The sequence below is a fragment of the Mytilus galloprovincialis genome, chromosome 3, assembly GCF_965363235.1.
Source record: "Mytilus galloprovincialis chromosome 3, xbMytGall1.hap1.1, whole genome shotgun sequence".
NCBI lineage: Eukaryota > Metazoa > Mollusca > Bivalvia > Mytilida > Mytilidae > Mytilus > Mytilus galloprovincialis.
Genome location: NC_134840.1, coordinates 16,975,424 through 17,047,512, shown reverse-complemented (window position 1 = coordinate 17,047,512; position 72,089 = coordinate 16,975,424). Strand labels below are relative to the sequence as shown.

The following is a 72,089-nucleotide window of genomic DNA, read 5'->3' as shown; positions in this document are numbered from 1 at the left end:
AAAAGGCCAAATCAAGTATGAAGTTAAGAACATTGAGGACCAACATTCTTAAAATTTGCCAAATACAGCTAAGATAAGCTATTCATGAGGAAGAAAGCCTTAGTATTTCAAAAAATCAAAAGTTTTATAAACAGTCAATTCATAAATATGACCATATCAATGATAATTCATGTCACCACAAGTGCTGACTACTGGGCTGGTGATATCCTCGCAGAATTAAAATTCCACCAGCAGTGGCATCGACCCAGCGGTTGTGAATTATCTCAGCATAGACACCAGGAATAAGGAAGTGCTAAAATTTCAGTACTAATGCTGATTATTTTCCATTATAACAAATGCAATATTTCGTCTGATTTTAATTAATATGATGTTCCGTAAACATACTTTTCTTTTTATTTGTTAAATTTGCACATTCCAGAATATATAAATTCATGTAATACTGTTTTATAAAATTGAGAATGGAAAAGGGTGATATGTCGAAAAGACAACAACCCGATCAATGAGCAGCCGAAGGCCATCAATTGGTTTTTCAACGCAGCGTGAAAATCCCACACCCTGAGTGTCCGTTTCTTGCAGAAGAAAAAAACAAACTGAACAGATGGGTAGATAATCCAATAAAAGCATACTTTCAGGAAATTCAAAAGATAAAAAGAGCAAAAACTTAAAGAAGATGAACAGAGAATGTGTGTGATAACATTGAATATCAGGATTAGATGCATGAAATATCTTTTTTAATAAACGAATAGTGATGCAAATTTCGTATCGCAAGAATTTTACATATTTCTTGCAAAAAAAACCCATCAAATTGTAGACACAAAACTTCTTTGAATACACAAGCACAACAAGTAAACATAAAAGAGGGACGAAAGATACCAAAGGGACAGTTAAACTCATAAATCTAAAACAAACTGACAACGCCATGGCTAAAAATGAAAAAGACAAACAAACAACAGCACACACGACACAACATAGAAAACTAAAGAATAAACAACAGGAACCCCACCAAAAAACTAGGGATGATCTCAGGTGCTCCGGAAGGGTAAGCAGATCCTGCTCCACATGCGGCACCCGTCGTGTTGCTTATGTGATAATAAATCCGGTAAATAGTCGGTAGGTCACATTCATGAAAGGGAAGGGGATTGTAGTTACGACGTAAGGAACATATCCGATATCATTTGTGAAACGGTTATTCCATAACGGTCAACCAACTCGTGATGGCGTCCGTAAAATTTACGAAGGGATGATTTCAACTTCACCATTTGGAACTCTTGATTCAATAGCTTCCTTGTGAGCAGCAACCCTCGATCAATAAAATCATGATAGAAAATGCAAGCACGGGAATATCGTATCATTGGGAAATATATACCCCGTATGCAGGTGCTGCTGGAATCGCTGTTAAACAAAAAAAAAAAAAACCTCAGAAACATATTGAAACGAAGGAACCATCAATCAAACATAAATTGTAATGATTTTTTACATATGTCAATAAAGCTACAGAACTAACAAATCCGAGCTTCATTCATGAAAATGTGCTGGATTCTCCGTTTAAAGTCGAAGAGAAAATAATCCAAAAAAAAATGTATAAGGTTTTGAGTATTCTGTTTAGTTTCGATGTTACATAACGAGATACAACTTTTTTTCAAGAGATTAACACTAAATAAAACCTGTAAAACAAATCATTCATTTTTTTTTTGTTTTAATGTTTTTGTCACATTGAAGTCTCCCATAACATAACGTTTCGCAGTGAAAATTGTAAAGAATTTTACAATTTCTATGTAAGGAAAATAAAAAAATTAAATTAATTGTTGGCGCATGCATGGAAAATATATTGCTCCTAATACCTTTTACTATTATTCTTCTAAATTAAAAAAGAATGTATGTTTTATCAATATAACTTACGTAATAAGGATATCCTTCACAAAACGCAAATACAAAAAGAAATGTTACGATTGATAAACCACATTTAGTCGTCATGATTGTGTGCAACTTTTGAAAGAACTGGTAATCCTATATTTTATCATTCAATATTATAACCTAATCAACAAAACACAATTAACGAATGACAAAACAATAATTAGTAAAAAGAATCAGAATGTGCCATTTTCGGCAAATGTTAATATGTCTGCTAACAGCTGTTCCGTATTATTTGTGACATTTTGGAAATTCATATCACACAAATGAAAATTTATGACAGATACATGATTTATCTAAAATAGAAGATGTGACATGATTGCCAATGAGACGACTCTATAGGTCACTGCAAAGCCTTCAAAAATGCGCAAACCCCAACCACACAGTCAACTATTAAAGGTCCCGAAATGACAAATGTAAAACAATTCAAACGATAACTAACGGCCTAATGTATGTAAAAAAAAATTAAATGAAAACAATTACGTAACACAGCAACAAACAGTCACCTCTGAATTAAAGACTCTTGAATTGGGACAAGCACATAAATAACGAATGTGGCGATGTTAAACATGTAAGCCGGATCCCGACCCTCAACTTATCTGGTACCGTGATGTAAAAGAGGGGCGAAAGATAGAAGAGGGACAGTCAAACTCATGGATTGAAAATAATCTGACAACGCCATGGATAACAAACCAAAAGACAATCAGTCAAAAATAGTACAGAATACACATAGAAAACTAAAGACTAAGCAACACGAACCACACCAAAAACTGGGGGTTATCCCAGGTGCACAGGAAGTATAACAGTACAACATAAGAATGAACTATATTTAATTCAGTTGAAAAAGGCTTAACTCATCAGATGGGTACACATATATATACATCAAGGAAAACACAGAATGAACATGGCCAGGTTCTTGTGCATCCCATCCACAAAAAGACACTAAGTACAGATCTTAGGGTACTTGCAGTTTCTGACAGTTGATTCAAAGCCAAAATTTACTACTAAAAAACCATGCATCTTTGACATTTTCAATCATTACACATCCAACATCCAATGGATTTAGTTTAAAGAAGTCATAAACAATCAGTGAAAACCATGACCTTGTGCAATGCCAAGATACAGATATCGACTGATTGTAGATCAGTGAATGTGTAAATGTATATTTGTTTTTACATTGTATCATAGATCAAAATTATTTGTTCAGTCTATGCTCACTTGTGTTGATAAGTCGTTTGATTGAGTAAAGCCTATTCAATTGACATTTTATAGTGTGTCTTTTTATGTTGTATATTGTGTACTTCTATGTTGTATATTGTGTCTTTCTATGTTGTATATTGTGTCTTTCTATGTTGTATATTGGGTCTTTCTATGTTGTATATTGTGTCTTTCTATGTTGTATATTGTGTCTTACTATGTTGTGATGTTAAACTATTGTTTCATATATTTTATTGTTTCAAATAAGGACGAAGGTTGGTACCTATTAAAACGTTTAAATCCGCTGCATTTGTGTGCACCTGTCCTAATTCAGGAATCTGTTGTTCAGTAGTTTTTGTTGATGTGGTTCATCAATGTTTCTCGTTTCTCGTTTTTCATATAAATTAGACCGTTAGTTTTCCCGTCTGAATGGTTTTGTACTAATAATTTTTGGAGCCCTTTATAGCTTGCTGTTCGGTGTGAGCCAATGCTCTGTGTTGATGACCGTACTTTGACCTATAATGGTTTACTTTTACAAATTGTGACTTGGATGGAGATTTGGCTCATTGGCATTCATAAAACATCTTCTAACATCGATATAACAACAATATTTAGTCTGCTTTTAATTTATTAATAACAAAATATTAATACCAATACTTTTTCTATATGGACAAACGACAGTCTTCAACATTTTGTCTATAGGGACAAACGACAGTGATCAAGGTTTTGTCTCTGGGGACAACAATCTATATGTCATAAGGTTGGACAAGCCTTTAGCAACATGATACTGAGGAAGGCGATCAGTTGCTGTCTAATGTCCAGCAGCAAATCAAAATAATATTAATGACTAGAGATAAAGTTTTGCTATGGTGACTGCGTGCTATGTTTAAGCAGAGACATATAATACACATATTTTATCACATGTCTTTTGTTTATAGTATTGTAATGGCATGCCCAAATGGACTCAATTGGATTCAATAGAGATCATTGATTGACATATGAAACTAATTTAATGTCCTGATTCCTGAAAAAAAACCCGCTTATTTACGTGAATCGTTAGATAATTGATCAATGAAATTTATATTCTTTGAAACAAAACAACTACCAAAGTGTTGTAAAACCCTTTAAATACTCTGTGAAATATAATAACAATTTCTGGAACCATAACAAGTCCTTATATAATCTAGGTGTTAATTTGGAAAATGTGTTGAAAGAATGTACGGATAACTTGTTCCGAAATTGTATCTTCACACTTACAACGACGCTGTCAAAGACGCACCCATAAGTGATCAACAGGAGTACTAAACTAACAGTTTCAATCAATATCGCAATACAATTCGTCCCCTTGAGGCACAACAAAAATAGGTTGTTTCAGGAGAAATGCTTATAAATACTTGTTCAAAAAGCAATAGTTATAAAATGAGGGAATAAAAATTAAGATATTTTAACTTCGACTTTGTACTTGTTTAGCTTTATAACTATTTTGATATGAGCGTCACTGATGAGTCTTATGTAGACGAAACGCGCGTCTGGCGTACTAAATTATAATCCTGATACTTTTGATAACTATTAGTTACAAATACATAGCGCACTTTTTGTAACTAATCATTACAATAAAATCGTACTAACACAGAATCAAGTAAGCTTGAGTTTTGTCGCTCTGTTCTACCATCAACACTTTTCGCCAAATAAAACTCTTGATAAAGTATGACATAACATTTAGTTTTGTTTATATGATCTCAACCTTACTCGCCACAACAAATGCTCAAAGTATTGATAGAACATGCTATTCATTTTTTTTTCATAAATAAGGGCGTTATATTTCTGGTTTGAATTGTTTTACATTGTCTTATCGGGGCCTTTTATAGCTGACTATGCGGTATGGGCTTTGCTCCTTGTTAAAGGCCGTACGGTGACCTATAGTTGTTAATGTCTGTGTCATTTTGGTTTCTTGTGGATAGTTGTCTCATTTTCAATCATACCACATCTTCTTTTTAATACACTATTTGAAAAGTACCCTTTTTATCATAAAAAAGAAGACTCCAAGGATTCAGACTGAACTTGAAAATAGATATGCTAAGCCTACAAATGATACAATGCATTTACTCGAATGACACGTCAGCACATATTTCTGATTTCGATATCCAAATTACAATCAGGTACTGCTGTGCAAACTGACGGAATTACACGCTATCAGCCAACGGAACAATTGGAAACAATTGCTAGATTCCCGACCTGATATGGTTATTTTTCAATAATGTTTTTGGGATAAAACGTGTTTCATAGGTCGGTCAAATTACCACTTGAATGACAGTTGATTATAGTTCCTTTATATTGAAAAAAAATGTTTGAGTAACACAAACAAAACAACATACATGTATGTTAATGTGACAATAATTGGAACCCAGATGCCAAAACTGTGTAAACATACAACACAACTGACTTTAAATTATTCAAACAAGCATACTTTTTTCCTTTGAGAGTTTATTGATAAAGATGCTGATAAAAAGTGTTTGTCATTGATAGTTCATAAAATACAATGCTAAAGAAATAGAAACAACGCTGTACAAACCGTTTTGTATCCCAGTTGCTGACAATGCCCCAACTTCACTAGAAACAGGATCAAAAGGACAATGGCGGAATGCAAAACTACCGTGTCACGACAAAAGTAATAGAACAAAAAGGAACACACTACCACGAAAATAAATAGCGGACAAACAAAATCGAAAAGTTTGGAATGTTAATGGAAGTAACTTATCAGTATTCAATGTATCTGTTCCCATTTGGTTTTTTTCCTCGCAATTCAACAACAGATGTTGTCAGTGAGAATCCCCACCATACTGATCACTTGTTCTTCAAGTCAGGAATATGACAGTTGTTATCTATTCGTTTGCTGTGTTTGAGGTTTTGATTTTTTCTATTTGCTTTGGGACTTTCGATTAGAATGTTCTTCGGAGTCCGTTATTTTTATATAATTTACTTTTTCGGTGTAGCTTGTTTTAATTTTCGGGCTCATTTAACAAAATATGTAGACATATATCACAAAGCAATACATTTTGTAGTAAAGGGTTCCATTTTTGTGACGAAAAATAAATTGTGTGTTGCTCAATGTGTTAATGTATAATTTCATCTTCGACGAAAAAGAACTCTAAAGTATTATTATTCCAGTATTCATAAAACCATTACCAAACAAACATACCAACAACAATCCACAGAACACAACACCGAAATGTAGAAAAAGGTTTATTATCTTAAATCGGAGTGATATGTGCTCAGGAAGAATAATAATCTTTTAAGAATTTTGGTCCTCAATGCTCGTCAACTATGTACTTTATTTGGCCTTTTTAACTTTTTTGGATTCGAGTGTCACTGATAAGTCTTTTGTAGACAAAACGCGCGACTGGCGTAAATATAAAGTTTAATCCTCGTATCTATGATGAGTTTATTTACAAAGTAACTGTTCTGTTATCACATTATTCCTAAACTATCACTTTATATGCACGAATAACAAATTTTTTTAATTCAAAAGCTCATGTTGAAAATACCATCCGTTCAGTCGTAATAACTTCGATAGTGGCATATTTAAATATTTTTGTTTTTAAATGTTCAGTTCAAAAGTTTTACTGGTGCACTCAATTTAATTCTCTAATTTTCATTTAAATTTTTACTGTCTCTAGTGCATGTATAAATATTGAATAACATTCAATGCATAGGTAAAATGTAGAATCGTGTTCGAAAGGCGTCCTATTTATTGAATGAAACAAAAAACAAATGGTAGTTTATTGGAATAAGGGCATAGTTTTCAAAGCTAAAGAATAGCGAATTTTATAATCTCAGTTTTCTTTGGTAAAATTATACGATGCCGTCAAGTTTTCTGAAAATCCTTTTATTTTACAGTTATGACGCAAAATTCCTACAGTACATTAATTATTAATGTAATGCAGCATAAAAAAGAATGAATTTATTTTTAGGTATCATTTAATCATGAAAATATAGAAAATTTTTTCCGTCATTATTATTGATAATTGTCATATGATCACATCATTCAATCTTACATCCTTTTGATCCACACACAGAAAATCGCTTAGCTGCAACTTTTTGGTAACTACTCTTGTTGCGACCTGTTTTTTGAGGGCAACCTGTTGCTCCACAAATTGAGTAACGTTTGTGTTCAATGTTGGATATCTGCAATATACAAACGAACTATGATTTATATTATTTACAAAAGTTATTACATATGAACACAACAAAAGAGATATAATAATATGAAACGATATACTTTATTCAAAGGCTGCGCAAAATAAATGTATAGTATTCCTTCAGTAACTTTCCCTAATCTTAATTCTAATGATCACTTCGAACTGACTGTAATAGACGCAGTGTTACGATAACGTAAAGGTGGACCTTGTTGATATGTCTGTGTCTGTATATTATTTATTTAGCATTTTTCTGTGCTGAGAGTGCTTGCGTTTGTTTGTACTGTATTCCTGGTTGCATAAGAAACGAAACGGTTGAAAAGCAATACTACCCAAAAGATATAAAATTTATCAACTTTGCCTGAGAGAATTGATACCTAAGTGTTTTCGAAGATTTGTTAGAAACTATGTTAGTGAAGAATTATTGTCTACGGAGCTGGTGATACCCTATTGGACTGATAGTTCTTCACCATTAATTTCGACCCTGTGCTGTATAACTGAAAACAAAGTTTTTCAGAAATCTATTCTGTACATGATGACTGGATATTCTGCTTTTGTATTTGACCCAACATTGCTCTCAAGTGGAACCGGAAATCAGACATAAATTTGTCTATTATAGGTAGGTCTTACAAAGAAAAAAATATATGGTGAATATTTTTTAATATTCTATTCGTATGTAAAGTAAAGATAATCAATCACCCAGTTCATTTATTAGATTATAGTTTGGGACAACTTACACGATTGATTTGATTTATAGTTTGATTTAGAAGAAAGCTAGATAATCCAATTAATTATCTAATTACTAACACAATTCTATATTAATAGTATTGTAATTGTTATATCATACATCAAATACCTTAATTACAAACCTGATTTTGAACTGAATCAAAATTTTAGAAGTTTACCTGTGACATCAATTTTGAACCGTTATACAGTCGACAATGCATGGTACTTTTTGCTGTTTTATGGGTTATCATATTTTGTTTAACGTTCGTTTTTATTCTGGGGTTAGTCAACTCTTCGGTGTAGACATGTACATCAATTGTATGGTCATTTTTAAATATCTACTGTTTGCAAAAGTAAAAGTTATTCTAAATTCTTAGGATATTCCTATCTCAGGCATTGATAACCTTAGTCGTATTTGACACAATTTTTTGGAATTTTAGTTCATCAATGCTCTTCAACTTTGTACTTGTTTGTCTTTTTGAACGAGTTTGATCTATGCGTCACTGTTGAGTCTTATGTAGACGAAAAGCACGTATGGTCTACAAATTATAAGCCTAGTACCTAAGTTAATTATTAACATGTCGAAATGTCCTATTGTAATGTTTCTTTGTGTATATATCTGTCCTGAATGTTATTGCATTTATTTGTACTGTAGTCCTGTCATATAAGGTTGTTATTTTTTAGTGTTATATTTAACATTGCCATAAATGCGCGAGTTTCGGCTATCCACAAAACCAAGTTCAACCCATCATTTTCCTTAAAATGTCCTATACCAAGTCAGGAAAATGGCAGTTGTTACTTATAGTTCGTTTCTTTGTGTGTTTTGTTGTTTTGTTTTTTTGTAACTCTTAATTGTTTCTATTGTTTCCTTGTTTTCCTCTTATAGTTGATGTGTTTACCTCAGTTTAAGCTTGTAATCCGGATTTATTTTCTCTCAATCGATTTAGGATTTTCAAACAGCGGTAAACAACTGTCGCCTTTATGTAGCATTCTGATTTTCCATTGGTCTTTACGATCACATGTTTGAAAGGTTATTTTATGTATCTGAAATCTTGTTACTATTTTTGAAGTATGTTAATGATATGTATCTATTTATATGCATTTTTAACGGTCAATATAAAAAATCTTGATAAATATAGATCCGGAAATAAACCGTTCCGGTCTGAAATTTCTCTACGTTATGACGTCACCCATAAAAATCACGGTAGAAGCACCACAGCAGTGGAAACTTAGATAATTTGATTTCTTTGTTCTTAATAGTTAAACAAAATAAGTTCTTTTTTTGTTTACACTAAAAATAGTTTATCTTATATGTTAACATTTTCGACGGCTTGTGACCAATTTTGCAAAATACAATTTAACATTGGAGTCCACTTCCATAATACATTATTATCATAAGTAACATAAAATTAAGGACTTTCACTCAGTCAATGCGTTATATGTATATAGACCTGTTAGATTATATTGACACTCGGACCTTGTCCTCGGTCAATATAATCGGAACAGGTATATATATTACGTACATGTATTGAACTCGTTAAAAGTCTATAATTGATAGATATGAATTTATACCTCCGAAGCTCTTAAAGCGATTTCCCTTCACCAGGAACAGTTCATTTTATGTCATAAAGACAAAAATGAACAATCCTTTTGCATGAAATTTTTATTAATTAATTTAATAATGGTTTGACGAGAACAACACATTAATACAAATTTGGTACACATGAGAAATAAATTCCACGATTAAAGTGATGTAAGTGTATTTACCTCATTCTGGTATTGATCTCGAAGAAGGTGTAGTAATGACTTCTCTTCAAAACTTTCATCATAGTCATACATCTTATACGAATCCATATTTGGAAGCAACTCCTGTAAGATGAATATAATTTTATGTACAAATATTTCATGAGCAAATTTCATAGTTCATTTCGCTTTAACTTAATGTATTATGGGAAGTGTGTGAATTATAACAATGCTTTGCGTCACATGAATTTTTCTACATGTATAAGCTTAACTTGAAAGGAAGATACAATTATTTAAATGCTGTTGACATAATTAAAAACACAAAATCGATTAACAGCCAATTGAATTGATGTTGTTTTTATTAACACCATGCAGCAAATACTTCATTAATATTTAAAACTATGCAATACAAGAAAAGAGGATGATAATTCAAGGCAACAATAAATAGAATCTGTATTTGATTACCAACATAATCTATATAACTAAACGAGGATTGAAGAGGATGGTTGGCAGCAAGATCAACAATTCTTAAGATCAACACTGATCAAAAAAAAAAAAAGAGAGAGAGAGAGAGAGAGAGAGAGAGAGAGAGAGAGAGAGAGAGAGAGAGAGAGAGCTAATGAATGTTGTCCCGCAAGCCAACCAAAACATGAATCCAAAGGTATTTGATTATAACAATGGAAAACCTCCCAAAAGATTCCAACACTCATTTTGAAACTTTTTGTGGAAACGGAAAAAAGGAATCTCAAAACTAAAATGGGTATGTGTCAATTCCTTCTGATCAATCTTAATTGAAGGAATATCAAAACTAGCACAATTATGAATGAATATGAACTATCTTGATCAGAATCAATCAAATATACAGACATAGACATAAAATTTAGAGAGTTGTCAAAAATATTAATTGTAATCAAATGGTAAAGCAAGTTTAAACTAAATATGACAAGAAAACGTACTATTTCAACGATTATTAAAGAAGCTTACCTGCTACATGTAAATAAGAACCATATATAAAACTCACTGTATGCTGTATCAAAGTAAACTTATACATGTATTTTAAATACCTGAACACGGTATGCTTGGCAAACCAGAACACATGCCAGTAAACTCAGTGCCAAATACTTCTGAAACATAACTTTGAATTCTAATGCAGAGTTATCATTTTCAAAACTAAATACTGGTATTTATTTGAAATATATTTGACGTAGAAGTGTTGCCAAATCGTTTTTGTATCCCTAGCCAATTTATCATTTAGCGTATTTCATGGAGAGATGCCATTTAATATATTTTTTTAATAGATAATATACATTTCAAGAAATTTGTCAGTCAGAAAGTGATGGAATAATCGTAATGGTTGCAGTATTTTCAATTAAAAAGATATTTACAAAATTAAAGTAGGTGCATCACAAACAATTCAATCGAAATTTGAATTTGGAAGAAGGTAAAACACAAATCTACTAAATTGGCAAAATACATCAAACATGCTATGCAACACATATCGCAACAGTTATTTCATGTTTTCTAAACAACGATACGCCTACAAACTTAGGTATGTCTTAGCACCATACAACACAATGAACTGTATGCAAATCATTCATATAACTAAAAGTTACTGTTTGCAATTTATGTAAAATAAGAAATTATTGTCGGTATAACTTGATAAAGGAGATATTTATGAGAAAAACAACCTCGTAGGAATCCGCCATTTAAGATTATCTGAAAAACGTATAATACCAATGTATATACACACGTTGATTGAAAACCTTCATGTGGTAAGGCATATTCCTACAAATTCCTGTGTTCATGATGTGTGTATTCCGAAAATCTTCATTAGATACCCCAGACGCCAAAAGTTTGGAAAGCCAAACGTTTTAAAGCTTACGATTTTGCTTTTTGCTTGCATTAATAACATTGGAACTGAAATAAACAGCCTAAAATCCTGTCATCTTGCTCCTTTTTTAATTTGTATATAATGTTGTACGTTTTAGTAAGCTATAAGACTAGAGTCAAAACTGGTCAACATGAATTTGGCAGCAAATGACATTTATAAAGGATCAGATGCAATATACATTTGAAATACAATTTGTACTGATACCCATTTCATAAGCAAATTTTTATTTTAATAGGTTATATACCCATTGATGCAAAGAACAAAAACTATCAACAAAAGATACCAAAAACTATAAATAGTTATCAAAGGTACCAGGATTATAATTTAGTACGCCAGACGCGCGGTTTGTCTACATAAGACTCATCAGTGACGCTCATATCAAAATATTTTTAGAGTCAAACAAGTACAAAATTGAAGAGCATTGAGGATCCAAAATTCCAAAAAGTTGTGCCAAATACGGTTAAGGTAATCTATGGCTGGGATAAGAAAATCCTTAGTTTTTCGACAAATTCAAAGTTTTGTAAACAGGAAATGTATAAAAATGACCACATGATTGTTATTCATTTCAACACCGAAATGTTGAGTACTGAGCTGGTGATACCCTCGGGGAGGAAACGTCCACCAGCAGTGGCATCAACCCAGTGGTGTAAATAGTTATCAAAGGTATCAGGATTAGAATTAAGTACGCCAGACGCGCGTTTCGTCTACATGTACATAAGACTCATCAGTGACGCTCATATCAAAATATTTTTACAGCCAGACAAGTACAAAATTGAAGATCATTGAGGATCAAAAATTCCAAAAAGTTGCGCCAAATACGGCTAAGGTAATGTATGCCTGGGATAAGAAAATCCTTAGTTTTTCGACAAATTCAAAGTTGTGTAAACATGAAATTTATAAAAATGACCACATTATTGATATTCATGTCAACACCAAAATGTTGACTACTGGGGTGGGGATACCCTCGGGGACGAAACGTCCACCAGCAGTATGTCATCTCATATAAGAAACAAGTTACATTCTAAACATACATATGTGCAAAAATAAGGCTTCGGACGAGTTAGCAAGTGCTATTTTAATTTCTTATCTATCGTTGTTGGTTTGAACCTATTAGGACTGAAACAGTAACATTCATATTAGAATTGACACTTTAAGCATAAGTCATTTTGTTTGTTGGTGCAAACTATAAAATAATAATGGTTAAGAAGATACAGACAATTGCTTTTTGATAAAGTACATTTATTTGAATTTAAATTCTATTATTTTTTTATCAAATTACAAGTAATCATCATAAATATACGTGAGTAATTTGATTTGATATCTTAGTGTCAGAATGGTTTTATATCCAAGGTAATACGTTGATTTATAATCATATCTCCGTTCTTTTGTATTATTCATTTAATTCACTGCCAAAAACTAGTTTTGTCTATGGTATATCATATGGTGTCTTGAACATGTTATTTATTGAAAATATTACAAACAAAAGGATGTGTCTTTTGATATGTATTCGTATGAAACATAGCAAATTAAACATTTTATTATCATTAAAAATATAGTCCTGAATGTTATCCTAGTCCTTGCAGATTTGACACCCAAAACAGAAAAGATATCCGAATGATTGCTTTTTAGAGTATGCTTAGAAAAAGTAAAATCACAAAAATACTGAACTCCAAGGATAATTCAAAACAGAAAATCTCAAACACATCAAATGAATGGATAACAACTGTCATATTCCTGACTTGGTACAGGCATTTTTTATGTAGAAAATGGTGAAAAAAAACCTGGTTTTATAGCTAGCTAAATCTCTCGCGTGTATGACATTCGAATTAGTTTCAACGCTGTGTGAAATACAAAATAAAATACAGAGTGCAAAAAGCTTTCTTACAAATCGTTACATCAACCCCCAGCCTTTCTAATTCATTAAACATTAACTTATTGTTACATATTTTATCTTGATGAAGTATTAAATGGTTTTGCCAATTACCACTTTGTCAATTATATTCTTTCTAAATTTGTAACTATGACTGTGTGGAGATTTTTCAATGCTTTTTTTTTCAATTGGTTCAATTTTTATGATTGACTGCAATAAGTAAGATAGCTATGGTTTTTCTATATGAGGAAAAAATACAAACGACATATATAATGATCAATATGTATAGAGAAACGAAGATACAGTAACATGGAACACTGAGTAATAAAACTTAACATCTGAGTAATACGGCCATCCTTCATAGATCTGTATTTACACTATGAATTCCTTTAAATGTCATGCTTTGTGTTCAATACCTAAGAAAAAGTTCTGAATGGTAACTAGGAATATGTCAAAGAGACAACAACCCGACCAAAGACCAAACAACAGCAGAAGGCCACCAATGAGTCTTGATCGCAGCGAAAAAATCCCGCAACCGGAGGTGCTCCTCGGCTGGCCCTAAACAAATTGTGAAAATGTACAGCACACTCGAAAATTTATATCATCATCTGTCTAATTAGCGAAGGCCGAAATAAAAAAAAAAAAACAAAAATCATCACTTCAAGAAAACAGATGTCTTAAAGAGCAAAAAAGTTGATCAGAAATCTTTTGTTTTGTTTATTCTTAAGTCTTAGTCAATTTGAAGTTAAAAACATCCTTTCTGAGCATAATGCGACTCATATTACAAATTTCACAGCTCAATTTAAACTGACTGTAATGTAAGCCTTTGATAGAAAATACTTGAAAATCTCATTTTGGACTAGAGAAACATAAAACTTTCAATATCAAGATCAGATTTTGTTGATTTTTCCTTGTTTGTTCTACTGCTTTAAAGACTTTCCACAATTTTTACAATGAGTTTAATAAAAAAAATCCAAGGTATTGAAGAGTCAAGGAATATTGACCTCCCTTTTTCCTCCTGGTGTCTGGTGTCCATAGTAATGGGACTATTAATTGATCAAAAGTGCAGTCATGGTCATTTAACTGTTTTATTTACTATCAGTCAATAAAATTTAAAGTATAAAACTTTCATCTGGGATAATAAATGAGATTTTTGTGATTTTATGCAGTGTTTATATCAGGCTATGTTAATTGCCGTATACATGGTATGCCGCAATGATATAAGGGGTAAAAATCAAATAATTTCATCAAATCTTCATGACGACAATTTTTTTTAAACAACTTACTGTGCATTTATAACAATTTATAACATTTTTTTATATGAAAGCATATTTTCAGGGTGGGAAAAGCTAAAAATAGCACACATTCAGGTTTAAGGCTCTTAATTTGCAATATGTGACTTTTTGCTCCCAAAAAGATTAAAATGTGGCTACTATTATTTCAAATGATCAGCTAAGACCAAAAAATCAATTGTTTTCTGAATTTTGGGTTTTACCGCATTTCTCTTTGCGCATGTACATGTATCAGCTTTCTATATGCCAATTTTCACCTTACCTTTAAAGCCTTCTAACAAAATAACTGACCTTCAAACAGAGGTACTCAAAAAATACCCCTGGTTTTCTGGAAATCTAAAATTAGTATACTATAGAGCGCATTAATTCTCAACTTTAATGCAAGCTCATAGATAAGTAAATTTTGGCTCAAAATGATCTAGATATATGTTTCTTTCACTAAAAGTTTCATTTCTGCAAATTTGTTGGTTAGTTTAAGCAAACAAGGACATCAAAAGCACTATTTTGTGTCAGAGTAGGGCTACTTTTACATACGTTCTAAATTGGAGGGAGTAATTGGTGGTCTGAAACCTATCAGTTATCCGGATAGGCGAAGCTATTTGATTTTAAAAACCTTCACAATTTGCAATACCAAATATGTCACTTTTGTTTTCCTTACTCGGATCTTTTAGTGGTGAAAAGTTTTGCATTACATCTAAGATGCAGACATTAGATGCATAAATACTTCATGATAAGATACATCTTACACTACAAACTTTTAAAGTCTGAAATGGCCTATATCTGTACTCGACTGTACTGATTTTTACACGACCAGTCTGAATTGGTCTGTCTTTTACTTGACATTACTCGACCCCAGTCTGAACCATACTTGACTGTACTGAATCGTACTTGACCCTTATCTTTGCCGTTGAAAATAGTCTTACTCGACAAGTCTGACACAGTCTTAACCCATTCTCGACTTGTACTCGACCTATTTTTCCAGTCTAAACCATACTTAACCAAAGGTCTGAACAATACTCGATCAGTCTGAACCATACTAGACCAAAAAACCTCTACTTTTTTAACTGTTAAAATAAATTTCTTTTTAACTGACATATATAACAACAGCCAACAAAATTTATAAAAGATTTTAACCTTATACAGAAAATATATCTCTGATTATATTTAGAATAAAAAAAAATATATTATATATAATTTATATCAAAAAGAGATAAAATTAAATAGATAAATAAAATTGTTTTTCTGATAAGTGGTGAAATATAAAGTATAACCTCTGCTTGGGGGAAACCCATACATAAGATCACACCTAGTCAGAGATATTAAATTCTAAATAACAGCAACATTGATTCAAAATTGCAACATCCTGTTTAAATTAAATAACAAGGCCTTTCGAATATACATGTATGTACTAGATAAGTAATACACGAATTTAAGAAAATAGGGCTTTCTTTTTACCTATAAAACACACATGTACTGAGGTAATTAGAACATATTAAAATGCTTTATGTATGCCATGTTAATTTGACAAAAAAATACTTAAATTAATTGAAAATTTTTTTTACTCTTACTTTGGAATACGTTTCCTTTTTTAAAAAGGTTATCAAGGATTGCTATGGAAATTCTATCAGAATGATTATATTAAATTCTTGGTTTAATAAAACAAAACAATTCAGCTCTCATTTTAAAAAAAAATATTAGTTGTTTTATATACTATTTTATATATATCTTAATAAAAAAACATTCACTGCATTATTACATGACACAACTGACACCGTAAATCTATACTAGGCTTAAGTTAATGGTGAAAATAGTTCAGTTACCATAAAATACTTTCGAAATATTCATAAAATTTTGAATAATATTAAAAATATTAGTCACAATTCATTTTTTTTAGATTATTTGATCAGCTTGTTTTATTTATATTTTAAAAGTTGATATATATTATTATGTAAGTGTTGATTAATATTGAGTTGAAGTTATATTATGATTGATTATTGTGAAATTTTAATTTCAATACTGTACATTTTTAATTTCAAGTTGTTGTTCAAATTTCATTTTTATTTAAAAAAAACCCTAAATTGATAAAATTCAGTTGATAGATACAAAGAATAGGTCTAGTTTGGTTAAGAATTGGTCGAGTATGGTTCAGACTAGGTCGAGTATTGTTCAGACTAGGTCAAGTACGGTTCAGACTAGGTCGAGTACGGTTCAGACTCGTATAAAACGGTTAAGAACTGGTCAAGTACACATTCAGACTGTTAAGTATGGTTCAGACTACAGTCGAGTATTATCAAGTAAATCTCAGACGAATTCAGACTGGTCGAGTAAAAATCAGTACAGTCAAGTACAGATATACATGTAGGCCATTTCAGACTTTTAATGGTTTGTAGTGTTATCAAATTACACTACAACTGAATAAAATGCAAGTTATAAGAAATGCGTGAGCAATGTAATTTGAAATGTTGGTGTCAGAACGATTTTGTATTCATCGCAATAAAACTAATTTATAAATCCTACCATAGTACTTTTGTAATTCTCATGACTATAGATAAATTTGATTCACTGTCTAAGACAGATTGGTCTATGATATTGCATATCATCAATTAAGTTGTCTTGAACTTGTCACACTTACTGCTTTAAATACATTACGATGATTGTATATTTGAATATGCAGTTGAATAAATCATTGCGCGCAGTATATTAAATGTTCATTAGGATTAGTTTCCAATATGTTATACTTGTCATTAAAATGACTTAAAGGGAAACTTCGCAAAAAAATCAAAAATTGATATTATGTCCATTCTGTATAAAAAGGCTCAAATTTATAGATATTAAAGTTTTATTCCGCTAGATAAGAGATCAACATCGATTTTAAAATTTGAGTATCAATTTTCTACGCTCCGCCATCTTGTCATCTTCTACGATTATAATCACGATATGTCTATAAAACACAAAGGACCAAAACTACAGTAACCGATGTAGTCGTAATTGCGTGTCGATATCTTGTCAATCGTACGATTGTTTTATCTGACTAACTATAAACTTGATACGGAAAATGTTCTTATTTTTTTTTAAATGACCATTATTATATATCTGTTATTTTTAAACTGTTAATATTGGAATTAGTTAAAGAGTCACAGTTCAAATAATAAATAAGTGTTCCGTGAAAATTGTTTTCAAAAATCTAATTCGTTCATAATTCTTTAAAGTAATAAACTTTATTCAAATAAATTCGGATCTTTCCTCATCTGATCACCAGCATGGCTAAAGGTATTACTCCCAAAGGTATTGTGAGGGGTGTGAGGACTCAGGTGACACGTCCGGGTATTCAAACGATTTCCTGTCGGGCTTGCAAGTTCATGCATCGTTTCACTTCTGTAGGTATTAATCAGTGTACACGGCAGACTTATAACTTTCCATTTTGAACTATCAGGTGTATAATACACATCTCTGTCTTGTGTGTCCGAAAGTGATATGATGCCAATAATTTAACTCGTACGCTTGTTTATAAATAACATTTCTGGTGTAAAGAATATTATTTATGAAAATATAAAAAATACCACAAAAAAAAAAGATTTGAAGAAATAAAAATCTATATACATATTTTTTCCGAGGGTTAATTTGGGAAAATGTAATTTGTCAATTATAGTAAAGGACAGACTGGTACATACCAAAAATATTGATTTAAAAAATGTACGCACTTGTCGATGTTGGCTTATACGCCTGGATAGAAAGTTACGGAACTATAGTGCAATTTAAAATATATACATGTATCAGACTATGTTGTATACCAAAAGAAGAAGAAGAAGAAGAAGAGAACCAGTTTGATTTAAATACAGGTCGATATATATCTTGCTTTGGTTCATCGAAGTTATGAACATAGTAAAATCCCAGTTTTATGTATCAATTAGATTGTTCTCGAATAAAGGAAGAAATTCGTCATCATCACAATTGTTCCGACATTCATGTAAAATATATGCAACTGGACGTACACTAATAATCCCAAAGGGGTGTGAGTATTTTCTAGGAAAACTAATGAGTATTAAAGTTTCAAATCAATTTCGGGATTTATTTTCTTTCTTGCCGTGATATGATAGCAATTTAAAGAATAAACTGCTTGTTCGCTTTAGCGGTATCAGAGACATGTATATATGTCTCTGGCGGTATTCTTGCCAGTTGAACAGCCTTATAAGTTACATTCAAAAATAGGGAAAGATGACATAAAATTCGCTGTCTTTTGTTTTTGAACATCGTTGGTCAAATAGATAGAGTTTTATACGTTGTGAGACGAGGACTATTTCAACAAATACTATAAATACAAGTGGAAGTTTTCGTTTTTTGCAATTTGTGAGTAAATGATGTATCAAACGTTCAAGAATACGCATGTAAAATGTGTCACTGGATATAAAAAAAAATCAATCTCAAAACCTACTTCCGTATGGAACTTCCCCTTTCAGTGACCTGCAAATTTAACAGATGATACACTTTATAAGATTTGCATGTCCAACAACGACCCACTACTCTACATGTGTTACTGACAGCCTAAGATAGTAATTATTCTGTTAGGTCAATTCTCTTTCGAACAATACCAGAAAACATGGAAAATAAGTTCTTTAAATTTTGACTCTGGAATTAACACCATTTTTTCGTGCGACAAACTTTATTTCTGGCGATGAGCAGACATGGACGGAAAACAACAAACAGATAGGTTTAATATTTGTTCATTCATTTAACATGTATAATATGAATACGATTGTACTTAAAAAAAACTTATATAGTTAGTTTCAAGAACAACCGGGTTCAGACAAACTGTTATGAAATCGATGCTGTTACTTATGCATTCACCCAATTCAATATTACGATCAAAGAGAGTAAATTAGTGGCAACATAGACATTCCGTTAATAACGGCATAAGTATGCAGTTAGTACACGAACACCAATCTGTGTTTTAAAAACTAGCGATGGTTGCTAAGGATATCTTGATTTCGGGAACTTTCTGCAGCTTCCATTTTATGGAGCTCTTCTTCGGTATACCCTGGCTCTAGTGCGTACCCAATATGACCATACTCGTCAAAATCTGACTCTTTTGACTGACTGGAACCACTGTTATAGTACTATCATTCTCCGAACAAGATATTTTTATTTATGATTTTATGATAAATTTTTGGACCATATATAAACTGTTCTATAAAAACAAGCACGCAAAAATCATAAGATAGAAATATAAGTAATATGTGAGTAAAGTTAATTGAATCATTTAAGTTAATATCCTTTGGGCTCGAATGTAGTTAACTAATAAATGTGTTTTATAGGATAGCTCAAATCCTCATCCAAATAATATAATCTAGTATATGTAATAAAACCCTTCCTACTACACCGAGTTTTAATGCCAAGCGGTAGACATATTTTAGGTACCAATTAAGTAATTGAATGAGTAATAGATAACAATAATTAATCATGAATGTGCAAAGATTTAAAAACAAAAGTATTTTTCTTTGTTCGTACATATTATACTCCGCTTCGGTAGATTTATCTACTTATCTTCAGATAGTTTCAGATATACATTAATACATGGCTTTCAAAAGTCTAAATGTAAGTGTTCTCGTACATTTTTTGCCTAATAAAGAAAATCAAAATGTTTTGGTAAAGCTATTTCTAATTCCCCCTTTTTAATGAGACATACATCAAGGACAAGAGGTGTATATCATTTCATTCTGACACATGAATTAAGTTTCCCGTCTTAACCGAAAATTGTTTAAATTTTATTACTTAGTAAATTAATTTATTTGAATTGAAATAAATGATACAGCAAATATAATTAAATAATTCCACGGCCATCTATTTTTATTTGTAACAAACTTGAAACTTGAATTAGTATTATAGATGTGTATATTGAATGCTCCCTTGTTTTATAATCCACTGATCCGAATAGACAGTCACACCTGGCAAGGTGTGCCCTAGAGGCGTGGTTAAATACCGAAGTGCAAATAACAATTTACCTTTCAACAAGCCATCTAAGAGTATTCAATTTGCCACAGAACCGTGAATACACACATCGTATAAATCTAGTCAAAGCAGAGATAGTAAAAGGTCAATAAGAGTACACCAACATATTGTCTTTACAGATTATTGTACTTTAATTTGTTCACCTCATATATCAGTCCGAAAATGCATTAATTAATAAATCTATAACTTTTTTGCTTGTCTACTAAAATAATTCGAATATATACGTTTAACATAGAAAATTTATCTCATGAATGTGTACAATTGCACGTCTGTGCGTCTTATCTTCTTATTATCGGATGTTTATTAGATAAACCATAAGTCATCGGCGCGCTTACGATTACGTTTAAATATCATTAAAAACCAAGACTTTTACTGATTGTATTTTAAATCCCGGCATGCAAAAACCAGGAGAAAACGTCACGACCTACAGGAAGTAGTTAAAAAAATTTCATTAATTGTTGAATTTCTCCTTTATTACTGGACATATAGCGATAAAACTTTGTGAATATATATATTTTGTCATAATGAACATATTTAAACCTTAAGTAAAAAATCGCGAATTTTCCCTTTAATGTGAAAGGAAATGAGCGTTTAAAATTTCATAAACAATGACATTTAAAGGAAGAAGTTTGTTTTGAAATTCTAATTAAATATAGAGTGCTGTCTACGAGATATTTGGTTAAATAAAAAACAAATCTAGTTATGAAATTTATTATTTTCGTTGTTAATTTTAAAAAAGCTAGAGGAAGTCACTCATGCTATACACATAAAAGATCACTCGGCTTGTAATCCAACCATGTATATATATGGTAAACCAAAAAAAAAAAAAAATACCATGAAGACATACATCTACTGAAACGGCAATAAATCGCAAATACAAAAATAAAATCTTACAAATTCTAGTCCTTCATATCACAGCTGTACAATTTGCCATGAAAATTAATAAACAAATGTAAGATTTGAAAGTTTGCGGATTTTGTTATAGATTGTTCCCTTATTGAATAGTCTCCACTATTATTCTGATTAAAAGTGCAAGTAATTTTTATATTAAGTTGTTGATTCAAATACATTGAAGAAAAAGGATTTTGCCCACTAGGCAGCGTCTACGCAATCACTTACAGATTTTTGTCTACGAGGCATTTCCGAGTGATACTAGGTCCTTGTGGATTTATATTCATGAGATCATTACATTAAAAACTGCAAAACAATTACTTTACCAATGGTTTTTCTAATAAAAACGAAATTTGATAATGATCTTTAATATCTATTGATTTCAACAAAGATATATAGCAACCAACAAAACTGTTGTGTGGAAGAAGAAATATAAAATCCAAAAAAGGCGACGTTTTTTAAATTATGGCATTTTGACATTAAAAAGGGATCTTGAAAATGTCACTTGCAGTATTTTTTTTTTGAATTCAATGTTTGTGTCTTTCTCGGAAAGTATGATTTATCTAGACAATAGATGTGTCAATATATTCAAATTTCATATACAAAACACAAACCGAGAAAATATGAGCTATACATGTTGGGTCGACAGGGTATTGTTTCATGCTATATAGGTTGCACTTTTTAAATGCAGCTGTCTTGCAAACCACGCCGCTTTTGGGGAGATCTAGAATATTCATAGAAAATTAATTTTGTTTACATACTGATTCCCAGTTATGCTCTCTGTGTTCCATGTCATAGAGACATAACTTGGAAATGTTACCAGTAAATATACATGTGCATATTGTTAACATTGAAATCTGAGGTAAACCTTCCGTCGATGTAGGAGTAGTTAAGAAAATTTATGTAAGTTTAAACTCTGAAAAGATCAGGGCATATAAACGTTAAAAATATGCCGCACTGCCTTATATTTTGACTTTTGAAAAAAATTGTAGTGCATATGAACTTTCAATTCCAGGATAAGATTTTTTCAAAACTTCTTAGTAAAAGTGGTACAGTTTTAGCCGTAAAAGGAGTTCCTATGGAAAATTGCATTGTCAATATTTACAGAAATGCAACTTAAAGTGCATCTACATTCATGCAAAAAACATTCAGGGGAACGTTAAAATCGAGACAACACGACTTGTATCTCTCTATTAAAAAAAACCAAAATATCTACATAAGCAATTACATTTTATGAAATTAATGATTTTAATGATTTAAATCTCGTATGAAGCAGAATTCTTTCAAACCCTTCTAAAAGACAAACAGAAAAAGCACCTTGCAAAATTCTTTAATTTCACTTTCCGATATGTTGATGATGTCCTATCACTGAATAACCCATATTTCAACCAATACTTGCATCTCATATATCCCAGTGAACTTAAAATTAATGATACTACTAATACTAGAAGAACTGCTTCATACTTTGATCTTTTCCTCAATATTGACACAGATGGACGACTTCGCACGAAAATCTATGACAAACAAGACGATTTCAACTTCCCAATTATCAATTTCTCATTTCTCAGCAGTAACATACCCTAATCCCCTTCGTATGGTGTTTACATATCTCAATTAATACGTTATTCTCGTGCATGTTCACACTATACGGACTTCATATATAGGAGTGTGTTCCTAACGCAGAAACAAACTGCTCCATCAAAGTTATGAGGAGGACAGATTAAAAATGACACTGCGTAAATTGTACGGACACCATCAATAATTGGTTGATCCATACGATGTATCTTTGTCCAAACTAACTATAGACATTTTTACCACGTGTTAGATTGTATCATTACGTCGTCTGATCTTTTTATTACCGAACGTGACTTATTCCCGAATGTGACTGTTTTGCTGAGTGTGAATTCGTATTGCTTGAAGACGTGGCACGGTACTTTTTCATCCCAAATTAATTTGTTTGGTTTTGATGTTGTGTTTGTTGTTGTCATCGGATTTTTTCAAATGTTTTAACGTTTGTAGTTGTTAATCGTATTTTTTCTGTTGTATTCTTGTGTTGTGTTGGGGATAACTACTCATCCAGTTCATTTGGTAGATTTAATTTTGGATCAACGAAATTTACACTATATATATGGTTTGCAGTTTGATCAGAAGAAACACCAACAAAGCTAGATAATACAATTAATTATCTAATTACTACTACAATAAAATATCAATTAGTATTATAATTTTCACTGTTATTTATATAAATTGATAAGTCATACAAATCTAATCTTGAATTTTATCCAAATTCTATCTTAATTTTCGGAATAAGTTTTAGAAATCTAAATGTTACGTCACTTTGGGCGTTGCATTGACTATGGCTAACAGGGCTTTGATTTTGTAATGTATTCGTTTTTATTCTATAGCTAGTCACCACTTCATTTTAATCATGTATATCTATTATATAGTCATTTTTTAAATTTACTGTTTGCAAAACTATGTATTATTCTTGATAATGATGATGTTTTTGTCTCTGGCGGATAACCCTGGCCTCACAACTTTTTGGAATATTTGGTCCACGGCGATCTTCAACTTTGTAGTTGTTATGGCTTTCAAACTTTTTACATTTGAGCATAGTTGTGTGTGTACGTAGCGTGCGTCTTGCGTATACAAATATTTTTTAAACCTGGTACCTTTTGATGGCTATTATTCGTTTGTTTCTCTGTCCTATATTTTCTCCCATTTATCTGTTTATTTATTGTAACCCTGTCGTGTTATGTAGTCATTTAATGTTATAATTAACACCGCAATTAAAGCGGGAGGTTTGGCATGCCACAAAACCAGGTTCAGCCCAGTTTTTTGGTCCTCAATGCTCTTCAACTTCGTACTCTATTTGGCCTTTTAAACATTTTTTTAGTTTAATTTTTAATTTTGGAAATGTTCTTTGATGAATTTTTTGAAAATTTAAATTTCGTAAAAAAAAAAATCACATTTTAGAATAACACTGTATAATAATGGGAAAAAAATACATTTTTTGTTTTTTCTCTATCGATTTATGAATTTTGAACAGCGGTATACTACTGTTGCCTTTATTAAACAAGTTTTTGCTAATAACTTTGAAATATTTTGCAAGAGGTTCTTCCTCAGGAATAGATTCCCTTAGCTGTATTTGGCAAAAATATAAGGAATTTTTGTTCCTCAATGCTCTTAAACTTCGTTCTCTATTTGGCCTTTTAAACATTTTTTTAGTTTAATTTTTAATTTTGGAAATGTTCTTTGATGCAATTTTTCGAAAATTTAAAGGAGTAGGGCAATAAGGCCCTTATTTGACCTCAAAATTACTGCAATGTAAAAGTTATCATACATATTCTTAAACTATTGAAACCTTGACTAAGGTATCAGATACTAAGAAAAAAAAAAACAAATTTGACATCGAACTAGTTCCCATGGCAGCAAATCATAACTTAATTTGCATATTTTGATAAATTTCGTGATTTTCCTTGTTTTTTCATCAAATTTTAAGTATATTTTAGATTGAAAAAGTAGGTTCGCACTCAAGAAACAACTTTATATTTGGTGAGATTATGCCAATAGTTGTAATAAAGCTTCTGTTAAATTATTTTGTTGTTTCTCGGCTGCGCAGGAGGTTTCCGCAACAGAAATAAAGATAGAAAACTGCATAAATTCTATATTTTTCATCGTTTTTGTGAAAACAGTACATATTATGACGTAATTGTGACGTCATCAGATAAAAATCTTTATGTTTTTCATTTATATTTCTTGACCCTATGCATTTCTAAACGTTATGTGCTAATTTGAAATAGTTATCAAACATTTTATTTTCTTGGGCCAAAACTAGGCCTTAATGCCCCTACTCCTTTTCATTTCTTGATAGGTATTGTGCATTTATTTTTATCTCTTCTTGCAATTGTCACCTATAAATTGAAAAGGTGGTGTCTGTGAACTAACATACAATGTATTATAATTGATGTGACAGTTAAATTTAAAAATATGCTGTTTCTAAGTGGTGAAGGAGATAAGTTTACTTATTATTCCACATCATTTTGATGCAAATTCTTGGGTTGAGATGCTAGACTGTGTAATCAAAACTTTGAAATTTTGAAAAACTAAGACTTTTCTATATCAGGAATAGATTACCTTAGCTGTATTTTGCAAAACTTTTAGGAATTTTTGGTCCTCAATGCTCTTCAACTTCGTACTCTATTTGGCCTTTTAAACATCTTTTGATTCGAGCGTCACTGATGAGTCTTTTGTATACGAAACGCGCGTCTGGCGTAAATATAAAGTTTTAATCCTGGTATCTATGATGAGTTTATCTGAGGGTATTTGTAAGTTTTCACATTTACGCTGCCAATACTCTAGTTATTTCAGATGCATTCAACCTGTCAATAATATCTGTAACGTGTGCACAACGAGCTTTCAGCGTGTAATGGGCGTACGAGAAGCGTACCTAAGCGTTAATCGGGTCTTCAAGAAACGTATGTTGGCGTATGCCTGGCGTTTGTCTAACGTAGATGGAATGTACGCTACAAAGGAAAAAAGTTTCTTGAACATATCTGAGACGCGTCCCGGTCGAGTCTTGGATGTTCTATTATGGGGTGTATATTACAAACACACCCGCATACTTTTTATTAAAAGTCGAACGATCTTCAGCATATACAACGTGCCTTAAACGTGTCTCAAACTTATTTATAGCGCGTTAAACGCGATTGTAGCGTATGTATAACGTGCGTGTAGCGTACAGGAATACACTAGACACACTCTTCAGCTGCATAAAAATTACTTCGAGTTGCAGTATTCTCCAAGCGTATACCTTTGTATTTCGACGTACTTCAAACTTATGCAACGCGCGTTGAACGATTGCTTAGCGTTCCTCTTGGGTGCAACTAACATATACCGACTTTGTCAATTTTCTCTGTACGTTTAGTGCACGCCGGTCTATACGTCAATGTGTGACGCCGGTATAGGGCTCATTCAGTGACGCTGAGATTGAAATAGTTAGAAAGCCAAACAAGAACAAAGTTGAAGAGCATTGAGGACTACAAATTTCAAAAAGTTGTGCCAAATACAGCTAAGGTTATCTATGCCTGGGATAAGAAAATCCTTAGTATTTCGATTAATTTATACATATGCAAACAGTAAATGTCTTAAAATTATCATATAATTGATATTAATGTCATCACTAAAGCTCTGACGTCTTGGCTGGTGATAACCTTGCACAATTATGTGATATTGAATATTAATTATCCGCATGTTTATGGATTTCAACTATAAATATAAATATTTGGTCTCAGGTCGAAAATTGTTTCATTGACAATCAAACCATAACTTCTTATCCTTTAACAAATAAAATGTCAAGGTATGTTTTGACAAGGAATGATGTTTACAATATGATTTTAATAATTAAAAATCGTCATTTTCCACAGCCTATTATTTCCGAACCACAACCAGCTGCCAAAGCACGTCTGACCACTTGAAATAAGTCATTATCTCTTGATTTCTGAAAAATGTAAAAAAAAAGAAGCATTATCATATTATATTGAACTGATATTGATAATCTGATACTATTAACTGGTTAAATGTTGAATTTTCATATTAATCCGTTACAATTAAAACGAATACACGCAGTTAATTTGTTTGAAGGCAACATATTTGAATTACCTTTGAATATTAATTATGATCAAGTGTTATTATTTCTCAATGTTCTTTTGGATACAGTAAATATCATGCAATGGGTCTATATTGTTGAACGCAGCCTTTCTGCTACTTTGATTGTATGTCACCCATATTAAAGTTTTTAATGTAGACAATGCAATATATTGTTTATATTTTCTCTAACCAGAATCATTCAGATATGATTGTGTGCCTACCTCCTAGTGAATGCTGAATTTCAATTTTATCTCTTTATTTGAAATTCTCAAGTCTTCATTTAGGCACATATTCATGAATTGTACTGACTATGATGTATGTGCTTTGCTCATTGTTGTAGGTAGTACGATGACCTGAGGTTGTTAATTTCTATAGCATTTGGTCTATTGTGGAGAGTTTTCCCATTGACAGTCATACCACATCTTCTTTTTATATATATGAATTTATGTTCCTCTATACTTCAATTTTCATGTCTTCATATATTCAAGTCAAACAAAAAGATACAGAAAAAATATTAAAAACTCAATATTAAAAAAAATTGACACCACCAGGCCAAACCAAAAGAGACGTCCGAAAATACAAGCAAGTTTAATAATCACTACATTGAAAACTAAAGAATCCACTACATGGACCCAACCAAAACCTTCAAGGTGCTCAGAGATGCTACCGTCAAAATGATCATTGTAAATACAAATTTAGTGATAAATCATATTCTAGGATGTCACAATCCAGGCAAAGACAACTTAAATATACCGTGGTCATTTGTGACACAATAAATCCACAACGGAGAAGCAATTCGTGACGGCGCCCGTAAATTCTCTTTAGCAGGGATGACTTCAACTCTACATTAGGTTAAATTTGACTTCATCATACGTTAGGCTCATATGTAAAACATGCAGACATACATTCTGTATGCAGACGTTGGTTTACCCGTATGAATGGTTTTACACTAGTATTTTTTTGGGCCTTTTATAGCTTGCTGTTCTGTGTGAGCCAAGGCTCCGTGTTGCAGACCGTACTTTGACCTTAAATGGTTTACCTTTATAAATTGTGACATGGATAGAGATGGATTGGCACTCACACCACACCTTCTTTTATTTATCTAAAATGCGAATATACATCTACATAAGAGCTCAGAACACCGTAGGTTCCTATGCTATCAAAAATCCTAAGTCGTGTACTTTGAGTAGAGTGTGTAATCGCATATGATGTAACATTACATTTAAATTGATAAATATATTTACCTGTTGATATAACTCATCTGTATTTCGATTTGACAATTCGTTGCTTCTAAAGTCATCATTCTCGTCGAACATATATGGTGTATCATTCACATCTTCGTAAACATAAACAACCTTAAATAAAAAAATATCGAAATTTGAAGAAGAAATAAAAATATCATTCACGTTGAAAATACTGTAAATTCAGAAATTATTGCGATTTTTTTCATTTTAACTCAAGTGCGATTTTTTAATGTTTACGATTTTAAGAAAAATCCTGTTTAATTCATATAAAATATTTCAAAATGAGAGTTTAAAATATTGCGTTTGCAACTCTGTCGCACTTTTCGCAATAATAAAAACCTCGCAAGATAAACCATCTACAAAATTATACAATGAAATGATTTTCAGTTGTGCTTTTCTGATCAAATACAACAACATATTTATGCAAGGAAAGTACATATGCGCATTTCGACAATACATGTCTCTTCAGTGATGCTCGTGGCCAAAATATTTGAAATCCAAAGCTTATATAAAAGACGAAGAGCTATAATCCAAAAGGTCCAAAAAGTATAGCCAAATCCGTGAAAGGAATCAGAGCTATGCATGAGGGAGATACATTCCTTAATTTATAATAATTTCTATCCACAGCAAATTTTAATAACACAAAAAATCCGTATTTTCATGCCAGTACCGAAGTACTGGCTACTGGGCTGGTGATACCCTCGGGGACTAACAGTCCACCAGCAGAGGCATCGACCCAGTAGTAGTAATAACATTAACGGTACAAATTTTACTGCACCAGATGCGCATTTCGACAATACACGTCTTTTCAGTGATGCTCGTGGCCAAAATATTTGAAATCCAAAGCTTATATAAAAGATGAAGAGTTATAATCCAAAAGGTCCAAAAAGTATAGCCAAATCCGTAAAAGGAATCATATTTTATCGTAAAGTAGAAAAGATTGTTATGAAGATTACATTGAGACTCCCATTCTACATTTAATAAAAAATAATCCTACTTCAATATATGGAATATAAATACTGTTTGTTAAGAAAATGATTGTTTTTTTTATAATACCAAGGACTGCTGATAATGCGTGGGACAGTCCATGAATCTTATCATGCAATACTCGAAACTTACCTCATATGGAAAACTGCTTACACTGTAGAACAATATAACCATTACCACAAGTTGAAGAAGATTCGTTGTGTCCATTATTATGTTCAAGGCAACCTTTCACCACTAAACAGTACTCTTCATTTAGATCTCACAGTGAAAATCAGTTCACTAAAATATCTGATATCTTGATTGAACAAACTAACAAAGTGTAAAATTTACAATCACCACTGGAACAAAATGACACCTTTTTATACCGTAGGTCTTATCTATGGCAATTCCTTAATTGTAATTCTAATCAGAAAGTTTGCTTTGAATTAAATATTTATGTGAGCCTCTGGTCAAAGTGACTTCTAGCAAAATTTCGTTTAGCTTTCCTTAATGATGCGTAGCCAATCTATGACACAATCTGATAATTATTCAAGAGGAAAGGCACCTTAGACTTGTACTCAAAAATTTTGAAAATTAAACAAATTAAATTTTGATATTGTCTGCTGTATAGATGAAAACTACATTAAGAAATTAAGTTTTATCCTCAATATTGGATTTGTTTCTGTATGAAAAATATTTCTGACATTAAATTTGAACAAGACTGCGTTGCCATAGATATAGGAAGATGTGGTGTGAGTGCCAATGAGACAACTCTCCATACAAATAACAATTTAAAAAGTAAACCATCATAGGTTAAAGTACGGCCTTCAACACGGAGCCTTGGCTCACACCGAACAACAAGCTATAAAGGGCCCCAAAATTACTAGTGTAAAACCATTCAAACGGGAAAACCAACGGTCTAATCTATATAAAAAAAATGTAAATTCTAGGGTACAAAAATTTTTTTTTCTTCATAAATTTTATTTATTTCACTAATAATTGCTACTTTAATATGATACAAAAATCAACCAAAAATATCGATTCGTTTTATGTTTACATCATTGACAAGGCTCCAAATTATCTCCCTTTGGTGCAAAAATGCCCTTTTTGCATTTAAATTGAAATATCGTTTTTTTGCTCATCGGTGACTTATAATTTTTACTATTATTTTCAAGTAAGCTGTACTTAAACTGAACAATTGTAAAGTTTAGGGGATTTCTGTAATTTATTTCGATATTACCTATATTAAATAAATTTATATTTATATTATATTTTTTATTATTATTTTCAAATAAGCTGTACTTAAACTGAACAATTGTAAAGTTTAGGGGATTTCTGTAATTCATCTAGATATTACCTATATAATTAAATCAGCCCTTTCCCGTCATGGATCTTAAAATAATGTGTCTTTCAAAATTTCCTTTGCGGATATTTACAAAAATGTTGTGGAATTGTAAGGGAAGTTGTTTTAAATTTGACTTTTTACGAAATGGGAAGGTGGAAATCATCATGTTTTTAAAAGAATTTTGTCGCAAACCTAAGAAAGTAGGTAATTTAAACTTATCTAAGATTCAACCTACAATGTGCTTCCGTATATGCGGACAATATCTTCGTGTACCTTTATTTCTGTTTTAAATCTTACTTTATTTAACAATTTTTTGTTATTTGATATAGCAATTGTACTACGGTTAAGCTTCCGATTTTCAAACTAAAAAGGCCGAAAGTTTTCAAAAAAGACAATGTTCATTTATTAACACGGAGAGAACTTTAAAAACATGTACAATTCACCTATCCTTGATAAATTGTTGATTATATAAAGGCAACAGTAGTATACCGCTGTTCAAAACTCATAAATCCATGGACAAAAAACAAAATCGGGGTAACAAACTAAAACCGAGGGAAACGCATTAAATATAAGAGGAGAACAACGACATAACACTAAAATGTAACACACATAGACAAAATCCCACGAGAATAACAAATATAACATATATACATAACATCACAGGAAATGGCATATTGGGCATACATAATCATATTGTTATGGCTTCCGTCATGATAAGGCAAAATGGTCAAATTCTTCAAGCTCGCTTAAGAATGGATTCAAATTCATTGAATTCTCACCTTTTCGTTCGTAATTTAGTAGACTCAAAATTTTCGTTGTGGTGATGTAGAAACAAATACTCACTTCCTGTTATCCTGTCTTATATACACTAATTTAAGACATGAACTATTAGATTGTATTTCAGTTCTTCCTGTCCAAGTAAACACAAAAACTTTGATTTTTGGATCAACGGTACTCTCAGATGAGCAAAATAGTATTTTATTTAGTTTGGTGCATATATATATATTTAAAAGTAAACGTTATAAACCTTGATGTTAATGCTTCATCACTCTATAGGAACCCAAGCATTTCACACTATATACATTACAATAATTCATTTTTATTTATTATTATATTTCTCATTAATTATTTTTCTTCTTCTTTCACCTTTTTCATATTCATATATTTATTACAGAGCATGCCAGTATTTATATTTATGTATTGTTCAATAAGTGTATTATTTTTGTAAAAGGAGACAGATTTGTAAAAGCAAATTTCTTTTTCTTGTTTCTGAATCCTTAATATTATTTCATTTGTATAATATCGTTTAATGTTGATTTATCTGAATACATATTGTTTAAACTAAGGCAAAATGGCCACTATGCAAATTAGAAAGGTACAACATATTTTGCCATATTTTGGAAATATTTGGTCCTCCATGCTCATCAAATTCATACTTAACTTGGACTATTTATCTTTTTCTTATTGCAACGCCACTGACGAAACGCTCGTCTGCCGTTAATACAAAATGTCAATCCCGGTATCTATGATGAGTTTATTTACAACTACAGGGTCGACTTCACTGCTGGTGGAGTCTTTATTACCCGAGTGTATCACCAGTTATAATTATGTCTTAACTGTTTACAACATTTTGACTTTTTGAAATACTATGGCTTTTCTACTTCAGGAATAGATTACTTAAAGCTGTAGTTGGCAACATGTTTTGGAATTTTTGGTCTTTTATGCTCTTCGACTTCGTACTTGGTTTGGCCTATTAAACGTTTTTTCATATGAGCGTCACTTATGAGACTTTTGTAGACAAGACGCGCACCTGGCGCAAATACCAGATTCCAATCCCGCTATCTAGTATGAGTTAATTTGCTATTATGAAAAAAGGGCGACATTCCCGTTTACTAACCAATAAACGAGTTTGTAATGTATGTAAAGATGGAAATAACTTTTTACTGAATTGTGTAAATTATTTGAACTATAGAATAAACTTTAAAACTATAAAATCAAGTATACTTCTTACAAGTTATAGTGAGAATCAGGTAAATATGAAATATTGGATTAATAGTAGCGATTCTTAAAAAGTCCTGAAAGTGACCAATTCTTATAAACGTAAATGTCTGGATTACAGATATCAGATTTTATCCAAGACTTCTCAATCATAAATAAATACATCTGGAGGTTTCATATGGATGTGTTTGTTTAAATTCTTATTTTTATTAAAGTCTAGTAAATAAAATGAAGAGGTTGCCATGAGTGACACGTTGGATGAAATAACTAAAGTAAGACATATTTTTCATGGACATAGGGTTTTATTCTTCTTTTATATTGGTTCGCCGATTTTAATGGAGTTCCTAAAATACATTCACAGTTTCCCTTTTAGACTCCTAAAATACAATTTTTTTTTAAAAGATATCTTATGTTATAGTTACAATCAATGATACGTGTGATAACTGAAACACATTTAGTCTTTAGGATGTAACAGGTCGAGAACTCTAGATTTTCTGACGTCAGAATATATTTGCATAGTAATTTCCAAAACACAAGGCCAATATGGCCTTGAAAAACTGACCAATCGACTCAATGAACTACAATGCATTGTGGGCTACTACGAGTAAACAACTACTTAAAACACGTGGAATTAGTGGGAAAACAGTCAATTAATATATTGTCTGGGACTTTCATTACCAAAGTTTTTATTCTGCAAATATATTTAATGTAAAATATATAACGTAATCTTTAATTTGCATGCTCAGATTAAAAAAATATTGTTTATTGGCTTTACGATTCGACTTTCTTTTTCGCCTTGCAAAAGTAGTTGAACCGGTTTTGTGCATTGTTATGAATTGAACCTGCATTAATTTCACGACATGACTCAGTGAAATTTCCAATGAAGTGATCACTGTCCAGTAAGAAAATCATTTGAGCTCTTTTAAACCTGTATAGTGTCATTGCAAAATCATTTCTGCCAAGAAAAACACGAAACTTTTATTGAAACACTTCTTTCTGTACTGAATGTGTGTTTTTTTTTTATCAGGACCCGAACTAATAGTAAGAACATCATAATATTCAGTATGCTAAAAAGAAGTGTTATGAAAGCGGCAGGGGCGGGTCCAGCCATTTTAAAAAGGGGGTCCTAACCCTGGACAAAAGGGGAGGGGGTTCCAACTACATGTCCCCATCCAAATGCACTGATCGTCCAAAAAAGGAGGTCCATCCCCCTGAACCCCCGCCCCCTGGATCCGCCACTGAGCAGGTACGGTATTTAGCTCAATACATTTTTCATAGTTTCATCCATCGATAATATCCGTTTGTTGCTAATTTTATCACAAAATATACCTCAGAGGTTTTTTATCGTTCGGCTGCTGTCCTGTTGACATATATATGTAAAATATCTCCAATATTAAAAGTCTCTGGATCATAGTGGGTGCCATATTACCTATTATTTTTTTTCTAAAACGTGCTATGTATATAGAAATAAGAAGATGAGGTATGAGTGCCAAATGAGACATCCCGCAAAGTGGAAAGGGATTAATATAAGTTGGAAAACTTGTTTCCCAATCCACTATAAATAAATATGTTTAAACTAAACTAAATGAGACATCTTTCCAACAAAGACATAATTTAGTAAAGTAAGCAGTCATAGGTCCAATGCTGAAAAGTAAGCTATTAATGACCCAAAAATTACTTGTGTAAAACAATCCAAACAAAAAAACCAAAAAAAAACCGGCTCAATTAAATATATAAAAGGACAAGAAATCTATCCCATCAAAAAAAAATATATTATATATGAGCCTGTATTTCAGTGGTTTTCGTTTGTTTATGTGTTACATATTTGTTTTTCGTTCATTTTTTTATATAATTAAGGACGTTAGTTTTCTCGTTTGAATTGTTTTACATTGTCATATCGGGGACTTTTATAGCTTACTATGCGGTATGGGCTTTGCTCATTGTTGAAGACCGTACGGTGATCTATAAATGTTTATTTCTGTGTCATTTTGGTCTCTTGTGGACAGCTGTCTCATTGGCAATCATACCACATCTTCTTTTTTTATTATAGATCCAACGCTGCAATTTTCACAAAACATATCAAATTTTCCATCTTATCGCACATACATATGGATAAAATCATTACAGCTTATTTCCTAATGCATGTGAAGCAAAACTTTGGTTAGCTTGCTTGTTTTGTTTGTATATTGTACAAAATATAAAATATACAAGTTAAACTATGCCTATATATATATATTGTTTAAAGATGTCAATCTTATTTTCAAAGCTTGTATAAACAACTATACAAACAAAGCAAGCAAGCCAACCAAAGTTTTACTTTGCAGGTTTAAAAAATCAGCTGTAATGATTTTATTCAGTTTGGCAAATGTCTAAGCCCGTTAAAAAACAAACAAACTGAAACTACAGTTGCTGACTTCACTACCTTAAAAAAAAGGGAACAATTTGGAAGTCCCATATACTGAAATGTGACCAACAAAAATACTTATAGATTTTGTTAACACTGCCATGTATGTAAATATTTCTTCGCCTTTTTTACGAACACAAAATTCAAGGATCCCATATTTGCCTTTAATTATCTATATATACAAACATTACTGTACTCCGGCTGTTATCGACGGCTTACTTTACACCAGTAAGTTTGTCTCATGGGTAATTGTGTTTTTTCGCAGTTGTTTCGTTGCTTCTGGTGGAACAATACATGAAATATCTGTGCCATCATCAAACATGATGTTAATGGCTATATATCGGGTAATTCAAACCCTTTTTTCTTCGCATAGAAACAACTCTTCGTTAATCTGAGCATGGAAATAATACTTTAAATCACGAACTATAAATAAGGATACACAAAATGAAAACCTAAGCGAAATTGTGAATCCCGCATTGCACGAAAAAATGTGTTGTTTTTCAGTAAATAACACGTGTTCTTGGTTGATTGTAAACACGTAGTAGTCCATCATGCATTGTAACTCATTTAGTGGATTGGTCAAAAACCTAGGTAAAAATAAATTGCGTCACATGTAAATAAACAATTACATGTGCGAGAACATAAGTATGCTAATTTATGCATTTCCATATAAGGTAGTGGTCCCGACCTGTGTAAGACTTGTGTAAGTATTGGCACCGTAGATTTCGATGTTACCTTTTTGAATGATAGATGTATTACACAATCAATAAGGCACCAATGGCAGAAGATGATACTTTGTAAATATCAAAAAGTGATATTTAGGACGTATTTTTGTTTACATGTAAAGAGAAATAGATTAATATAAATCAACACATACAGACAACTTAAAAAATGAATCAACATAATCGACAAGCATCGGCAGTTGTCAAGTTTTACAACTTATTCATAAAAAAGGCATAGTTCAAATCATTCCTTAATCTATTATTAAAGAAAGTTGGCAACTTTGCTACTGACACCATAACTTTTTGATGGTTTTCACAGATATAACTATGCTTGTTGCGTAATTTGAAACTCATCCTAAATTTTAAGCAGAAAAAGTTTAATTAAGGAATGACTGTAATATTTTTTTCTGTCTATGAAGAAATAACATAAAAAATTTGGTGCACACTGAATAACGCGCGTAGCGGGTTATTTAACAGTGTGCACCACATTTTTATGTTATTTCGAATAGACAGAAAAAATATGATAGTCATTTCTTAGAAAATTTAATTCTAAATTCCATTTTAAACCGTAGAAAACCATAAAAAAACGTTGATGACGCCAGGGTCACATGACTAAATTATGTCTATGGGCTCATAACAAAATAACGTCAGCCAATCAGAAGTCGCGTTACATCCAAAATTAAATTATATACAAATATCCTTGATTGTTTACTTGCTGCACTATTCGTTTATTTGAATATCATTTCAAAATAAAATAAAATAGTACGTTTCTGATTTGATTTTCTAGAAACGTGATTCCTATTATAAGATTTATTGTTGAAAGGTATTGCTCATAAGTAAAATAATCAACAAATGGCATCAGTGACTCAATCTTCGTTGTTAAAATAAAACATGAAAAAATACTTGAAGTACATTCGCTATGACTCATATAAAATTAAAAAAAAAACCAACATTAACCTGGCAAGCGGATAAATACTGACAATTCTGTCAACTTTCAGCACGATTAAGCCTTCCCCGGTGGGATTTCTGCAATCAGTAAAAAAAAGTATAGCCGTTGTAAAAAGATTTGTCAAGTGTCACGAACACTTTTAATCAGACTTGAAACGGGCAAAAAAATAAAAATACTCTATTGCAGAGATAAATATATTTGCGAATTTAAAAACACGTTGATATGATATGATTTTAAAAATAAGAATGTTCTTTTCGACATTTAAAATGAATATTATTCTAAACGTTTTAAAACGGCCTTGATTATCGATACTTTGTTAATTGTTTTTTCTTCTTCTTGCTTGCATTTGTACGGACTTTTATTCTCACAATTTGTCCTCTCCCAGGTTATGTGGTAGTTAAGCCGTTCACAAAAATGTACCCGCCGTATTCCTCATATGCATATTGATTAAACGAGAAGACCTCATTTTGGGTGTCGCTTCTCTTCTTTCCACAATAAATTAATCAACACGCCTCTGTGTCCTATAGGTACAGTTCATAGTCGCATTTGTCATCCATTCATATGATTATTCAGATTGAGTTATTTTGGGAGAAAATCGAGAAAAAGGGCATCCGGATATTGTCCCGTCATTGGACAAAATTTTAAGTCAGATAATACTTCCGGTTTGCGTTTTTCTGTATACTTTGAACATACATATACTACGAATAAAGTGTATTTTCAGAATTCTATCTGCTATCATTTTCAAGTTTACTATCCACGGTGGTCACAGAGTTTATTAAATAGAGAGGGTCTGTATACTATATCAATGACCACCATGGATCGATTAGAAAACTTAGAATTGAAAGTAAATACACTTTATTTATATAGTGAATGTTCATAATATACAGATAAGCGCTAAAATTAGTCATGTGCACTTTTGATACCTTTTCTGAAATTCTCCAGTCATTAAATCTTTTACAAAATTCATTGATTACAAAAAAAGAAGATGTGGTATGATTGCCATGTTGACAACTCTCCACAAAAGATCAAAATGACACAGAAATTAACGACTATAGGTCATCGTACGGCTTTTAACAACGAGCAAAGACCATACCGCATACTCAGCTTTAAAAGGCACCGAAATAAAAATGTAAAACAATTCAAACGAGAAAACTAGCGGCCTTATTTATGTACAAACAATGAACGAAAAACAAATATGTAACGCATAAACAAACGACAACCACTGAAGTACAGGCTCCTTACTTAAATGTTCATAACATACTAAATGTATATTCATATTGAAATTGATAGAAAACCACACATCGGGAATTTTGGAAATAAAGGAGGAGGGATTAAAAAAAAATTCTCCTGTCCCCAATAACCTATGATTTATGATAATTTTGCTGAAATTCTCCAGTCATTCAATATTTCACAAAATTCTTCCAGCAACACTTTACATGACTTTTTCGCCAAAAAAGACTTCACAATTAATTTGTTAGTTATGACGTTACTGAGTGAAATTTGGCGGAATTTATGCAATGTTTGCAATATTTTTAAGAGATTACTAGAGTGATTACGGTAAAATTTTGTTACATCTTACAAGTTATTTTCATAACAATTTTGGTTTAAACAGGCGGATTGACAAATACACATTTTATAAAACGACTATCTAATTTAATAATGATAAAATACAATTAAAAAGGAATATTTTGGTATATAATGATACAGTTTTGTTTTACTAACTGAAGTACATATTCGCCATCCAAATGTTAATACACATCAAAGTAAGAAGTGACACCAGTATCGTGCGTAACGTCGTATACTTTAAACTACGTTCTGAATGCCCGCGAATTCGCGGGTGTGTTCTAGTGCATATTGAAAGCCAGTAACCCGTAATATAGTAGTTTTAGTATATATTCCCCCATTGGTGTTATCGTTTTAATAAATATCGTCACATGTTGTCTTTTATTATTTTATACTTTACGATACGGCATAGGTCTATTGTTCAAGACACTTATTAAATATTTCATCGTTTTTATTTGGGGAAAAAGACATTCTAAAACTAGATAGGGATATCTTCTTTAGAACATGCGTATTTTCCGATTCCTAGAATCTTTTGAGAATCATATTTTTCAATAGTGTATTGCTCATTAGAATCGGATGATTCTTCTGTAGGCAAACGAGTGTCTGGCGTATTAAATGATAAGCTTGGTATCTTATATGAGTCTGTTTTAATAAAGGTTTTTCATGTTTGAAATAATTCATGGAGGCTTTAGATTTGTTGGAAATTTACACATAGCATGGGCCGTGAAATTCGAATTTTATCCGAAGTGTTAATGTTGAAATTCAAATGATACCAATCAAAATAAACAAAGGGTTTTAATGTTAATATGCCTGTCTTAAATCAGAATATTGTTATTTTTATAGTCATGCAAAATAAGTTAAATTATTCTGAAAAAATAACCAAAGATACAACACTTGCAACATTTCTTTTGGCAGTCTGTAAATTCTAATTTTATCCAACATTTCCTCAATTTCAAGTAGCATTCAAAATTTTATATCACATGAATTGCTTATTTATTCTCGTCCTAAACATGAATGAAATATTTGAAGTCATCTCCATCACGAGTAGATTGATCGTAATAAAATAATTGTTTCACAAATAACGACGGATATGTTCCAATTTTCAGATTAACCACAATCACACCCACTTCTCCTGCAATGTGAACTACCGAATAAAACTTATCATCTGATTTGTATTGGCATGATCCTGATACGACGGCTGCCACATGTAGAGCAGGATCAGCTCACCCTTACGGAAAACCCGAGATCTAGCCCGGTTTCGATAAGGGTTCGTTTGGTTCAGTTTTTAGTTTTCTTTATTGTGTTATGTCAAAGAGAGGGACGAAAGATACCAAAGGGACAGTCAAACTCATAAATCGCAGACAAACAATAGTACACATGACACAACATGGAAAACTAAAGAATAAACAACACGAACCCCATCAAAAACTAGAGGTGATCTTAGGTGCTCTGGAAGGGTAAGCAGATCTCGCTCCACATGTGGCAACCGTCGTGTTGCTTATGTGATAACAAATCCGGTAAATAGTCTACTTCGGTAGGTCACATTTATGAAGGGATGGGGATTGTAGTTATTGGAAAGTTCACAATTGGAAAGCTGCAATCATCTGTCTTGTCGTGAAATTTTGTTTTCAACCGACCCTCATTGTCAATTTCTGGATGTAAGTCAAGATATGAGGACGACTTAACTGTATCTGTAGTATCCTTTATCTCTAGTTCGATGGGATAGATGCGTTCCACATAGTCACCAAATTTTGAATTATGTAGTGAAAGAACATCATCTATATAGCGGAAAGTAGAGTTAAAGGATATCGCTAAGTTCTTATCATTCTTCCTAAGGAGTTCCTGCATGAAGTCAGCCTCAGAAGAATAACGAAACAAGTAGAGGATCACAATTTGTTCCCATTGGGATGCCGACAGTCTGTTGAAAAACACGTCCTTCGAACGGAACAAATATGTTGTCAATCAAGAAATAAAGCATCTTGATAATATCAGTTTCAGAGAATTTTTTGTTTGAATCAGAGTGATCCTTTACAAAGTAGGATTTATCCCTCCCTCAGCCAAGATACTTGTATCTACGTTGGCCATTCTTTTTTATGAAGCAAAGCAATACCAACTCTTTCAATTTGTCTTTTAGTTTTGAATGTGGAATACTTGTGTAAAGAGTAGAAAAGTCAAATGTGTTAATACTGTTACAAGATGAAAGAGAGTTAGATTGTATGTACTCTAAAAGATCTTTGGAATTTTAAAGTATCCACATATGATTCACGCCACCTCTAGACTAGGCAGTTTCACAATAACTTTGAAGCCCGGCTTTGATTGCTGATAAAAAAGATGTTAATAATTTAGAAAGAGGTTTCGTGGAGCACTTGGAAGACCCAGCAATATACCGTTGTTTGTAAGGACACTTATGTAGTTTATGTATCTAATACAGTGATGGAAGATCCAGTTCTTCATGTTTGGTTGAAATTCCAAAAGAAACATAGAACAGACCTATGATTATCCAGGATTTCCTCTCTGGTAAGTGTCGTGAGGGTATATGTTGAGTTTCCAAGTGAATTGTCAATACGTAATTCGTTTATCAAGCATTTAATGTTATGAGTTTTTCAAACAAAAACGATGTTGATTGGGGCTTTATCTGCGGGGACAACAACATATTTGTTATGGAGGTAGGATAAGTGTTTTGCAAAAGAGGGACGAAAGATACCAAAGGACCAGTCAAACTCATAAATCTAAAACAAACTGACGACGCCATGACTAAAAATGAAAAAGACAAACAAACAACAGCACACATGACACAACATAGAAAACTAATGAATAAACAACACGAACCCCACGAAAAATCTAGGAGTGATCTCAGGTGCTCCGGAAGGGTAAGCAGATCCTGCTTCACATGTGGCACCCGTCGTTTTGCAACATTTAGGTCTTTAAAGATTGACGTAGCATTCAACATTATTAGTTTGTTTCCGAGTTATGAATTTAACCATACCGTTTGTACCTTCTGTCTCTCTTTTGGCTTTTTATATATATTGTATTACTAACAATTATTTAATCATCCAAAAAACTGCTCTAATGATTAATGAATAAAGTCAAATATTTGTTTCAGAATTAATAGTTCTCGCTAAATAAAGGTTTACCATGAAAGTAGATTCTTATCACTGTACTAGTATATATTTGTTTAGGGGCCAGCTGAAGGACGCCTCCGGGTGCGGGAATTTTTCGCTACATTGAAGACCTGTTGGTGACCTTCTGCTGTTGGTTTTTTTCTATGGTCGGGTTGTTGTCTCTTTGGCACATTCCCCATTCCCATTCTCAATTTTATCATAATAGCTAGAGATATGATCTGGAATAAGATATTTACGAAGCAAAGTCTTCCCGAAATAATGTAAAACTAGAAACAAACTAAAGAAAAAGAAACACATGAAAATACACAATCAAATATAAAACAGATACTGTACTTCAAATATGTAATTTGCATTTAGGGAAAACGGTAGTATTACATTTTCCCAGCATTAGGTTGGCTTTTTGTGTACCCAAGACAGGAGAAGGAAGTCAACTTAGGAGCACTGCGATTGGATGTAAGGGTACAATATATTTTTTATTTATCTATGAATAACTGCAGTGTGTAAATTTACAATAGAAATTTTAAAACCTATTAAAATATTTTCTAGAGAATTATTCGATAAGGCTTGCAAAATTTCATAAATTTGGTGCAAAATGACGGTGGGCATGGATAACATAAACAAGCTCCGTTGGAAATTGGTCATGATACTATTTGGCTTCAATTTTTAGAATACAGTAATAAAGTACTTACACCACACATAACTGTTTTATCCAGGTTTTTATTATAAAAACTGTTAAATTTAGAAAGTGTTAGTATTGTCGCCTATGGCAGAATAAATAGTACCGTTTTCCCTATACTCAAGATAGCAAGGGAAATCAAAAGCAATCTTAAGTCATATTATACTATTTTGAAGCATTTTATAAGAACATTTGATTTTTATCACAGATAATAGAAATTTATATCTGAGAACAGTACTGTGTTGAGAAAAGTGCTAAGTCATCATAATAAGTCAAATTGAGTGGTACTGATATAAAACTTTATTCTAGATTGTCAATATTAACTATATTGTATAAACTGCACCAAACTATTCTTCTTTTGTATTTGTTTTCACCTTTCGCAATGATTAATTCAATTGGAAAACCAAGAATTCAAGTCGCGACAAATATTTTTAACTGAAATATTTGCCTTTTTTGCTGTGTAATTCCCTAACTGTATCAATTGAGTATTTCCCTTGACAAAATCTATTAAACTTGGATATTGTCTGGTTAAGTTTGAACTGTTTATATAGTAAGGCAGTATTTGGTCATACTAGAGGCATTTTCACTATTAGAATTGTTCATCTAAGAAAAAAGAGGCCCACTTGAGGCTAAATTTAGACAGAATTTATACTCTCCTGTGTAAAGAATTGCTCTCATTGTTGGCAATTCATGCAGCAAATATTTCAATAGTGCCACACATAACTGTTTTATCCAGGTTTTTATTATAAAAACTCGTAAATTTAAAAAATGTTAGTATTGTCGCCTATGGCAGAATAAATAGTACCGTTTTCCCTTTAATGGTTTTATTCATTTTTATATTGATCTGTCTTGAAAACAAATATCCACTCATAGATTAACTACGTACTCCTCTACTGCACAGTCATTTTCCTTTTATGTGCGTCGCAAAAGGTCCGCGATTGACTCGAGAAAACACCTGAAATAATAATTATAACTGATTACTCTTAAACTAACACAACCGTTGATGTTATTAGTTTAATAACATCGGTATAATTTTAACAGGTTTACAAGTTTAGGTAAGAGTAGGAGTAATACACATGGTAATTTCCCATCGTTAAAACGAAAACAAAAAGATTCGTTGAACAAGATTTATCGAATGTGAGCATGAGACAGTCTTTACAAATAGCTCACAATAGTTTACTATAAATTGATAAACACATATTGAATTGAATAATAATCAAAATTTTATCAATGGTACGGCGAAAACGAGAAAAGCAATCGAGCAATCATGACCAATGATAATCTGTTTATCGATATTTTACCCATGACGACGTTGTCAATTTCATATCAATTTCATTAGCAACGCCACGTGCCTTCATAGTTTCTAGCGATAATTTTCCATCTCAAGCGAGTAGCATGATATGAAAAGTTATCACAAAAAAAGATCTAAGGAAAAATGTGGTATGCCGAAACGTACATGTATTATCACCTTCCCATGTATTTGCGAGATAACGATTCAAATTTAAAGTTTTCGGGAATATACAAATGTCTGAAAATTATGCGCATTAAAGACGAATTATGCATTAATTGAAATGAGAAAAAAAACAGTAATGAAATTAATAATAATAATAATAATAATAATAATAATAATAATAATAATAATAATAATAATAATAATAATAATAATAATAATAATAATAAAATTAATAATAATAATAATAATTATACTACTACTACTACTACTACTACTACTACTACTACTACTCCTACTAATAATAATGATAAAAATAATAATGATAATAATAATAATAATAAAAACAACAATAATAATAATAATAATAATAATAATAATAATAATAATAATAATAATAATAATAATAATAATAATAATAATAATAATAATAAAAAAAATAATAAACAATTAAAAATTATGAAAAAGATCTCGCTTAAGACAACCAATGACAACCCTCTGTCAGGGAAAAGACATTGACATGTGATAGGGTTATATTTACAAACAATTCTTGTATAAGACCGTTCAAATGAATTCTAAAATTGTAACAGAGTTAGTGAATGATTAATTTTAAATCACGAATTCATGGTTAAGAGGTGCATTGTTTACATGTGCATTTGTAGGCTGTGCTTGTATCATTTGATAGGCATCAATAACAGGATGCACCATATCTACATTGGTGTCAGGATTTCCACCGTCTGCCATAGATCCATATGAAGGCTGCAATAAAAATATAAATGAAACGATATACAACTATATATGATTAAAATCTAAGCAATTATTGAAAAAAAAAATATAAAAGTTTGTATTCTGTTTTACAAATATTTTTGGCATATCCCTTGTTATTATGAATCTTCTGTCATTGGGTCTACCACTTTTCTTGGAATTAGATTGTTGGTTCTGTTATATGGGATTTTTGAAAGACGACCATGGAAAACCTTTATTAAGCGAACATAATAATCTTTTGACACAGTATTTTGTTAGTGCATGTATCAAAAAAAGTTTTTCCGGGCACATGCAGATATATACTGAATAACCTCATCATAGATATCCGAATTAAATTCTGTATTTACGACAAACTCGCGTTTCGCCTACAAAAGACTCATCAGAGACGCTCGAATTAAAAACAATTAAAAAGGCAAAATCAAGTATGAAGTTGAAGAGCATTCAGGATAGCAATTCCTAAAGGTTTTGTCAAATACAGCTAAGGTAATCTATTCCTGAGGTAGAAAAGTCTTATTGTTTCAAAAGTTCAAAAGTTTTGAAACAGTTAATTTATAAATATGACCGTATCAATGATCATTCATGTCAGCACAAGTGCTGACTACTGGGCTGATGATACTTTCGGGGAATTAAAACTCCACCAGCAGTGACACCGACCCAGTGGTAAATAAACTCATCATAGATACCAGGATTATATTTTGTATTTACGCCATACGAGCGTTTAGTCTACAAAAGACTCACCAGTGACGTTCGAATCCAAAAAAGTTAAAAAGGCCACATCAAGTATGAAGTTAAGAGCATTGAGGACCAACATTCCTAAATATTTTGCCAAATACAGATAAGATAAGCTATTCATGAGGAAAAAAGCCTTAGTATTTCAAAAAGTCAAAAGTGTTGTAAACAGTCAATTTATAAATATGAACAAATCAATGATAATTCATGTCAGCACAAGTGCGGACTACTGGGCTGGTGATATCCTCGCGGAATTAAAACTCCACCAGCAGTGGCATCGACCCAGCGGTTGTAAATAATCTCATCATAGACACCAGGATTAAGAAAGTGCTAAAATTTCAGTAGTAATGACGATTATTTTCCATTATAACAAATGAAATATTTCGTCTGATTTAATTAATATGATGTTCGATAAACATACCTTTCTTTTTATTTGTTAAATTTGCACATTCCAGAATATATAAATTCATGTAATACTGTTTTATAAAATTGAGAATGGAAATGGGTGATATGTCAAAGAGACAACAACCCGATCAAAGAGCAGATAACAGCCGAAGGCCATCAATTGGTTTTTCAACGCAGCGTGAAAATCCCACACACAGAGTGTCCGTTTCTTGCAGAAGTTTAAAAGAAAAGAAAAAAAAAAAGAAACTGAACAGATGGGTAGATAATCCAATAAAAAGCATACTTTCAGGAAATTCCAAAAAGATAAAAAGAGCAAAAACTTAAAGAAAATGAACAGAGAATGTGTGCGATAACATAGAATATCAGGATTAGATGTATGAAATATCTTTTTTAATAAACGAATAGTGATGCAGATTTCGTATCGCAAGAATTTTACATATTTCTTGCAAAAAAACACCAAATTGTAGACACAAAACTTCTTTGAATACACAAGCACAACAAGTAAACACAATCGCTGTTAAACAAAAAAAAAAAAACAAAAAAAAAAACCAGAAACATATTGAAACGAAGGAACCATCAGTCAAACATAAATTGTTATGATTTTTAACATATGTCAATAAAGCTACAGAACAAACAAATCAGAGCTTCATTCATGAAAATGTGCTGGATTCTCCGTTTAAAAGTCGAAGAGAAAATAATCCAAACAATTGTATAAGGTTTTGGGTATTCTGTTTAGTTTCGATGTTACATAACGAGATACAAATGTTTTTAAGACATTAACACTGAATAAAACCTGTGAAACAAATCATTATTTTTTTTTTATTTTAATGTTTTTGTCACATTGAAGTCTCCCATAACGTAACGTTTCGCAGTGAAAATAGTAAAGATTTTTTACAATTTCTATGTAAGGAAAATAAAAAATAAAATTAATTGTTGGCGCATGCATGGAAAATATATTGCTCCTAATACCTTTTACTATTATTCTTCTAAATTAAAAGAGAATGTATGTTTTATCAATATAACTTACGTAATAAGGATATCCTTCACAAAACGCAATTACAAAAAGAAATGTTACGATTGATAAACCACATTTAGTCGTCATGATTGTGTGCAACTTTAGAAAGAACTGGTAATCCTATTTTTTGATATTCAATATTATAACCTAATCAACAAAACACAATTAACGAATGACAAAAAAATAATTAGTAAAAAAAATCAGAAAGTGCCATTTACGGCAAATGTTAATATGTCTGCTAACAGCTGTTCCGTATCATTTGTGATATTTTGGAAATTCATATCACACAAATGAAAATTTATGACAGATACATGATTTATCTAAAATAGAAGATGTGACATGATTGCCAATGAGACGACTCTTCACGAGAGACTAAATGAGACAGAAATTAACAACTATAGGTCACCGCAAAGCCTTCAAAAATGCGCAAACACCAACCACACTGTCAGCTACTAAAGGTCCCGAAATGACAAATGTAAAACAATGCAAACGAGAACTAACGGCCTAATGTATGTACAAAAAAAATAATAAATAAAAACAATTACGTAACACAGCAACAAACAGTCACCTCTGAATTAAAGACTCTTGAATTGGGACAAGCACATAAATACCGAATGTTGCGGTGTTAAACATGTAAGCGGGATCCCGACCCTCAACTTATCTGGTACCGTGGTGTAAAAGAGGGGCGAAAGATACAAGAGGGACAGTCAAACTCATTGATTGAAAATAATCTGACAACGCCATGGCTAAAAAACCAAAAGACAATCAGTCAAAAATAGTACAGAATACACATAGAAAACTAAAGACTAAGCAACACGAACCACACCAACAACTGGAGGTGCACAGGAAGTATAACAGTACAACATAAGAATGAACTATATTTAATTCAGTTGAAAAAGGCTTAACTCATCAGATGGGTACACATAGATATACATCTAGGAAAACACAGAATGAACATGGCCAGGTATTTGTGCATCCCAACCACAAAAAGACACTAAGTGCAGATCTTAGGGTACTTGCAGTTACTGGCAGTTGGTTCGAAGCCAAAATTAACTACTAAAAAACCATGCATTTTTGACATTTTCAATCATTACACATCCAACATCCAATGGCTTTAGTTTAAAGAAGTCATAAACAGTTAGTGAAAACCATGACCTTGTGCAATGCCAAGATACAGATATCGACTGATTGTAGATCCGTGAATGTGTAAATGTATATTTGTTTTTACATTGTATCATAGATCAAAATTATTTGTTCAGTCTATGCTGTGTTGATAAGTCGTTTGATTGAGTAAAGCCTATTTAATTGACATTTTATAGTGTGTCTTTTTATGTTGTATATTGTGTCTTACTATGTTGTGATGTTAAACTATTGTTTCATATATTTTATTGTTTCAGATAAGGGCAAAGGTTGGTACCTATTAAAACGTTTAAATCTGCTGCATTTGTTTGCACCTGTCCTAAGTCAGGAATCTGATGTTCAGTAGTTTTTGTTGATGTGGTTCATCACTGTTTCTCGTTTCTCGTTTTTCATATAGATTAGACCGTTAGTTTTCCCGTCTGAATGGTTTTATACTAATAATTTTTGGAGCCCTTTATAGCTTGCTGTTTGGTGTGAGCCAAGGCTATGTGTTGACGACCGTACTTTGAACTATAATGGTTTACTTTTACAAATTGTGACTTGGATGGCGAGTTGTGTCATTGGCATTCATAAAACATCTTCTAACATCGATATAACAACAATATTTAGTTTGCTTTTAATTTACTGATAACAAAATATTAATACCAATACTTTTTCTATATGGACAAACGACAGTCTTCAACATTTTGTCTATAGGGACAAACGACAGTGATCAAGGCTTTGTCTCTGGGGACAACAATCTATGTCATAAGGTTGGACAAGCAGCAGCAAATCAAAATAATATTTATGACTAGCGATCAAGTTTTGCTATGGTGACTGCGTGCTATGTTTAAGCAGAGACATATAATACACATATTTTATCACATGTCTTTTGTTTAGAGTATTGTAATGGCATGCCCTAATGGACTCGGTGATACACAATTGGATTACATAGAGATCATTGATTGACATATGAAACTAATTTAATGTCCTGATTTCTGAAAAAAACCGCTTATTTACGTGAATCGTTAGATAATTGATCAAAGAAATTTATATTCTTTGAAACAAAACAACTAACAAAGTGTTGTAAAACCCTTTAAATACTCTGTGAGATATGATAACAATTTCTGGAACCATAACAAGTCCTTATATAATCTAGGTGTTAATTTGGAAAATATGTTGAAAGAATGTACGGATAACTTGTTTCGAAATTGTGTCTTCACACTTACAACGACGCTGTCAAAGACGCACCCATAAGTGATCAACAGGAGTACTAAACTAACAGGTTCAATCAATATCGCAATATAATTCGTCCCCTTGAGGCACAACAATAGTAGGTTGTTTCAGGAGAAATGCTTATAAATACTTGTTGAAAAAGCAACAGTTATAAAATGAGGGAAATAAAAATTAAGATATTTTAACTTCAACTTTGTACTTGTGTGGCTTTATAACTATTTTGATATGAGCGTCACTGATGAGTCTTATATAGACGAAACGCGCGTCTGGCGTACTAAATTATAATCCTGGTACTTTTGATAACTATGAGTTACAAATACATAGCGCACTTTTTGTAACTAATCATTACAATAAAATCGTACTAGCACAGAATCAAGTAAGCTTTTTTGTCGCTCTGTTCTACCATCAACACTTTTCGCCAAATAAAACTCTTGATAAAGTATGACATAACATTTAGTTTTGTTTATATGATCTTAACCTCACTCGCCACAACAAATGTTCAAAATATTGATAGAACATGCTATTCATTTTTTTTTACATAAATAAGGCCGTTTGTTTTCTCGTTTGAATTGTTTTACATTGTCTTATCGGGGCATTTTATAGATGACTATGCGGTATGGGCTTTGCTCATTGTTGAAGGCCGTACGGTGACCTATAGTTGTTAATGTCTGTGTCATTTTGGTTTCTTGTGGATATTTGTCTCATTTGCAATCATACCACATCTTCTTTTTTACACACTATTTTAAAAGTACCCTTTTTATCATAAAAAAAGAAGACTCCAAGGATTCAGACTGAACTTAAAAATAGATATGCTAAGCCTACAAATGATACAATGCATTTACTCGAATGACATGTCAGCACAGTAGTACCTGATTTAGATATCCAAATTACAATCAGGTACTTCTGTGCAAACTGACGGAATTACACGCTATCAGCCAACGGAACAATTGGAAACAATTGCTAGATTCCCGACCTGATAAGGTTAGTTTTCAATAATGTTTTTGGGATAAAACGTGTTTCATAGGTCGGTCAAATTACCACTTGAATGACAGTTATTTATATTGAAAAAAATGTTTGAGTAACACAAACAAAACAACATACATATACGTTAATGTGACAATAATTGGAACCCAGATGCCAAAACTGTGTAAACATACAACACAACTGACTTTAAATTATTCAAACAAGCATACTTTTTTTCTTTGATAGTTTATTGATAAAGATGCTGAGAAAAAGTGTTTGTCATTGATAGTTCATAAAATACAATGCTAAAAAAATAGAAACAACGCTAAACAAACTGTTTTGTATCCCAGTTGCTCACCATGACCCAACTTCACTAGAAACAGAGTCAAAAGGACAATGGCGCAATGCAAAACTACCGAGTCACGACAAAAGTAATACAACCAAAAGGAAAACACTACCACGAAAATAAATAACGGACAAACAAAAGCGAAAAGTGTGGATAGTTAATGGAAGTAACTTATCAATATTCAATGTACCTGTTCACATTTGGTTCCCTTTCCTCTGCATTCAACAACAGATGTTGTCAGTGGGAATCCCCACCCTACTGATCACTTGTTCTTCAAGTCAAGAATATGACATTTGTTATCTATTCGTTTGATGTGTTTGAGTTTTTGATTTTTCCATTTGCTTTGGGACTTTAGAATATTCTTCGGAGTCCGTTATTTTTATATATTTTCTTTTTCGATGTAGCTTGTTTTAATTTTCGGGCTCATTCAAACAAAATATGTAGACATATATCACAAAGCAATACATTTTGTAGCAAATGGTTCCATTTTTCTGACGAAAAATAAATTGTGGACTATTTAGTTAAGATTGGGTTTTAATTTTTCATGTGTTTGGTGGTGTAAAGGCTGGAAAATTGAAGATTTTGATGGAACTAATTTAAAATAACCTTAATTTAAAGTTTTCCATAATTTCTCACGAAACCACATATGATAAATGCCACGACGGGAGCAAGCAATGTCACACAGTATTGCTTAAATCCTGCTGTCACTGCGGACAATATTTTGTTAAATAAAAAAAAATCATTTGTAGAAAATGCAGCTTACCCGGCAATGTACCGTTGTTTGTACGGAGCTTTCTATAGACTAGATATTCCATACAAACAAGCTATGTCCTCAGATTTGTTTTCAATGAAATATTCAATACGGCCATGAATGACTTGTTTTTTACCAGATGTCATCTTTATCAAAGGATACGCGTTTGTACGTAGGAATACCAGATTGTTAATTTAATTCTTACATCAGATTCCTGACTTTGGACTGGTGCAAACAAATTCAGCGGGTTTAAACGTTTTCATGGTTATAAACCTTCACTCTTATTTAAAACAAAAGTGAAACATCACAACAAAGAAAGACATGGTGTCTTTTTACTGAATTTGACATTGTGGAGGATTGTTGATTCTCATGGTGGAGTATACATGCATCGTAAAGGCTGTTACTTTGTCGACGCAACCGATCTTACTCTATTCGATGTTCAAAGGATTCCCTCAGTTTGTTATTTGCCGTATATATAACAATTGCGGAATGAGTATTGTTTGAGAACTTAATTAAAAAGTACACAGGAAGTTGATTTGATTTGATTGTTCGATTGTGTGCATGAGTAATCGACTATTATGTGTGTATTTCATTGTTTTGTTGTCTAAATAATTGATTTATGTTTGTTTCGTAAATAATATTGTTTTGATTTGATGAACAAAACCTCAGGTCGCTTTTGATATTTCTTATTAAATTATGTACCTATTGGAAACTTATAGGGAAAACGGTACTATTACATTTTCCCAGCATTAGGTTGGCCTTTTGTGTACCCAAGACAGGTGGAGGAAGTCAACTTAGGAGGGTTGTGATTGGATGTAAGGGTACAATATATATATTTTTTTATTTATCTATGAATAACTGCAGTGTGTAAATTTACAATATCAATTTTAAAACCTATTGAAATATTTTCTAGAGAATTATTCTAAAAGGCTTCCAAAATTTAATGAATTTGGTGTAAAATGACGGTGGGCATGGATAACATAATGAAGCTCCGTTGGAAATTGGTCATGATACTATTTGGCTTCAATTTTTAAAATAGAGTAATAAAGTACTAACACCACACATAACTGTTTTATCCAGGTTTTTATCATAAGATCTGGTAAATTTAGAAAATGTTAGTATTGTCGCCTATGGCAGAATAAATAGTACCGTTTTCCGTATAAGTACCAACTCTGATTGAAATATAATTTGTATATTTAGCATTAAATGGTAAGGTTTAACTATAAATAATTGGAAAAAATATAAAAAAAAATGCACATATAATTTTTGTCGCTTTTATTAACTCGTATCGTCTCTTTAATTCGTGGAGTTTAGTTAATTCAAGTCTTCACTGACGTATTTCAAACACTCGTCATAATCATCGTCGATTTCTCTTTATTATCAACCAGATCTACCATTTGAATTAACCCAGAATATTCCACGATTTCTTCTTTTAAAGAAATACTGAAAATGAATTATAAAAAATTAATTGGCAAAAAATTCTTTAAGTTTATACATAATTTTTTAATGCGATTTATATTATATGTTTTATCGTATCTTGCAAAGGAAATTTAAGGGAATTTATACTTAACTATTTCACTACTTTAGCCTGTAGGGAAAACGGTAGTATTACATTTTCCCAGCATTATGTTGGCCTTTTGTGTACCCAAGGCAGGTGAAGGAAGTCATTTTAGGAGCGCTGTGATTGGATGTAAGGGTACAATATATTTTTTTAATTATCTATGAATAACTGCATTGTGTAAATTTACAATATAAATTTTAAAACCTATTGAAATATTTTCTAGAGAATTATTCGAAAAGGCTTCTAAAATTTCCAAAAATTGGTGTACAATGACGGTGGGCATGGAAAACATAAACAAGCTCCGTTGGAAATTGGTCATGATACTATTTGGCTTTGATTTTTAAAATAGAATAATAAAGTATTAACACCACATATAACTGTTTTACCCAGGTTTTTATCATAAGATCTGGTAAATTTAGAAAATGTTAGTATTGTCGCCTATGGCAGAATAAATAGTACCGTTTTCCGTATAAGTACCAACTCTGATTGAAATATAATTTGTATATTTAGCATTAAATGGTAAGGTTTAACTATAAATAATTGGAAAAAATATATAAAAAAATGCACATATAATTTTTGTCGCTTTTATTAACTCGTATCGTCTCTTTAATTCGTGGAGTTTAGTTAATTCAAGTCTTCACTGACGTATTTCAAACACTCGTCATAATCATCGTCGATTTCTCTTTATTATCAACCAGATCTACCATTTGAATTAACCCAGAATATTCCACGATTTCTTCTTTTAAAGAAATACTGAAAATGAATTATAAAAAATTAATTGGCAAAAAATTCTTTAAGTTTATACATAATTTTTTAATGCGATTTATATTATATGTTTTATCGTATCTTGCAAAGGAAATTTAAGGGAATTTATACTTAACTATTTCACTACTTTAGCCTGTAGGGAAAACGGTAGTATTACATTTTCCCAGCATTATGTTGGCCTTTTGTGTACCCAAGGCAGGTGAAGGAAGTCATTTTAGGAGCGCTGTGATTGGATGTAAGGGTACAATATATTTTTTTAATTATCTATGAATAACTGCATTGTGTAAATTTACAATATAAATTTTAAAACCTATTGAAATATTTTCTAGAGAATTATTCGAAAAGGCTTCTAAAATTTCCAAAAATTGGTGTACAATGACGGTGGGCATGGAAAACATAAACAAGCTCCGTTGGAAATTGGTCATGATACTATTTGGCTTTGATTTTTAAAATAGAATAATAAAGTATTAACACCACACATAACTGTTTTACCCAGGTTTTTATTATAACAAGTGGTAAATTTAAGAATTGTTAGTATTGTCGCCTATGGTAGAATAAATAGTACCGTTTTCCCTGTAAATTAATTCTGAAATAAATTTATAGCAGTTTGTGTGTTTAATCTTTTGACAGATTATGTTGAAGTTTGAACTTTTATATGAAAAAAAGATATAACGAGGTGTTTGTTTACAAAAACGAATACATTATGAAAAAAGTAATTTCAAAACAACAATTCATCAAAGATTTCGAAAACGTATAACCTGTTCATAAGTAAATGTTGCTAAAGTCGGTTAATGAAAAGTTGCCGTTTGGTTGAACTTAGATAGGTCTGATATATTTTTTGACACCTTTTAAAAAATAAATGTTCCCGTTTGCAGATAATTATACTTTTTCATCTTTTGGGGTTTGAAGATGCATTTCTATAAATATAGACAATACAATTTCCCATTGGAACTCACTTTGCAGCTAAAACTGTGACACTTTTGCTATGAAGTTTCGTGAAAAATTATATTTTAGAATGAAAAGTTGATATGCACTACTATATTTTCAAAGGTCAAAACATAGCGCTATGCGACATATTTTCAACATTTATATGCCCTGAATATGTTAGAGTTTAAACTTATACTAAAATCATTTACTACACCTACCTTTACTTTTTTATTCCTTTTATCACCGCTATATTATGTTTTTATACTGGTAACAGTTCATAGTTATGTCGCTATGAGATGAAACATATAGATCATATCTGGGAACCACTATGTCAAGTAACCAAATTATGTATGAATATGCTATATTTCCCCCAAAAAGGCGGTTTGAAAAAAAAGCTGTATTTACAAAGTGCAACCCTTAGCGACCTCGATGAAGGCATATCCAGAAAAGCGCTTCTAATGAATGAAAGTATTTGGCGTTATTATAATTATCTTCATCAAACTTAAATCCAGGACCCTCATTTTTAATTTTAAACAGTATTAATCTTATATCGTAAACCCCTAATTGCAGATCATATCCTTATATGATTTGACTTTTATTTCTTGGGAAACCTTCAGTAAGCGAAGATTAATAATTCTGAAACAAAAAATTGACTGTATTCATTTTCATGATGAATTTACATTCTTTGATGATTTAATAACTGTTGATAAAACAGTTTGTATTACAAGCATAAAGTGGGCGGAAACGAACTGATAATGCCATAATAAAAGGTAAAGACAAACAACAAAACACAACACAGAAAACCTAAACACGAACCACATAAAGAACCGGTGATGATCTCCTGACGGATAGTAATACTGTGACCCAAGTGTCTTCGGAAGAACATTTCTTATTTTTTTAATTTTTATAGCCATTGAACTAGCTTTCAATATCTACAAGAATGTTTCTATCGGTATTGTGTGTCCTTTGTTCTCGTGTTTAAAACACGAGAACAATATCATTCAATAAGTAATCACATTACAATCGGTAATAGACGACAAACATAAAGAAGCATTTACACTATTTTTAGACAACTAATGATTTGCAAACACATGTCGCTAATGAGACACAGACAAATAAAGGAGGGCTTAAGTTCAAATTCCAAAGAGAGGTATTAATTTGATTTTCCTTTACCTTGCTTTTTATCAATTATTTTTATTCGAGCGTCCCTAATGAGTCTTTTGTATACAAAATGCGCGTCTGGTGCAAATGTCAAATTACAATTCTGGTATCTATGATGAGTTTATTTAAATACTTCAATTTGTATGAGAATTAATTGATTCATGTTTTGCATTTATTTATTTACTAACGTTTTGCTAGTTGTGTTTATATAATATTAAATGTTTTGTTACCTTCCAGAAAACGCGTGATTTGAATTGAAACAAATATAGATACTATAGAAAAGGTTGTTCTAACATTTGAACATCTTATAAAAGGTATACATTTTCTTCATGCCCTTTTTTTTTGGTTGTTGATTAATTTGCAAAGTCACTTTTGAATGCAAACTTATTCCAGCAGAACAATATTTTTGAATTCTGTGATATCACCAAAAATCACCTATGGTTATCTCTCTTTATACTTTGGGAAAGGCTTTATATACAGTTTGTAATACAAGGAATATTGAGAAATTATCGTCCATGCAATTTTATTTTCTTTAAAGAACAAAGTTCCTACAACTATTATCAGATGCTTTTATAAAATGATTTACATTGTAAATACAAAAATACAGGAATAATAAACACGTTTTACAACCACGAGATTGTAACGTGGAAATATTCTGACGTCAGACACACGAATCAATGAGTGTGTTTTTAATTTGAAAGATGCTTTGTATTCAGTTTATAATAAATTGGTTCTTTTAAAATTGTAACACGATGATGACTGCTGTACCCATATTTTGACTATTTTATTTATAATGTCTGTTAAGTTAAGCATCATTGTAAATATAACGGAATTTGACGAGACTGTTGTTCAAAATGAGAGGTTTAACGGTATAAAACCAGGTTTAATCCACCATTTTCTACATTTGAAAATGCCTGTACCAAGTCAGGAATATGACAGTACTTGTTGATTTGTTTTTGATGTGTTTTGTCGTTTGAGTTTGCCATGTGATTAGGGACTTTCCAATTGGATTTTCCTCTGAGTGAAGTATTTTTGTGATTTTTCTTTTTAATAGTTGATAACTGGGTAGAAATTATGAAGTTTTATTTGAGCTAAGCATTCGAACTGTTTGCAGATACATTTGTGAACTTAAAAAAAAAGAAAAACAAACAGGAGAAGCTATATTTATGTATGCACCATTATATTGTAATACAAAAATTGTTATCGAAATTCTAATAAAATATCTTTTAATGGACCAACTGATGCACTCTTTAATGGTCATTTCAGGGATCTCCATGAATGAAATATGAACGATGGAGGAACTTTCATCATCACAAACCGTGTATACGCCGTACAGTTTAGCGTGATCGAAAGTCTTTCATCCCTCCATATAATGAATGGTGAACATGCTAATTCATTGCTTATTCAAATTATATTAATTTGAATTTTCATTATAGAAGTATCAATATTTTCATTAATTGCCGTTTGTAACTATTCGAATGCCAAGCCTTCATGGTCTTCATTAGTCGAGAATGACCAAAAGCTGAATGAAAGTCCCCATGCAGTTTTCTAGCTATTTTTGGTAATTGTTATGAGGGTAAAAAATCATGTGAAGCTTTAATATTTTTCACGGACACTGTCAAATTCAGAAGTCATGAACCCTTTACCGGCTGATTTGCAACAACAACACAACGATTCGTACAGGTTATGAAAAAAATTGGAGAGATTTTTGTAAAGCAAACGATGACAAATGAAAAGGTTTTTAATTGATGCTATGCAACATGCATCTTTCGAGTCTGAATGTAAACCGGAGACGCGGATGTTTCAATTTGATTGTAAACTACGAAATGAATTTGGAATTCCGATACGCTATTTCTTCACAGTAAAAATTTAAGTTTTTACTTTTTAACTTTTAAAGTCATTCTATTTTATCATTGCAGCAATACTAGAGTTATGTGCGATGAAATAATATTAATGTTTTACGTCTAATTGGGCAATTCTTAAAAAAGAGGGGTGCTGATTGCGTAAGTCAAAATAAAAGCACGTGTTCGACTTGTTAACGTAAACTGTTTTCTTTGTAACTGGATTATTAATTCGATTATTTAATCTAAATTATCATTAGCATTTGCTGAAACTTAGTTGAATAATTCGATAAATTGATCTACCTGTACCTATAAGCTCAGGTACAAGTTATTAGACATCTTAATTCGAATATCCCTAAGGCGTTAGAACTGTTGGACTATAATTTAAAAAAAGCCTAAGGGTTATGTAATTACATGCATTTGATTATAATTGCTAATCAAATGGCGTCGGGCTATAAAAACGATAACAATTTGAACGATGGTGGAGGCCAATTTAACGATGGCGCGGGTCATTTGACGATGGCGCAAGACATTTTAACGATGGCGTTAAATGCCTTGCATTTATATGTATGTGTGCATGTCTAAATTGAAATCAAATAGCAAATTCACCTGTTTATCATTAGGAATAATTTCTGCTTTCTGGTCACCTTTTGCATATCCTGGCTGTTGTTGTGTATCTGTCTGATCGTCAAGCAAATAATCGTACATAGCCTAAAATACAAAAGCCTATTATCAAGTTAGGACTTTCATGTTGATGTCATGTTATTCTAACATATATAATCACGTCTAAACAAGTGACATCTCTTCGACAGATCCATACATTTAACCACCAGTGAAGGCGAAACACGACTGAAAACACATATTATATTCATTATTACTCTAAACACTAACCCAACAATGTTAAATCTGCAAATTTGCGGAAATAAATGTTTGTTCTCCCCTCGCCGGCATTCGAACTGATGCTTTTAGGATATCGAGACAACATTGCCTGCACTGTGCCTGGAGCATTCTACACCACTCGGCCACCTTGACTGAAATAATAGTTCAGCTTTCGGTGGCAAAGTGTTACCTTTTCTCGTCATTGGAATCTAGAGTTGTCACACAGTACATATGGTTTATAAGGCATGCCGATGGAACTCATAATTAAATATGCATTTAAAAATAATTAAATATCAAAGCATATTTATTAATTTTAAGTTCTAGCATGAGATACACTAGAATGAAAACGATAATATATATCACCTAACATTGTTTTATGTTTAATATGCTAACAAATTTGTGAATTACCTTCTATTCCAATATATTTGTTTTAACTACTGCTGATGAGTCTTATTGTAACAAAACGCTCAGCTCGCGTACTTTTGATATGAATCTCGTCTCTTTGGTGAATTAATACAGTGGATATAATATTGTGTAAATAAAGGTTAATCATAGTACATATTAGATATCGACTTACTTCATTCAAATTTCCCTTGCAGAAAGTAACGGATAATCCAACAAATACAAACACTACTAACTTTTTTATAAACGCAACCATTTCGTTTCTTTTCAAATCTGTACACTTTTTGATTTAAATAGACAATTCTTATTATTTATAAGTAACGTGCTACTAAACATGAAATATGAATAGGAAAAATTAATGAAATTATTTGGTATTTGGTTTATATCACACCTGAGACTTTAAAATGTCGTAACATTAACTGTTTTTGTTTTTGCTAATTGTTCCGATATCCATCCCTTGAAATATGGCATGTGACAATAGGTTTATATGAGATGCATATAACATATATTAATGCTCAAATGTTGTAATGATAGTATACTTAAATGACAATTTAATTAATAATAAATTACATGGAACAATCAGCTGAAGTTAAAGAGTTTGTAAGACAGAAACAGCTGAAATGTAATGACAGATATATATATATATTTAAACTTTGATCTCTGAAAATAAAAATAAAAATTGAAACTGGCAGATGGCAAAACCTTAAAAAGATTAAACATGAATTGTATCTTGTGCAATTTAGATTTTGTTGATCTATTGTTAATTAATATCACGACACTTTTAATTGTACATCTTTTGATGAATTTAGATAACAATGGATTACATTTCATTGTAGGAAACTTTGAAGGTTTAAGATTTAAAGAATTCCAGAAAATTTTTTCACTAATTAACAATATACGTAATTGTATTGAAATAAGTACAATCATCTGTATACTTTTGTAATTTGGTTTGTAAGGATAAAGATATATATATATATATATATATATATAATGGTTAGCAACATGAATTGTCTCAATCTTATTAGATATAATCATGATTATCTTAAACAATTGTTAATAAATGTTGAATGGAGATAAGTATCTCTAGATCTGAACAATTTTGATTATGGAAGAAAAATTTGAGAAACACCTTCTGTTAAAAAAATATATTTATTACTCCGATTGTATTCGAATGAAGTAATTAAGGAAATACAAATCGACAATTACACTCTATTCATTTAAAATACACTTTCCTTTTTAAAATTAGATACCCTTAATAAATCCTGCTCACAGTTCAGCATATATAAATGCGTTCTTGCATCAACTAATACAGAATTAAAATTAACGCTTGACAATAAACAGCTCAGGTGATTTTTGTACATGTTGTATATATACAATTACAAACGCATCTGGCATCTAAACACGACAATGATTATCTCCTTTTGACAAATAGAAAACATAAATAGACAATGCTGATTATTTGTTTGTTTACTTAAATAGCTTCTATCAAAAACAATACTTCTACAATCATGCCTTGTTTTGAATTCAACTTCTTTTGCGTACTTTTTTCTAAATAGAAATGTAGTCGTTTATTAAATTTCTTAATTTCTTAGCATTTATACAACTGCAAGCATATACATTTGGCTATTTCGATACGAAAGTTAAAGTCAATCTCTATATTTATTTTTATCTCAACTCAAGTTTCGTAATTTAGCTAGAGTTATTTACCTTTGCATATGGTTACGCAAAATAACTGAATATCGATAAAGGCAATGGAAGTATAGGTGGCACGGTAGTAATTTCTGGTCCAAAAAGGTATAATGGTTTTTTTAGAATTTTTAGAACACCGCCACAAATTCTACAAACACAGTTAGTTAACGTTCTTTCATTATACTATTCAGTAATTAATTTGAATATGTATCATGACCGTTTACCTGTTTTGCTATCTGTTAAAAATCTAAAAACACTAGTGCTTTTAGGTCTTTTATAATGCAGTAAATAAAAAAATGAAAAATATGACAAAAAATCATTTCCACCTGTATGTTTCATTATTTCATATTTTTTCTATACCTTATTTATTCCTCAGTTTGGGAAAGTATGTTAGGTTAACACTATTTTATTTGTCCAATCACGCTGTTCAGATACATTTACTTTAGTAGGGTACACAAAAGAGCAACCTAAATTCCAGAATGCAAATACTACTGTGCCACTTATACTTATGTTTAAAAGTCATTAATCGATATAGAGAAAACAAACAAGGAGTGAACACGAAAATAGCTTTACATTGTCATTTCGGGGTCTTTTACAGCTGACTATGCGGTATGAGCTTTTCTCATTGTTGAAGGCCGAACGGTGACCTCTAGTTGTGTCATTTTGTCTCTTGTGGAGAGTTGTTTCATTGGCAATCATACCAAATTTTCTTTGTTATATGTTATAAATCATGTCAGTACAAACCGACACATTATGACTACTGAACTGATAGATCTCTCAGAAATTAGCAGTCCACCACTTTTGTTGGGTAAAAGAAAATGACATCATTTCATTTGGTGTGTCCAAAGAGCTTTTTTGGACCAATTTTCATAAAGAATGCTACATGGGGAGGTTAGATTCCCAATTTCTTAATACTATCTAAAATATTTAACTAATAATTAAAGGTCTGAAATAAGTCAAAGCAGTACTGAAGCACTGACTACAAGACAGGAGACACCTTCATTGACAAATAGTTAGCCAGGAGTCATATCGGCCAAGTGTTATAAAAAAGAAAATACGGCTTTAAAAATTCGATGCTTCCGAAGATCTCCTATTTGGAAAGCTTAAGTCCAGTATTTGAAAGCGAAGAATGTATAAGTTCTTATAATTAGAACCGTGAAGAGTTATATAAAGTAAACATTTTAGTTGAATCCATCTAAGGCAATCTTTGCCCAAAGGAGTTGAAACTAATTTCTTGAAAAAATTAGTATGACGAACTTTGAGTCTAGAATGTTAAATTGTGTTAAGAGGATAAACTTTCCTGTTGTTTATTCTTTTGTTTTCTATGTTATGTCATGTGCCCTATTGTTTGCCTGTTTGTCGTTTTCATTTTAGCCATGGCGTTGTCAGTTTGTTTATTTTCGATTTATGAGTTTCACTGTCCTTTTGGTATCTTTCGTCCCTCTTTTCGAAACGTTATCGGAGAATATTGGAAACCGAATGATGACAAGTGTTTGCTCTGTTTTTTATTTACCTATAATTTAAAAAGTGAAATGATTATATTCCTGTCTGCTTTTACAAACTCGTCAATGATTCAACTTGATACATACAACGTATCAATAAAAATGGATACCTATAGTGCATTACCTATTTTTTTCCAATTGGTTAGGCTGTTAATTTCCCCCAAGTCTAGACATATCATGAATTAATCAAAAGGTGATGATGTACAATTAGAAAAGCATTCATAAGTCCTTTTCGGTTACATCATACATCAATCTTTTTCTCGAAAGCTGTCGTTCATCAGACATTTTCATAAAGCGTTTCATTGAATGTTTATCATTCAATTACTAACATAGTTACTAATAAAATGATTAAATTAAGAGAACAGATATATTCAAACGTATTTTCATTTGTTGAAACGATCATCATTATGTTTAGAATCATTATTAGTATAAGAGGGTCCAAAGATAGCAGAGCGACAGTAAAACTCAAAAATCAAAAACAGACTGACAACGCCATGGCTGAAAAAATAAAAAAGACAAACAGACAAACAAAAGAACAAACGACACAACACAGAAAACTTAAGACTAAGAAACTCCAACTACTAAAACTGGGGACGATTTTAAGTGCTCCGGAAGGTTAAGCAGATCGTGCTCCACATGTGGCACCCGTCGTGTAGCTCATGTTATTACACACCCGGTAAATACCCTAATTCGGTAGGTCACATTCGTAGTAAAAAGGTAAGTGGACGTATGGAACATATCCGATATCATCTGTGAAACGGTTATTCTATAACGGTCAATCAACTCGTGATGGCGTCTGTAAAATTTACGAAGGGATGATTTCAACTTCATCATTTGAAATTCCAGGTTTAATAGCGTCCTTGTAAAAAGTAAAATCACAAAAATACTGAACTCAGAGGAAAATCAATTCGGAAAGTTCATAATCACATGGCAAAATCCGATATCAAAACACATCAAAAACGAATGGACAAGAACTGTCAAATTCCTGACTCGGTACAGGCAACCTCAAATGTAGAAAATGGTGGATTGAACCTGGTTTTATAGCTAGCTAAACCTCTCACTTGTATGACAGTCGCATCAAATTCCATTATATTGTCACCGATGCGTGAACAAACAGACACAATAGGTAATTAGTTATCAAAGGTACCAGGATTATAATTTAGTACGCCAGACGCGCGTTTCGTCTACATAAGACTCATCAGTGACGCTCATATCAAAATATTTAAAAATCCAAACAAGTACAAAGTTGAAGAGCATTAGGATCCAAAATTCCAAAAAGTTGTGCCAAATAATGCTAAGGTAATCTATGCCTGGGATAAGAAAATCCTTAGTTTTTCCCAAAATTCAAAGTTTTGTACACAGGAAATTTATAAAAATGACCACATAATTGATGTTCATGTCAACACTGATGTATTGACTACTGGGCTGGTGATACCCTCGGGGACGAAACGTCCACCAGCAGTGGCATCGACCGAGTGGTGTAAACAGTTATCAAAGGTACCAGGATAATAATTTAGTACGCCAGACGAGCGTTTCGGCTACATAAGACTCATCAGTGACGCTCATATCAAAATATTTATAAAGCCAAACAAGTACAAAGTTGAAGAGCATTAGGATCCAAAATTCCAAAAAGTTGTGCCAAATAATGCTAAGGTAATCTATGCCTGGGATAAGAAAATCCTTAGTTTTTCCCAAAATTCAAAGTTTTGTACACAGGAAATGTATAAAAATGACCACATAACTGATATTCATGTCAACACCGAAGTGTTGACTACTGGGCTGGTGATACCCTCGGGGACGAAACGTGCACCAGCAGTGGCATCGACCCCGTGGTGTAAATAGTAATCAAAGGTACCAGGATAATAATTTAGTACGCCAGACGCGCGTTTCGTTTACATAAGACTCATCAGTGACGCTCATATCAAAATATTTATAAAGCCAAACAAGTACAAAGTTGAAGAGCATTAGGATCCAAAATTCCAAAAAGTTGTGCCAAATAATGCTAAGGTAATCCTGAGACTACTATAACACAGAGATTGGTCACTACCGATTTATCGTGTAATGTGAGTCTCCAGTTTTTCAGCTACGTTAATATAACGTAGTTCGTATTTAACCGTAGTTTCGTTTTTCACAGTAGCAGACGACATATATATCACCACCTAATCACCGAGACTACTAATTGTCTATATCAGTATCGGATATAATTAAAAATAAATTATAAAAAATAATAAATTAGAGGGAAAGGAAAATAATTTATTAATATCTTTGTTATCACTATTCATATTTATATATATTTTTTTAATCAGTTTATAGTTCGTTAATAAATTGTAATTATGCAGCGAAAATGCAAATGAGATTAATCTTATCCATCTTAAAGTTGTATATACAAATATTTCACCTGTAAAGACAGGTAGTGTCGATAGTATGGGAGATGAATTTGTTTCACAGCTGGGTGCAAAGAATAAACGACTGAGACTCGTTAATTGCAATAAACTTTTATTTCGTATATACTTGTAAGGTATTTTCACAGCTGAGTATCCAAGATGCATACTTGCCGTAATCCTTGTGGTTTGATTCGGGAGGGCGTGGAAGGGGTTTTACAAGGTAAAAAATGTAGAAAATGTAGAAAAAATGATCGTCAAATAAAGAGAAGAAAAGAGAAAATAATAAGTGTAAAAATTGAAAGAAGAGAAAAATGGCATAGAAATTATAGGGAAAAAAAAACCCGGACCCGACCCTCATTCAGATTATCCAACGCTAATTTTATTTTTTTAAACCATTTTTTTTCGGTTTCAAAATTCTTTATTTCTCAAACACCATAAAGTTACAATGGTACAACGACGTTCATCAGCTTCCCCTCTCTAATTCTTTTTTTTAAATTTCAATCTGATAATTAGGTGCTTATCCCGAAATCCCGGGCTTAAAAACACGATATCCCGAGTTCCCGACATCCCGAAATTCGTTAAAAGAATTTCCGGATCTCGAAAGGGTCAATCCCGAAACCTTGAGCTTAAAAACGCCCAATCCCGGAGTCCTGATAAAGGTTATACCCCCTTAATATATATGTATTGTGTATGTCAAAAGACAGGTCAATAAAAAAATAAAGTGCCAACTGTAAAAATAAGAAGATGTGGTAGAAATTCAAATGAGGAGACTCAACCTAGAGACCAAATGACACAGTTATTAATTCTAGGAAATCGTACGCCCTTCAAAAGTGACCAAACCCCATTCCACATAGTGAGCTATATAAACATGGTAGAGATAGTATATTGTTGTTTCCAAATCTTGTGTTTAATGACATTTAAAACGAATTTATTGTCTCGAACAAAAGAAACAATTTTAAATTGAAAATAAAGATCCTTTTTCAATTGATCAACGAAAAGTGTGGTGGTGAAATTTTGTCAAATTTTCAATTTCTAAGCTACATGAGAACGCCAGCGGCAAATATTTCTCGAATATTGGGTTCATTGCGTTTTTACAGAATCTTTATGACGTACACTATTTTATGTCTCCTAGTGATTGAAGCTGTACCAAGTATCTCAAAACTCAATTAAATTTGTAATATCCAGTGGTTTAAAAACTTGAATATTGTCAATTGCTTGTGTCATAGGTTTTAGTTATAACGCTGTGCAGTACACTTCGTACATTTTTTTGTAACCCAAACAATCAAGCTACTTAGATGAAAAGAGTTGACAACTGCTTCAACCACAGCAAAAATAATGTGCCCGTTTCCGGCATGATGACCAAACAATTGTGTTTCACCATAAACTAGACCTAATCACAAACTAATACATTGTTGACGCCGCCAAAAACAACTTACATATGTCTCGCTTTTTGACTCTGTCAAGGCGAGACACAAATGTCCCATACTACTTTTTTATGTGCCTGTATCAAGTCAGGATCTTGTATTTCAGTGGTTGCTATTGGTTCATGTCTGTCATATTTGATTTTTTTTGCAAAGTGCTTTGTTAATGTAGACTTATCGTTTTCTCTACTGAATTGTTTTTAGTTTTCATGTCGGGGACTTTTGAAGCAAAGTTTAAGTTTTCTCATTATTGAAGGTAATTACAGCGAATTCCAAATGCTTGCATTCACATCAATGAACTTTATTTAACTTCAATAGTTGTCTGATTCTGTCATTTAAGATCATTTTTAAAAATATATCATAATCTTCTTGTTTTTTTGGTACTGCTGCAAATGACTATTCCTTTAATATATCAAGATATGTGGTTACTTGTGTGTTTTTTCATTGAAGTTTCATCCAAACTAAGCATGTTTGTGAATTTCTGTAATCCTGTCTTCGTTTAAATGCATTTAATAATAAAAATATTTATTAGAATACTTAAATATTTATTTCTAAATTCTCCATATACTGAGACAAGCATGACAATATGGCAATGAAATTCAAAAACAATAAATATTCTGTTCCCTTTTCTTATATCTGTACTTAAACCTTCTTCCAATGCTCGATTTCGTTCTGGGAGGCATTCCTAATCCTACAACAAAGAATATAATATTAGAATAAAAAAAATAACCTTTCAATTTTATTCCATATGCAATTCATAATTCTACGACAGTAATCTGAGTTTAAGGCACATAGTAATTAAACAATCATGTCAGTATTTATCAAAAAAATTATACTGATAAAGTAGTCCAAATAATTATGACGTCTTGAAAGGCTATTATATTTTTTTCTTTGACGTCTTACTTCAAAAGCATACCAAGTGTATGTACATGTACATTTTGTACTTAAGGATATATCATGTTTATAGTATTAAAGATCATTAAAAACAGACTCTCTATAAATCTCTATGCAGACATGGCTTCAAACATTCATGGCATAAAATTATTTTTCTAACAAGTAAAGACTACTTTTATTTTATCAACAGAACCAAATATAAGTCTGAATTTCTTAAACTACCAATATAAATGAACCTTTCATTCGATATCAGACCTCATGTTGTTTTGCAACTTGTCACTCGAACTTGTCACGTGTGATTCTCAATTATGCATCGGCATAGTCACGATACAGAAAAACTGGTATTTCATTAAATTACAAAATTTACATAGCTACAACGGATTATTACTACAAATGTAAGGCTTGTAGTAAAATATCCGGGAAACAGATTGTTCATCTGAAATATAAGTTATGGTCGTTTTTCTCATTGACCCAGTCAAATAGACTGGTAAAAATTCGAGGTTACCTTCCGATTTAGACAGTAAATTCAAGTCTATAACTGCACTCTTTTCTATTTAAAGTGATATAAACAAACAATAATGATTATTTCAAATGTTACATTCACACTTACCGAAATATAAACCTCTTCAAAAAGTCACATTCGCTAATTAATTTTTTTTTTCAGCAGTCAAAGATGGCGGATTTTGTCCATCTTGTCAATCTCATCAGATCACGTGACTCGGATGTTATCGACGACACAAAATAATTACGATTTGACTGATTAGTACAGGAAGTGACCAATATCTGTGTTATAGTAGTCTCAGGGTAATCTATGCCTGGGATAAGAAAATCCTTAGTTTTTCCCAAAATTCAAAGTTTTGTACACAGGTATTTATAAAAATGACCACATAATTGATATGCATATCAATACCGAAGTGTTGACTACTGGGCTGGTGATACCCACGGGGACGAAACTAAAATAGGGGTACAGCAGTCAATATTGTGTTATCATCTTAATCACTTTAAAAACAACAAATGTAACGAAGAAGCACAAAAAGGCATACATCAAATTTAACACCCTCATTTTGTTTATATTATACAATTTAATTTATCTGTGTAAAATGCACCAATAAAGGATGGAGGGTTTTAAGTACTGGTGTAAAATTTGTTTGAAAATAAGTTTGAAATTCGCACAGGTAGACATGAAATAATTTTGTCGTTCAAAGTATGACGGGATACATAAATATAGTCACGTAAAATAGATATAACAAAAACAGACTTAACAGTAAAAGTAATAATAATAAATAAAATAATAGTGTGGTTCAAAGTATGACGAGATATATAAGTACAGAGTCACGTCAAATGCATATCACAAAAAACAGACATAACAGTAAAAGTAATATTAATAAATAAAATAATTTTGTCATTCAAAGTATGACAAGATACCTAGGTACAGAGTCACATCATAAAATAATTTTGTCGTTAAAAGTATGATAGGATACATAAGCACAGAGTTACGTCAAAAGGATATATCAAAAAACAGACTTAACAGTAAAAGTAATATTAATAAAGACAAATAAAAGAATAATATAACACGTTATTAAGATGATAAACAACGTCAGTCATATACAAAACACACCACAAGAAAATGAAAGACAATACAAAGACACTGACACATTGACAGCAACCCTCTATCGAGTAAGGCATGATAGGAAATACAAACAAGATAATAACATATCAATTGGCATATTTATACTCCGTATGCAGGCGCTGTTTGAACGTTGTTTCATAGAAATCGAAAGTTCACAATTGGGAAGCTGAAATCATCCGACCCTCCATTGTCAATTTCTAGGTGTGAGTCAAGATATGAGGCAAACTTAACTGTATCCGATAGGATAGATGCGTTCAACATAGTCATAAAATTTTGAATTATTTAGTGAGAAAACATCATCTTTTTAGCGGAAACGTAAAGTTAAAGTATATTGCTTATGCTTTGAATGTCTAGACACTTATTCCGTTGAATTAGAATTTGTGCAAATGTGATGTGGTGAGAAAATCTCTTCAAAATTGACATCTACAGTCTTATAATGAATTGGGATTTGTGCAAATGTAATGAGAAAACCTCTTCCAAATTTACAACTACAGTCTTATGTTGAATCGTTAATCACCGTCCATGGTAAGCAGATGGTCCATTGCACACGTTTAACTCCGACACATTTTATGTTAGTTACATTTCTGTATTACATTTTTTTATTTTTCGATCATTTGTTAAGCATAAATCTGGTCGTTAGTTTTCGGTTGTGTTCGTGTTGCCTCGTCTTAAGTGTGCTCTGTTATGTTCTGTGTAAATAAAGGCAAAAGTAGTATAGTATACCGATGTTCAAAATTCATAAATCGATTGAAAAAAAACCAAACAAATCTGGGTTACAAACTAAAACTGAGGGAAACGCATCAAATATAAGAGAACTACGACAAAACAGAAACCCAACATTAAAATGTAACACACAAATAAACAAACTATAATATAACAATGGCCATTTGTCTGACCTGATAAGGACATTTTAAGAAAAACAATGGTGGGTTGAACCTAGTTTTGTGGCATGTCAAACCTCCCACTTGAATAACAATGTTAAATATAACATTAGAACTACGACATTAAATGACAGGACTACAATACAAATAAATGGAAGAAAATATAGGACAGAGAAACACACAAATAATAGCTAACAAAATAACAAAAGGTACAAGGTTTAAAATTTAATACGTCAGACGTGCGTTTTGTCCACACAAGACTAGTGACGCTCAGATGAAAAAAGTTTGAAAGGAAAAACAAGTACAAAGTTGACGAGCACTGAGGACCAATAGTTCAAAACAGTTGTGACCAATACGGCCAGGGTTTTCTGCCAGGGATAAGAACATCCTTATTATTTAGAATAATTTATACTTTTGCAAACAGTAAATTTTATAAAATGACTATATAATAGATATACATGATAAAACTGAAGTGGTGACTAACTACAGAATAAAAACGGATAATTACTTGAAACAATCTAAACACTAGCACATAAAAATACACATCCAAGTTTATACTATTGTTTTCTTTTAATCTCTTTTCGTTTTCTGCATTGGCAGATTGTGCTCAAAATATTTCCGATTTTTTTCTTTCAGTGCGTGCTACGTGTACCAAATTGATTAAGTCTGTCAATGTTTTTCAACTTAGGGGAAGAAACGAGCCTAATGTTGACAGCATATGTGTCTTGAGAACTAAATGGTAGGCCTAGTATGTTTGGCGATTTAGTTTCTACCACTAGATCGATGCTTTTTCAATTTTGTCTCTAAAGGTATCATAATCCGATTTATATTTACCATTTATATATTGTAAAATCACTTGAAAAGTCAGACAACGATAACGATAGCAGAAATATAGTTAGGAATATATGCTCCTAATCCTTGTATTTGATTTGGCGCTCCAACTGATTTGAATTATATAAAGGCAACAGTATTTAAACGATGTTTAAATCTAGTTTGTCGACCAAGAAGACAAATAACGGTTACAAATGATAACTTGGAAATTGCTTAAAATTGCTTAAACTCCAAGAGTACCAAGACCTGATTTGCGGTAATGGTTAGCGCCTCCTTATATTACCCGCTTATCAAATTCATATTAAGTCTATTTATAAAAATTTAAGAATAGGAAACAATCGATGAAATTACAGATTAGACGTCTATTCTCCTATCAAAAAAGACTGCGTAAACCAAGTCGCCAGTGAGACTAAGACATATGTTATCGGCCAACCAATTCGTCATACGGAACGTAAAAATTGAGAAATATTGATTTCAATAGTAGTACCTGGCATATCTGTTCGATCATTTTTTATGTAATGATCACATTTTTGTTTTTGACGTCTTTATGATGTTATCATAGATGAGCTTAACGTATCAATTGAGATATGTAAAGGCCAGATGGTTCATGTATGTCCCTGCTAAGAAATATTAAAGAAAAAAATCAATATATGGAGCAGACCTTCAAAAGTATCTCAAGTTGACAGAAATGATTGAGATGCATAAACGCAAACACATATAGGTTATAAAATGACAAAACGTGATCAAAATATCTGAAAGGGAATTTAAAACCTTTTCTAGAACATTTGTCTTTTTTACGATGATTTTGATTGACGACTGCCTCAATTCGTACTTCATTTGGCCTTTTTCACATTTTTTCATTCGAGCGTCACTGATGAGTCTTCTGTTGACGAATCGCGCATCTAGGGTAAATATAAAATTTTAATCCTGATATCTTTGATGAGTTTATTCATAACAATACAAAACAAATAGTGCAGAAAGGGTGCAAAAATATTACCCATCTGAGTATTGACTGTGGAAAAACAATCCACCAAACTTCACAAATTTGGTGTTGATTTAAAAGTCCATTATTTTGATGATGACATCAAGGCGATAGTATTTTACTGATGATCGAATCTCGCAAATCTATGTGTAAGACCAATAAAGGAATAAACAAAAACACGACCTGCTCTGTACATAACTTAAGGTAAGCTTTGCATGCAATACCCGCCAAGCCAATTCATACCCACAGAAATTTTCACAATCGGGAATAGGACACAAGCGGCAAAGCTACAGTTCAGACAATTATAATGGTAATCAAAGACCTTAAATTTATCCTCTGTGTACTGGTACATGTTTTTACTTGGGAATTGCTGATGTTCTTCACAATTCATTTATTTTATTATGAGCGTCACTGATGAGTCTTATGTAGACGAAACGCGCTTCTGGCGTATTAAATTATAATCCTGGTATAGTGGAGTGACCAAGCCAACAATTTTCAGCTTTAGTGAACCACCCTACCTGCAGGCTAAATTATGACTTTTTGGAAAGAGAAATGTTTATTCTTTAATTTTTGCCTGGTCGTAGAATTGAAATATGGTGCAATTATTTTTAAAATAAGGTCAAAGGTTAGTGATTGAGTTTTTCACTATTGTCAATTTATTTCACAAGAGGTTATAAAAAGTCTCCAAAAATCATCTGAATTGTTACTTAACAAGAAATTCATAATGAAATAAACTTTGACACTTCATTTTCAACTTAATTTGAAAATAATATAACCACCAAATGCACATTTTAAAGGGAATTCTGCAGACTTGCAACAAAATAGAAGATGGAACAACCGAAAATCATTTTTTTTACATCGCATGTACTTCTAAAGATATATTTATGAATTTACGGCATTTATAACAAGAATCGAAGTCAATTTGGATTTGGCTTTGATGTATATTTATTTCCAGTCACAAATATTTCACAAGGTAATTAAACAAATTAGTTTAATGATGGACTAAAGTTTCAGCGTATATTCTAGCTCTGTGAACTTTTTAGGTTTTATGTGCCTTAGCCTTACAAAAGCTCAGATGGACTCCTTATGGTTGTATGGGGTATTTTAACAAACAAAGGGCATGACAACTTTCGAAAATCTGACATCAGTCATCGTTTTCATCGTCGTCCTCTTCCAATATTGCTCGTTGAGTTAAATAA

General features: G+C 31.8%; 1 protein-coding gene and 2 long non-coding RNA genes across 4 annotated transcripts; all 3 read right to left on the bottom strand.

Moving 5' to 3' along the window:
* Window positions 1-7,068: 7,068 nt before the first annotated feature.
* Window positions 7,069-9,900, bottom strand: LOC143066340 (uncharacterized). Its single transcript, XR_012975563.1, has 2 exons — window positions 9,798-9,900; window positions 7,069-7,293 (listed from the first exon to the last, which is right to left on the bottom strand). It is a non-coding gene; the product is annotated as an uncharacterized LOC143066340 (long non-coding RNA).
* A 32,118-nt stretch (window positions 9,901-42,018) lies between these two features.
* LOC143067282 (uncharacterized) lies at window positions 42,019-59,004 on the bottom strand. Of its 2 annotated transcripts, XM_076240409.1 has the most exons (4): window positions 58,852-59,004; window positions 58,005-58,106; window positions 44,460-44,570; window positions 42,019-43,316 (listed from the first exon to the last, which is right to left on the bottom strand). In XM_076240409.1, exons 1-4 carry the CDS (start codon window positions 58,930-58,932, stop codon window positions 43,263-43,265), a joined length of 348 nt encoding a protein of 115 aa, XP_076096524.1. In that variant the 5' UTR covers window positions 58,933-59,004; the 3' UTR covers window positions 42,019-43,262. The 2 variants fall into 2 exon arrangements, 1 of the variants encoding a protein (XP_076096524.1); XR_012975910.1 differs by lacking the exons at window positions 58,005-58,106; window positions 58,852-59,004 and adding an exon at window positions 46,738-46,862.
* Window positions 59,005-66,196: 7,192 nt separating this feature from the next.
* Window positions 66,197-67,279, bottom strand: LOC143066339 (uncharacterized). The gene is made up of 2 exons (XR_012975562.1): window positions 67,177-67,279; window positions 66,197-66,363 (listed from the first exon to the last, which is right to left on the bottom strand). It is a non-coding gene; the product is annotated as an uncharacterized LOC143066339 (long non-coding RNA).
* Window positions 67,280-72,089: the final 4,810 nt, after the last annotated feature.

Excerpts from the sequence above, each read along its gene's own strand:
- LOC143067282 (XM_076240409.1), bottom strand. The coding sequence starts at position 58,932 with ATGGTTGCGTTTATAAAAAAGTTAGTAGTGTTTGTATTTGTTGGATTA. Across the intron at positions 58,107-58,851 it reads GCAAGGGAAATTTGAATGAA|GCTATGTACGATTATTTGCT; the intron begins GTAAGTCGATAT and ends TTTGTATTTTAG. Across the intron at positions 43,317-44,459 it reads CACAGCCTACAAATGCACAT|GTGTTTTCTCGAGTCAATCG; the intron begins GTAAACAATGCA and ends TTATTATTTCAG.